The sequence below is a fragment of the Corvus kubaryi genome, unplaced genomic scaffold (genome assembly GCF_017639235.1).
Source record: "Corvus kubaryi isolate FWS band 111438036 unplaced genomic scaffold, C.kubaryi_AGA036_p1.0 split3-73, whole genome shotgun sequence".
In the NCBI taxonomy this organism is placed as follows: domain Eukaryota; kingdom Metazoa; phylum Chordata; class Aves; order Passeriformes; family Corvidae; genus Corvus; species Corvus kubaryi.
Window position 1 is genome coordinate 479,248 of NW_024582091.1, and position 72,089 is coordinate 551,336.

The window sequence follows — 72,089 nt, forward strand, 5'->3', positions numbered from 1 at the left end:
TTATTTTTTGCCAATTTTTTAATTAAAAGAGTGAGTCATACTTCATGTAAATGTGCTTCCCAATTTTACTGACTCCCTGGATTTAGGGAGCAGAACAAAGAAGCATGATACATGAAAAGTTCACAAACTTTCACACTCTAGTTTAAGGCCCATGGGCTAGACCTGTTAAAAGAGGCTGGAAGCTAAATATTTGGTAGCAGGTTCTGAAAATGGGAATCCATATTTTAAATTTTCAATCTCTATGCAGAGAGGTAAACATTTAAAAAGCGTATTTAAAATCAAATACACTTTCCTATAGCCCGTCGGTAGGACTCCATAAGGGTATATCTTTACAAAAGTATCCCTTTTTCTGGAGCTGGATCCTTGATTGGGGGCTACAAGGATATAGTACCAGGGATCCACAGCACTGTCTCCTAAGCACAAGCATAAATATTTTCCAAATACTACACAGGAGCCACTCTTTTCATTCCAAACAAGGTCAAAGCAAGAATGGTCCAGAAAGCAGGAAACCTGAATTAATTTCCTCTCTGAGGGAGTGCTGTAGGAAGGAGGCTGTGATACCTACTATTCCTTCTTGAAGTTGAGCCATTATTTAGCAAAGAGGACACTGAGGAAACTGCAGAATTAAAAACCAAGACACTGGAAGCACAGCTCACTCATGTTTGTATACATGACTAGGCAGAGACATAAGCAGGAATATATGCAATGCATACCATTCATAAGGTAATATTTCTTGCAATGTATACAGCCTACTTACTGACTGAAGTACTAAGGTCTTAAAAGCTCCTCAGAGTCCAAATTTCAGGAGAGAAAGCAGAGTTCACTCAGTAATGTTCCTACACGCAGTAGAGAACCAGCACTAGCATCAAGGACTAAAATCCAGGACCCACACTAACCTATTCCCAGTGCCTTAATCACTGGATGAAGAATGTGTCCATGATTATATGGCTAAGAAGTCAATTTCTGACTCCAGGGACAAAGATACTCTCCATGGTCAAAAAATTTAAGAATTTTTTTTTCATTGGTTTCACTCAGATGCATTAACTTAACGCAGGTTGAGCCTACGTTTCCCAAGACAAACCATCCTAAAAGTTAATTCAAGAGATCTCCATGTTATATTGACACTTCATCAAAGGTGGACGACATCAATTTCGTATGCTGGAGTCATGATGTATATAGCTACATTAGCTTTCTACTCTTCTGTGGTCCTTGCAGCTAATTGTCATCCACATATGTTATTAATGAAAGCATTCAACATACCAAACCTTAAACAGAATTGTGGAACTTCAATGTGGGCCTAAAGCTGAGCATTGGGGAAAGTCCCATATTCTGCTATACAGGAAAAAGGGACTGCCCTGTGAATGTCATGAGTGAAAGGTGCCCTTGAAAGAAACCTCTGAGTGCCCTTTGCAGAGGGTGTCTCTTTCACTGATCTACTGATGTGGTTTTTCTCCTGGAATATTGAAGTTTGATGATCATTTGATGATATTGTATCTGTTGCTCAGTGTTAAAAAATCAATACTGAACATACTTTTTTGTAGAATGGTAAGAAGATATTTGGTTTCTCTTAAATTATTTCAACAGGAATGAATACTATGATATACATCTGTCTGCCCCAACATGCTTTAAAGAAAAATATTCTGTCAGCTAAAAATAACATCTCCATTACAGTATTGTTTTCCATTTTAGTTTAAATTTCTTGTCTTAATTTTTTTTTTTTTTTTTTAGATTTTATGGTTGACAACAAAATTATAATCTAAAGAGCAACAACCAGAAATATCAGTTACAACTTCAGTAAGTGTCTAAAATACAAAAATTGTGAGAGAAGAGTACAGGTTAGAGGAATAAAAATTGCTTACAGGAAAGAATATTCATTGTTAAAGAACAGTATCAAAGAATTAAGAATTTTGAACTTGCTTCTGTTACTATCTGGATGTGGATTTAAGCAAGTCACTCTATGTTTTCTAGTTACATTTCACTGGTGAAACAGAAATAATAGTATTTCCTTACTTTATAGGCATATTAATAAGGATATGCATGTTGATAAAAAGCTACTATGACATTGAGTGATGTCACAAATTCTCCAATTAATTAAAAGAGAATTTGCATTCTTTTTCTCTTTTCAACTAATGTTTAATAGCTCAGTTGTCAGCAACAGAATATTTGTCAAGTGAGATAACAACCTAGGAACCAGAGACTTAGAAAAACAGCCTAAACCCCATGTTCTGTTTCTGCATTCACACACTCAATACTTCACAGAAGCTTGGCCAAGAAAAAGTGACTGATACGAACAAAGGGAGAACTGGTTTAGTGAAGTTCTTTCCTGCCTCTGAGGAAAGCATTACCTTTTCTGAACACTGAATTTGCAGGAAGCACTGACCTGACATGGAATTTATTTGCCTGAGTTAACTTGACAACTGGCAGGCAGTTGAGGGATGTTTTGCTTCCCCCAGTGCCTGAGCTGCTGCATATGAGTCAAGTGTAACTGAGCTCTACTTGTCAAAGGCTGTAACAGAACAAGTTGCAGCCCAGGAAGATGACATGTACAGCCACCAATAAGAATCTGAAAAAAGTAACTCCGTTGCTGCATCACTAAGGGACACTTATCATCTGGAACTCAGTGACAGCCTTTGGAAACACAAAATACAGAGCATAAAGGTAAAGATGAATGATGGTGCAAAGATGCCTTTATCCTTTGCTAGGTCTGAACTACTGTAATGAATGAAGCTCTTAACATTCATCAGAGCATCCAAAAGATGATGAAACTAATTGCACAGCCTTCAATAGACATGATAACATGTACACTGTGTACATGTACAGCTGTGTACATTGTAAGAATGAGACTTTTATTCCAGAAATAGCCTATTCCTCTCCCCTCTGCTCTAACCTGGCTGCCACCAGGTAGAAAGTTCTGCATTGTGCATTACTTCACAGAATGACAGAATTCTTACAGTTGGACGGGACCTCTGAAGTTCATCCAGTCCAATGCCCCTGCCAAGCAGGGTCACCTAGAGCAGGTTCCACAGGAACACTCCAGGTGGGTTTGGAATGTCTCCAGACAGGAAGTCTCCACGACCTCCCTGGGCAGCAGTTTCAGAGCTCTGACCCCCTCATGTTGAGGTGAAACTTCTTGTGTTTTACTTTATGGCCATTGCTCTTCATCCTGTCTCTGGGCACCACTGAAAAAGTTTGGCACCATCCTCTTGACTCCCAGGTTTGAGGTATTTATACGGATTAATGGGATCCCCTTTGTCTTTTCCCCACTTTTTCCTCTTTCCTTAAAATTGTTTGAAAAAAAGGTAGGAGGTATTGATCAGAACCAGGTTTTCAGTTCCTGAATTTTTGTACAGGCACAGTCAGAAGGAGTCCTTCTCTTGGATTTATGATTTTAGAATTTAAAATTTTGGAAATTAAATGAGTGATGTTTAGTGGTTTGATGGGTAGTGGTGTAAAGTTTGGTTGATAACCTGCTTCACAACTAGATAAAATCTTCATATGGTGTGAATTTATTTCTCATTTTCATCTACCCCTTTCACATATAAAAAACCCTAAGCAAACAAGCAAAATATGGGAATTGTCACTAATAATGTAAGACTTGCACTATCCTGCGTTCAGATGTCTCAGAACTAGGTAAAAAAAATGCAGGTCTTAATCCTCTCACAGATATGCTAACAGAATCAAAAATTTATGTTAATTTGAAATTTCATTTAAACGTCAAGAAAAATCTTCTGAGTTTATACAAGAAAACAGAGTGAAGACTATGAGAGTAGACATTGAAAATTTAAGACTGGTGATTGATATGTGTCATAGTCAATGTTATTTTGGTTATCCTACTTTTTTTCTACATTTGTTTTTAAGGTACAAGCTGATGGATTTTCACTGTGATTTCTATAAATCAAACTCACCAGAGACTTGGCTTCTGAATCATCACTTATTCTAAGAAATACTGCCTGATTTTTACTTTCCTCATATTTATTTGCAGTGATAAGAAGCCTTTAGCAAACAGGTGAGTCTGCTCCAAGGGAAATCTCACCATGGTCATGTCTAATCTCTTTTGGCTTCTCTGTTTGAAACAAATCACAGGGAGATTTAGAAAAAAATGCTCTGAAAATACTCTCCTACATGCTGACAGTTATAGTAAGCAATAGTTCAGCGCTGCCAACAGCACAAAGTAAACATGTCCCCGTGTTTTTGTGACATAACTGAGGCAAGAAAGAGAGTACAGGTTCTTTTAAAGGACATCTAGGATTTTTCTTAAATGGGAGAGTTCGGATGCATGATGATCAAGCCATACACTAAGCTAAAAATCAGGAGGAATCCTGTTTATCAGAGCTGTACAATAAAAATCCTGCAATAATCAAATTATTTTAGTGTTTGGAGTCCGTGGAAAAGAGTGCTAGTCATAGCAAGTATTGCCAAGAGTAAGAAAAACAGTACCAACAGAGTGACATATCTGTTTCCACATCATGTGGAAAACATTATTAAGCTCTCTTGTATGTCTGCTTTAGTGCAATGTTTAATTACATACCATATACAGTTCTTTCCAACATTTCTGAGGCTCAAACTAAGGCAGAATACTGAAGAAGACTCATCTGTAGCAGTCTCATTTCCTGAGGGAATAAGAAAGTCTCTAGTGAATAAGTGGAACAAATAAAGTTGATCTCAAGCTTAAGACAACTGAATCTTTTGCTTATCCTTTTTGCTTCCAGCCTCCCAACAATCGTTTTCTGGTTTGGGTTTTTTTTTTCTGTGTGATGCCAGCCTCCCTCTTAGCTAAGTATTTTGCAGATTATCACTATGTAATTGTTTTCTCTCTTTCTTAAGTGCTGGAGGCTTGACAAAAATGCTAAGTGCCCCTTTGTCCCATCCCACGCCAACCAGTTTGGAAGATCTGCCTAAAGGCATGAGAACTTTATACCTTTTCAGAAAAAAATAAGCCTATCTGTGTGTTCTGCCCTGACAAAACAGCTGTATTTTTCTTTCACTTCATTCTTAGTAAAAAGCCAGGAGGAGGCTGACACTTGACACTTAGGCTGTGACTATTTTAGTAAATCAGACACTGCAGAGACAGTTCTGTAGCATGAGTAGCCAAGTGTCACAACATAGCAGACATACCACTAAATTATCTTACATCCCAAAACAGAAGGGCCAGAGCCTGGCTGTCTCCCTGGTTTGTGCTTACCAAACTATGCCAGTACTCAGGCTAACAAGTAGTACAGCCAGTCAAGTGCTCCATTTAGCCTTATGGTGTAAGCATGGTTTCCAGGTTTCAGCTTGGATGGGTATAAGTGGCAACACTATGAACAAGTGAGATGAGCAAGGACTGATGGTCCTTCCCTAACTTACTTCTTCTTTGAGGCCTTTTTCAAGTGGTATTTCCATACTCTTCTCATGAAGTTGCCACAGGAGTTTTATAACTTTTAATTGAAGCACCCTGTGATAAGGTCATTCATTATTTCTGTTCCATTATGGGTTTGTTTGGTTGTTTCTCCCTATTTATTCTTGTACCCCAACCCGCCCCGGGCCCCTGACAAAACCACCCTGCACCCAGACCACGTTGTCTCTCTACCTCTGAACATCGCAGGGACAAGATGTGATTAAAGCCATCTCAAACCCTCATGAGAGACCCTTCTCTACCTTCTTTACCATCCGCTGCGTTTTAACGCTGCTGGCTGCAGAGCCAGGTCACGGGGCTGTCCGAAATGGACTCCAGGATGTGATCAATCGCACGGCCCTAGGAAACCCTCGCTGAGCTCTCAGGGAGCAGCAGCCTGCTAGGCAGAGTCCAGCGGTTACAACAGCTGTGTGCAATGTAATATTGTTTCTCTCCTCAATTTTAGCGCATTTCACAGTCAAGTATGCAAATCTCCCCCATCACTGATAAAGCTTCAGGCCTTGAACCTTTATAGCAATAATTCTCTTCATGACTCAGAGAGAATATCAAATCTCAGAGCCTTTTCTGAGCTAGGCCAGAGACTTGGATTTCTCCATGCCCTCTGAGCTGTCTGCTTTGACAGCTATGGAGATATGGATTACTTGGGGTTTACCATCATGTCCCATACACATTGGAAAATCTCCTTCTAATCTAGAACTGTCAAGAAGCTTATTATGCTCAGAGGGAGATAGACAACCAAATAATTCAGCAATCAAGTAAGTAACTTTGACTGCCTAGGAAACCTCCCTCATCCCATTTCTGTCCTGCTTCCTCCTCACACTCCATTGTGGCACCATTAAGTGGAGTTACTCCTGATTTACTCCAGTAAGCAACCTAAAGAAATGTGGCTTTTGGTTCCAAATTCACCTGGTTTAGGAACTGTCAACCAAGGTGATCCATCTGATCTTAACTGATGAGAAAGAAACTGAACCAAAAGGAATTTCACAGGTCAAGGGAGGTGATCCTCAACCTATACTTGACCTGAGTGAAGTCACAACTGGAGTATTGTGTTCAATTCTGGTCTACACAGTTCAAGAAAGATAAGGAACTACTGAAGAGGAGATCACAAAGGTGATTAGGAGTTTGGAGTATCCCTCTAATGAGGAGAGACTGCAGGAGCTGCCCCTGTTTCTCAGTCTGGAGAAGACTGAGAGGGGATCTCATCAGTACATACAAGTATCTCGAAGCCAGGTGCCAAGAGGATAGTGCCAGACTCTTTTCAGTGGTTCCCAGAAACAAGACGAGGAGCAATGGCCATAAAGTAAAACACAAGAAGTTTCACCTCAACGTGAGGAAGAACTGCTTTACACTGAGGGTGGCAGAGCACTGGAGCTGCTGCCCAGGGAGGTTGTGGAGTCTCCCTCTCTGCAGACAATCAAAACCCACCTGGACACGTGCCTGTGTATCCTGGTCTAGGTGACCCTGACTTGGCAAAGGGGTTAGACTGAATGGTCTCCAGAGGTCCCTTCTAACTCTAACTATTCTGTGATTCCAAATCCTTAGGTCTCAAAACATACTCTTGGGAAGCCAGATATATCCTGCAAGGTTTGGGAAATGGAGTATTCTCTGCAAGCTGTAGCACCACAGCCTCATATACAGACACTTTATTCACAAGATAGGGACAATAAAGTTGCTCATATCTGAAATAGGACAGAAAATAATCAGGTACTATTATTCAGAATCAAATGAAGATATGTCCTGAAATACAAAGGCTCACATTTGGATATTTTTCTCTCTGCGCACTGCTGCCACCAAGGACCTTACTATATCTTAATAATATCTCTTAAGGAAGGAAAATAAAGGCATTTTCAGGAAGTGGACATGACTGCAAAGTCATTTTTACAGGCTTTGGAAACTACATTTTGAAAAAACAATAACAATAACAATAATAATAGGATATTTTTAGTCTTGGGAAGGTAAGGTTGGCACACAACGTGTTTTGCTGGATTTTGATTGTGAATGGTTTGAATATTTACAAATGCTTTTAAGAGTCAGGAATGATTATTGCTGCGCATTGACAAAGAAGTTCTTCCTTCCTCAACAGGACTAATAGCATCTGCAGTGCTGAGACTCATAAAGCATTACTGTTGGCTTTTAAGATGATTCATAGGCCAATTTTAACAGAGAGAGGTATCTTAGCATGGCATTGGGAGTCAGCAGTTCCTCCCTTCTGATCTGGGCTCTGATACAAAATTTTCTTTATAGCCTTGAGGTGTTCACTTAATCTTTCTGCCTCATCCTCAACATCTGTGAAATATGTACTTACCATATTCACCTAACAGTAAAGAAAGGTCATTGTTTCTATTCTCCAAAAAATATTTTCCTTAGGCCATACCTCACCTCAAAGTCACATGAGAACTGAAAGTTATCCTGTGGACTTTGAACCTTTGAGACTGGATTAAAATTTGTCTGTTCTCAATGCCACGTAATTTCTCTCCACAGAAATATCTACTGGCAAGCTCAGAACCTGAATTCTGGATACACAGGCTATCTGATCATAGCACAGACCTGAATGTAGATAATGTAGATGCTTAGTGAGCTTCTGCTTGAAGGTGGAAGGAAGAGTCCACTTAAAAGACAGCATAGATGGAGCTCTTGCAGTTGGGGACATAGCTTTGGTGCCTATCTTCCAAGTATCCACTGTACGATTTTATTAAAAAAAAAAAAAAAAAAAAGGTAGGCAATTCTCACTTTGATCCAACAAGGGGTCTCTTTATATTCTTTTATTGAGAAGCCATGAGTACTACAATGTCTTTAGTCCTGCAGAAAACTCTGCAGCATGCTAATTCAGTCAACATCCAATTTGTTTTACAGGAAAATCATCCAGAGCCTTGAAACATATTTTACAAAAGAAATCAGATTTTCTTTTCTTTCAAAATGGTAATAATATTAAAAAGATAGCTCCACAGCTCAGCAGAATATTCTACAAAATAAATGGATTTTTTTTCTTTCAAAATGGTAGCAATATTAAAAGGATATATTCGTTAATAGTCTAGGAACTTTACTCTGTGTTTTTTAACCCTTAAATGGTCCATTCTATTATTTGAAAGTCCAGTGTTCTCATTTACTGTAGAAGTTGTGTTATGGTATCACAGAATATTAGTTCTAGACTCCTCTTGCAGGATGTTGAACAACACCATTGGGAACCTGGAAATTAGAAAGATATATTAAGAAAAATTATCTAAACCAACAAACGGTGAGGACTGGTTTCCCTGAGCAGCTGGGACGTCCTGTAGAGGACTATCCATGCTATCTCCTGAACATGGCATCTCAAGTATGTCGGGAAAGCAAAAGGAATTGCCAGAAAATCACATCCTTCTGTTTCTCTTCACTGGCTAATGCTACCAACCAAACCAAAAGATTTAGACCACTGTAAAAGGAGAAGTGCAGCTGTGATCTCTCCTCCCAAATTAACACCAAAATTTAGACTCGCTGAAGTGTTTCAGTATTGTTTTTTAATTAAATTAGTCATGCAGCATGTTTCTATTATTCAGTAGAAGAGCTGCAAATGAAGACTTGATTCTTATATTCTACAAATGCATTTCATGATAAAAGAAAACTGCTCTCAAACACTGTGCTACACCAATTTGTTGAGGAAGTTGGGGAGCAAAGGAGTGGAGCCTGTGGCTGTCAGACTCTATAATCCAGCCAGTAAAAGCAACATTTAACCTTTATTTAGACTGATGAATCTCTAATAAATACTCTTTAATGGAAGGGCAAATTCTAACTCAGAGTAAATATAAGCTTTTCTAGTAGAAAATTAGTTTCTCTAGGTTTTATATCTTCATAGAAGAAACGCAATACTGTAAACATGCTTTTTTTTTCTAATTTCATTCAAAAATCTATTCCAAAAATAATTTCCGGGATTCTCCTTCATTCAATTCCTTGAGTAAAGTTTACTTTTACTGGTTGACAATCCAGTTTTTCTAATGTATACTGTTGCCATCTAGTGTCAAAAACCCAGCAGTGTATTTAAAATTCTATTTCCCATTTTTAGGAGAATAAGAACATATTTGTATGTCTCTACTAATCTTTAAATTAGTTTTATTTTCTTCTATATCTGTGATTTTCACCTTACCAACAATTTGTGATAAAGGCCACCCAACTCCTACCATGTCTACTGCATATCTTTTCCAAGGTCAGCTAGCAGGGATCCATGCTTTAACTTCAAACCTGTTGGGCCACCTGGGCATATATGGTACTTGGGAACTATGGTGGAAACTGAAATTCCTCCCCAAAAGCTGCAAGGAATATGGGCTATCCTCCAGCAGGATACCAGAGGGAATGAATCGCATCTAACTAGACATATTTACAGTATAGACATTTACCTTTAAAGTTCCCTCTGCAGTCGTTGGAAAGACACTGGTACTTTCAGGGAACAATTCATCTCATCCTAAAGCAGCAGAGTAAAACAGGTCAAATTACTGATGTGCTTTAAAATTGCCTACCTCTTCGTGCTCCCCCCTACTATATAGCCAGCATCAGGTAGCAAACTCAGGTGGACACATCTAGAGATGGTTAAAGGCAGATGAGATGAATCTTACTCACTCTCTTAAGGTCTGGAAAGAATTTACTAACTGTCCAAATTTGGACTTGAGCCTGTCTTTTAAATAGCCCTGTTTGAATATTCCTCACAAGTAGTAATGAGATTTTCAAGTTATGTGCTTGCTGTCAGTGATGGCAGCTGGTATCCTTTAAATCTTTTCTAATCATTTCAAGAGAGGTCGACAGAACACTGGAGGAAGAAGGACAAGTTGATTACATAATTGATTAAAGTGAAGATACACCGAAGCTGCCAAGAAAATCTCTTTAGACCTGGAAACCCAAAGCACAATCCAACCCAATAATTCATCATAATGGCAAGTAACTGGAGAATGAGGATCCAGTTGTGGTATTTGCCTGTATTATTTAGAAAGACGGCAGGATGTTTTTTGGTTTTGGTTTTGGTTTTGTATTAAGGCAACAGTTTTAATAGAATTGAACCTACATTAAAAGAGAAATTTTGGCTTGTCCTACTCCACTGGAGTCTTGCCACTGATTTCATTGAGATCAGGATCGCATTCTCAGTATTGCTGCTGCCTACCCTATCAAGTAGCTAAGGCTTATGAAACACAGCAACATGTGAAGGAGTATATGAGGTGAAATCTGAAGTCAAAAGAGAGTCTTGGAAAGAGTAAGATTCAAGAAATGTGCAACTTTTTCCTCTCTTTTCTGTCAAGTATTCCTGTCTATTAAATGTACACTCCCAGAACTCATAATTCCTTTGACTCTCCCCACATGTGTTTAAGTTTCTGTGAATGCAGTTAGCTCTGCTTCCATATGGCACAGCAGTGGCACTTGGTTGCTGTGATTAACTCTAAGCATTGGCTGCGAAGGGAAATGAAAAGGCATGCTTTCTGCTGAAGCAATTTGTCAGTGAAGTACTTCAAGCCATATGTTTCTCTAGCTTCTTCCAAATATTTGTGCTGATGTTGCTAGAAGGCGATGTCATCCAAGGAAAAGGAGATGCATGATAGATCGTGCTGTGATAGATTAGTGACAGTGTACAGTGCTTGCCTAATGCATTTTTAGCCTCTAAACTCAACGCTTTACAACCACTGGTGCTGCTGCTACTAGAATTCATCAGATAACTCCTCCCACCAGTAGGATTGCCACTTTGTGGGGTCCATTACTTTCTTGTATTGTTGGAAGCTGTGAAGGTGTTGCTCCCTATCTCCTGATGGACATTATGCTCAAAGCATGTACAAGCTACATAAAATTGTAAAAAAAAAACCAGATCAGTGGTCAGCACTGCATTAAATTAAATGCATGCCCTCAAGTAAGGTTAAATAATTGTAAATTGGTTTTAATTCAGTAATTTTTCTGACATGAAAATAAAATTAATTCCCCAGACTGGCACAGACATTTGAAAAACAACAGCATCTTGGGGCCAGTCTTCACTCTGCCAAATTCTGGCTGGAGTTACCGAGCCCAGTTCATGTCACAGATGTAACCTCTGCAGCACCACTTTATTACTGCCATGGGATTAATACTCCCTAAACCAGGCAGCTTCCATAACAAGCATGGAAGTGACTACCAAAGGAATAAGCATTCAAAATGGTAGTTACATCCAGATGAAACTTCATCTGTCACTATAGTAACTCAACCTAGTCCAGCTTTAAGGGCTGAAAAACCACTTTTCCGTGATCCTCTTATCTCTACTATGCCAAAAACATTTTGTACAGATCCCAATTCTGCAGCTGAAAGATCTAGCATCGAAGTTATAAATTACTCTCTTTATTTAATTAAATGAATAAAATATAACCATGCTATAAAACAGAGGCACGAAAATAGTACATGCCATGAACTTAAATTTTAGAGCTGTCAGCAAATTCAATCAGGAAATGATCTCCTTAATATAAATGAACACAGGAAAGCAATTAACTGTTTTTAATTTAGCAACAACAAATTGTAATATCTTTCAGACAGGTAAATCAGAATTATGTCCTAACTTTAATAATCTATAGACAGCTGCTCTGTCTTCCCAATGTTGAAGAATTAATGTAAGGGTAGAGGTTAACAGCAGCAATTATTAGTACCATCATAAATATGTTCTCTTAAGCATATTGATTCAAATGAAATAGATGCCACAGAACAGAATTCGACATGTAATTCTACAGGTAATCCTGCTGCCATTAGCTAGACAAAACTCCTTTCAGCATCAGCAGTTTTCACAACTGGTGACATCACAGAACTGGACATTTATAAAAGTTATATAATATGAACGGAGTGACTGGACCATTTTTAAACAAATTAACTGCATCTTTAAACAGACTGCCTATATCCTTACTGTACTTTACAGAGTGGCCTAAATTCCAGTTTATCCCAGAGACCTACTGCTAGTGATGAGGAGTGACTGCTAACCTCCCCCATTTCGTGGCAGTGTGGATGCACTCATCAGGTTTCCATTTGTTTTCTCGAAGGCCTACAGGATGATCTAGATGTTAAACACCATCAAAAGAGCTGAGAATGGCCACGGTGTGAGGAGGCAACACCAGTCCATGGCACCCTTTTTGTCAGGTCAGAATTGTGAAGAAAAGAAGCCTCCACTGAAGCCATAAACTAACTGAAGGAGATGGGCCCCCAGCCCACAGCTGTCTCTGTGGGAACACAAGTCCTTTGTTTTTTTGCCGAGGAGCAGAGTGGGACTTACACTGTCTGAGACCTACAAAGTAGAAAGAAGCAGAAGAAATGGAAGGGGCAAAAAAGCAACACAATGAAATGTGGATCCTTTTCTATTCTCAGGGTTTTAAAGACATTTACTCATCCTTTTGGTATGGACAGGCAATCATTGCTGCAGTAAACGTTATCTTCATTTAACCAGGGTGCTTGCAGAAGAAGAACATCTAAGTGATTCTTGAATCTAGCTCATGGGATAGCTGTACACCTACTTATGTGATGTCAGCCTAAATAGCATTTCCAATGCAATCAGCAAGACTATTCACATTGTTTATTGGTATTTGCTAGCATAAATTTCCAACCTGAAAGGCACATTGATCACTTCCTGCTGTTTCTCTAGTCTAATACGTGTGTTAATGAGGCAGTCTTATCTTAATAGGTTGTAGAAAGGATTTAATTCTTTGCATATTGCTTGTGTTCAAATAATATATGAATGAAATCTATGTGTCTTCCATGCCTATGAGTTTCTGAAAATGACTGTTTAGTTTAATGGCAATCCTCCTTTTTCTATCAAAATGCACCCGGAAAAAGAATTTTCCTCTCCACAAGGCCTTTGGCTGTTTTGTAAAAGTTCCTATCCCCATCCATAGATTTTATGTTTAAGATATCTACAAAATCATAATAAAAAAAATCCAAGAAACAGAAAAGAGGAAATGTACACTCAGAATTAATAGTTATAAACCTCTCTGAGAACTGGTTAGATGGACTGCCACGGAGTTCTGCTCTAGAATGGTCCCAAGAACTATGCAGAAATCTATCTGTGAGTGAATAAAATGCTGCTTTTATTTCTTCCTTATCAGGGAGAAAACAAAACACCAAGAAAACAAACCTGAAATTTGCTCAGCTTTTTCATTACTGTTTTTAGTATGGGACTGGCACTGAATTTAACTATAAAGTTTAGAATTGTAGTTGCATAATATTCAATTGCTTTTCTTCCATATAAAAAAGCTTGATTCATTTCCTGTGAAATAAAGGTCAAAAATCCTCCTTGACTCCCTTGGGAATTGGATGGCACTTCAGGCTGTCATAAAAAGTGGTGTTCATATTAGTACAGTACGCAGAGATCAAATGCAGGAATTTCAACCCATAAAGCTTCCTGGACAAACTCACCACCTCCCCCCCCCCCCCCCCCAAGAAATGGATTCTTTAGTAGGAAATGTGAAATTAGGGATTATAACTACATGGTGAGAAAGACTATGAATAATAATCATAAAAGTATATTGTGCTCCTATTTCACAATGTATATTACTTTCTAAGGCTTCCTCTGCTCAGAGCTTCCAAAGGGAAATCTTTACTACCACGGATCACATTGGACTACAAATCATGAGGACTGCTAATGATGAGGTGTAGAATTACTGACCACATACTAATCTCTGATAGACTGTTGAGTGGTTAAATTAGTTGTAAATATACAACAATATGAAGCATGTAATTATAGAGTAACTTCTATAACAGTCAACCTTTGGGTTTTTGTTTTGTTCATTAGAATCACCTATACCTGCATTTTTCCAGGAAAAGATAAAATTATTCTGAACCCATTACTCCAATACCTTACCAACTAAAGGTGTTGAGAGCTTGCTTGCTGTTTCATCTCTGGGTCAGATTGAGAGTCCATTGATGGCACTCTCATTCAGCAGTACTGTAAATTACTCTATTGAAAACAAAGAGCATTATATTATTTATAACCAAAATGTATTTCTCAAAAAAAGTCTAATAGGCAAGCTTACATCTACGCAAAGACTAGATGAAACCACTAATTTCCAGTTGCTGGAGATGGTGCTGAAAAATAACATAGGTATAGATAGTATAAAAGTAGTTGAAGTAACACATTGGTTATCTTGTTTTAGAAATTTCTCTGGAGTCTGCTATGCCAGTAGAAAGACACTTTGACTTTAAGGGACTTCAATCAGAATTTTTATTGTACAAGACTTTTCTTTTTCCTTACTATGCATTTGCAGTTCCCTTCGAGAAACAAACCTGGAACCAGGTTTGTAAGCCAGAACCACAATTCTTTGATACCACTGAGCTAACGTGCAGTAGCTGAGTGTAACTTGAATAACTAAAGTTAGGATTCTGCATCCCATGTAGATGAAACACTGTTGTGATTTCAAGCCCACCTGGAGAAGAAACACCACACAGCTGCTCACTCAACTCCCCTTCCCTTCCCCCCCACCCTAGCTGAAACCAGGACAAGATTAAAATGTGTCTGTTAACTTCCATTAAAATTTTGATAAACCAGAAAGCCTGATTCTGTTCTCCCACTTCCATAAACCACAACATAAATTGACTAACACAATTATTTATAGGTGTTTCATTCTGTATAAGCAAAAGCTAATTAAACTTCAGAGTTGTTTTGGGGGTTTTTTTTTGTTTCAACATGCATTCTTTTTTATTTCCTCACTGGTCAGCTTTATCCCAATAACATTACTGTTATATCAGATACAGCTTCTGCTGTTAAGATAAAGACAGTTACCGATAGCACTAGTAATTAAGTTTGGTTTTATGCTATTCCATTAAACCATGTATATCACAGGCACAGCTAAATGGGAGTGAAGTGCTCTATGGACAGATGTTTTAATTATGAGTAGATACACAAAAGAAGGTCTGTAGGGAATTTCATTCTGTTTCAGACCACTTCTCCAAGGTCATTTTTAATTCTTGGCGCATCTTTCCACATTCTTAGAGATCTTGCCAATTTCCTATCATCTACCAATTTAACATGCATACACTTAGTTCTGTATTCCAGCTCACTACAGAGATCGTATTAGTACTGGATTTTTCCACCAGAAGTTAAAGTTAAATTTACAAATTATAATTGATAGGTTTTATTTTTCGTTTTTTAAAAATAGACCCAGTATTTGCTCTTGTGCAGTTCTGTCACACTTCTCCAATCCTCTGTATGTTTTCTATATAACTGCTATCTTCTTTAAAATTGCTTAGTGGCTATGTAACTCTATTTGGTTCAGCCAAACTGATGAACTTCTAATTTCTCTAAATGTTCTAGCTATCTTTCTCTTTCAAGTCCTATTTTTCTGTCTTTGTCTTCCTTTGAAAACCTACCCTTTTCATCTAGCAGTTCTGTTAGCCATCTCCTTCAGCTGAGCATTTTAGCGAGCACCAGTGCATATCATTTTGTAGAACAGCAGACTAGTAGTTTAATTATTTTCTTACCCTTCTGAGTACATCTACTAGTTTGCATTCAGTTCCCGGCAGTCAGATTCAACTATATCATATATATTGACTAAGCTTTCCTTCCTATACTGTTTAAACTTCCTGTAAAATTAGATTTCTTTGTTCCAATTCTTCCTATGAGAAAAGCCGAGAGAAAAAGAACCTCTCTCCTTCAACAGTTAGATATCTTCTCATTTACAGATTAATTTTATATCTATCATTATTATTATGGCATTGTCTTCAGTTTTGATCAATTTTTCCTTGAGTTCTATGTCCCCAGCTTTTGCTGCAGAAACCACTTTCTCTTAGGAACGTATTTGAAACCACTAATCCAAACCAATTTACAGGTTCTATGGATGCATACAAATACAGTGAAAACAGATGGCAACTTACCAATATAGGAAGTCTGCTTCTAAAAATTGGTGGTTTTTTCTGATTAAATGTTTCAAGAAGGTTAGAAAACTCTCACCACCCTTCACTACCATAAAAGCAATGAACCTTATTTTGACGAATAATTTCTTATCAATTTCTATAGCTTGGACTGCCATGAAATTCTACCCTGCAAATTCCTAAACTAATTAATTTTCTTTCTTAGTTATCTTTCTCTAAAATAGGCAAAGCACATATTTCTTGAAAAATGAACATTTCTTTTCCAAACCTTAATTTTGATCTCACATTTCCCCTATTGCAAATGAGTTAGTTGCAGTATCCAACCTGTCATTGATCAAATGGTGAAATTTCTGTTCACATCCCAGGGCTTTCAATTAAAGATTTGTCTCAAGATATGGTACATGATGTTTTTCAGACTGTTTCTCTGGAGTTATCTAAGATCATGGGTTTTTACTGCCACACTGAAAGTTCTTCTATTTCTCCCTTAATGTAATTTCCCAGCAAACTGTTACTGATTTTTCCTCTAGAGTAATTATTAGTTTTCAAAATTTTTTTCCCTATGATATAAAGTGTTTGTTCCAACCAAAGTAAATCTGGTTTTACATTCAACAGTGAAATTATTACAAAATACAACGTCTTCCATATTAAAATTCTGCAACCAACATTGATTTATTTGCAAATCTGCTGAAGACAATTACTTTTCTGAGTGTGATTGTTAATAACCTCCTGTATATCTGTGAATCCTTTTTTTCCCACAAAGCTCTTATAAGATGTTTCTGTTCATCAAGTTTTTCCATTCCCCATGGAAAATAGATCTTTGGAGAGCTATTTGTCTGATGACATCACATCCCTGTGGACTGGGGAGTTGAGAGGGATGCTGGGGTGACAAGGCGGGGGCCTTGCCAGTCAGAGTGCCTTTGCAAAAGGCATGTAGATGGTGGCCAGGTTCAACCAAGAGTGCAGATCATGGGATAAGGCAGGTTCAGGCAGCTCCAAGGTCAAGCTGGGAAGCCACTCTGCATGTCTAGGTAGGAGCCCAGCTCAACAGGCTATGCGGACAGGCCAGTCTGGTTCCCCTGGCACTGTCAGCAGCCTCTCTCCCATGTTCCCAGGAGGAAAGGAGCTGCCCTGGGCTGCACCACTGCTGAGTTGGTCCAGGTCCTCAGCATCCAAGCCTTCAGGAAGGGAGATGTTGTCTTAGGCATCTATAGTTACCCTAACACACTTAATTATTTATCTTCTCACAATGAGGAGAGTAATAAACCTAATGAAGGAAGAGCAGTAGCATTACCTTCTGTTTTGGCAGTATTGATGATAAACATTTAGGAAAAAATTATGCCAGCCACAAAAGAAATATCTGAAGGACTGTGTAATACACTGAAAAACACACATTAAGTAATATCTGGAATAATGAGGCTTTTCTCCAAGTTTTGGGGGTTTTTTTATGGGTTGGTAGTTTTTTCCTGAAAAATGAAACTATAAGCAACCGACTCCTTGGAAAAAGGCCAACTGCTTGGAAAATGTGGTTTTTTCCGTTTTTGTTTTACTTATGAGTTTTGTCTTCATTGTTGTCATGAGTTTCCTTCTGCTTTCTAACGATTTTATTGCTCCTCAATCACTTTCCTGTTTCTTTTTGTGTAGCATTAAATGTTGCTAAGTAACTGAATCAGGCTGTGGTATTATTTGGCAGAACTATTATATTTTTTGATATATTTATAGAGATTACTCAGCAAAATGAAAACTACTCTCCCAAAGGAAAGAAGGTCATTTGCATCTACCACAATCTTCATTTTCAGGTGATTTCTAAGAAAAAATTGAAAGTGATTCTTATAAACATATTATATATAAACATAAACACGTATAAACATTCCTACAATGCATATTTCCAGGCCAGGCAGTTAAGGAAATATTAATCTTAACGAAAAGTTGCTTTACATGCTCCATGAGGTTATCCTAAGCCACACCAAATAACAACATTTGTTTTGCTTTTAGTAATGTGTGTCAGATATTACAAGCAATTGTAATTTTAAAGTAAAATAGCTTGGCTTTCCTTCAGTGCAAGCTCATTTAAAGAATTCACCTTTGTTCTGTATTATTAAATGGAAATCATAATTTAAGCAATTTAACAGAAAATTAGGGAAAAATTGAATTTATCTTTTTTTTTAGGTCTCCTAATTTTATGTTAATGTGGCAATGATCTAGTGTCTCATCTACATGGACCTGCAGTCAGCAGTAAGGTTAAGTATCCCAATTGCAAAACTCATCTGGGTTTCATGAAATTTTCACTTAAAAATCTCTCCAAAACAATCAAAAGCACTAACAGCCACACTGCAGACCACACTGTGAAGGTTTAAACTGCGTTAGTACTAAATAAAACATAATAGGAGACTGTGATACCAGAATAAGAAAATTACCGTAGAACTTTATAAAGAATGTCTGAAATGGAATCGTGTCAATCATTATTAAATTATTCAAGAACTGCCCGAACTGCTCCATGTTGATCAGAATAGTCTTAAAAGCTTCCACATTCCATTATGTTATTTTACAGCTTCGAAACCCCCTGAAGTGAACAACATGCTTTCTTTTGCATGCTTTTAACACAGACATGCACTACACATAAAAAAAATATTTTAAAATAAATTTCTCGGTCTTCAATGAATTTTTTATAGGTCAGAGCATGGACCCTCAAGATAGCAACTACTCATATAATGGGAAATATCTCTAAATTTGTTCATTTGAAAATTTATCATATTTTGTTACAAAAAAGGCAGATGGAAAGGTATCATAAACATTAAATAGCAGAATTACTTCATAAACACTACATAGCAAAACGACTTTGGTTTTGAAGTACAGAGTGAGAAAATTACCCTTGCAAGAGAGGACGGCTCAATAGTAACTCTGGGCAATAACCACTTTGCATCTGCTTGTTGAATAATCACAAGATTTTTCAACACTTGGAATGAAAACACATACACATAAAGTCTTGTAATAAGTGGCTTTATACTAAAAAAAAAGGGAAAAAAAATCACATTCTTCCAGCTCCCTCTATTGTAAAATTAATATAAATATGCTGAAGCCAGCAGGTTAAGTATTATAGTAGCTGGGCATGAGTAGCAGCAACTATGCAGGAAAGAGAATTGTCATGGAAAACCCAGTTACTTATGTACCTCAGCTATTAATAACTTTATTGAATTTGAAGCACAAGTCAAAGAGTGTGACCACCTAAGCTGGGAAGACACATTTGTCCTTGTCCTTCTAGAACCTATACCAGAAAAAAGAAAAAAGCTGAAAACATATGACTTCCTCTGTTTCTTCCTTCCCTATTGTATTTCCCCAGGGTAACATCCCCCAGGTGGGCTTGATACCAGCAGGTGTGACCAGCAGGTTGAGGAGGTGACTCTGCCTCTCTACTCTGCTCTCATGAAACCCCTCCCAGAGTGCTGCATCCAGCTCTGGGGACAGAGATGGGACACAAAGATGGCCAGAGGGCTGGAGCACCTCTCCCACAAAGACTGGCTGAGAGAGCTGGGGTTGTTCAGTTGAGAGAAGGCTCCAGGGAGACCTTCAACAGCTTCCACTACATGAAGAACACCTAAAAAACCCCATAGAGACGCTTTTTACAAGGGCGTGTACTGATAGGAAAAGGGAGAATGGCTTTAAACTGAGAGTGAGTGGGTTTAGATTAGATACTAGGAAGCCATTCTTCCCTGCGAGGATGGTGAGGCGCCGGCACAGGCTGCCCAGAGAAGCTGTGGATCCTCCATCCCTGGAAGTGTTCAAGGCCAGATTGGATGGAGCTTTGAGCAACCTGGCCTAGTGGAAGGTGTCCCTGGCCATGGCAGGGGGATTGGAAATAGATGACCTTCAAAGATCCTTTCCAATCCAAACCATTCTGTGATATTAGGAATTGTGGTGCCCACCCCACTGTTCTCTCACTCCCCCTCTTCAGCAGGGCAGGGGGAAAAAATAAAATGAAAAACTCATGGGTCCAGATAAGGACAGAGAGATTACCCACCAATTACTATCATAGGTAAACCAGACTCAGCTTGGGGAAGATTAATTTAATTTGCTGTGAATCAAAAATTGGGTATTTTTAAAATAGTACTGCGAGAAACAGAAACAAAAATAAAAGCACCAAGTTCCTTTTTTTCTCAGACTCAACTCCACTCTTTGTTCTTTACTTTTCTTTCACGTCCTCTCTTCCACGTCCTCTCTTCCACAAGTATCACGGGGAGATAGGAAACTGAGGTTGGGGTTGGTTCATAACTTTTTGTCTGTGCCACTCCTTCCCTCTTATGCTGCTCCCCTGCTCCAGCATGGAATCCCTCTCACTGGACAAAGTCCTCCACAAACTACTCCAGTGTGAGTCCTTCCCAAAATGCTGCACTTTTTCAAGAAGTAATCTCCTGCTTACTGTCTTTCAGAGTTTTAATGCTGCTTACTCCTCAGGTAAACACAAGAGAATGGCAGCACACTTTCTGGACTGCATCACTTTTGGATTAGATGTTTCACTCAGGAAGCTCTGCTAGTAAAATCCAACCTGCCCTAAAGGAACAACCCCACCAGAGCGATGAGGCAACTGAGTACTCATTGTATGTCCACACATCACAGGACACCTCAAAGACAGAAAATACAGGAGGATCCTAGAGACAAAATGATTTTTGCCACATTAGGAAAGAATTCTGTAGATCCAGATGCCAAAGAGCAAAAAAAAAAAAAAAAACAACAAAAAAAAAAAAACAAACAACCAAAGCCCCAAAACCCTTTCATGGGCTGGATAAGGAGATGGACATCTTCCTGGCAGAGTAGTGGTGTAGAATTTTTAATATTGACTCACATCCTTTTCCAGTGTGAGGGCTGGGAAACTCTTTTCAATCAGGCAATAGCAGAGAGAGCGGCCTACAGCCTTTTGCTGTGCAAAGGCAGCACCTTTGCTACGGCTGTACTTGTGTCAGGATAATGGGGTCTCGAAAAAGATTTGGGTATTCAACTTTTTTTTTCTGTCTTCAAGAAAAGAAAGGAATCTTATCTCTAGTTTAATTATTTAAAGTAAGATATTGAGAACACAATGAATCCCAGACCAAAAATAACTACTCATGCAATTTTTTTCAAGACCAAAGACAGAAAAGAAGCCCTTCCAGTAGGAATCTTTGCTGAATTCTGGGCTGTTACAACATTGAAATTATTTTATAAACTCGTAACCTCCATTTTCTTATGGGAGAGACTAGCAAAAAGATTAAGGATTGCTGCTGGGGGTGGGGGCAAGTTGCAGTAATTGTAGTATTGTCAATCCCAAGCATACAAACAAAATAATAAAGCCTTTTTCTACAGTACAAAATGTAAGACCAATTACAACGTTTGAAAATACAATTTTAATTTTACTATTAATGCCTTGATTTTTTTTTTATCGTTTTCTCCACATTCAAACAGGTGAAAATAAATGATTTTAAGTGAAATTGGAAATGTTTATACAATCATATATTAATGATTTAAAGTTTTGAGAAACAAGGCCCTCCGCAAGCTTGGTTTTCCTGGCACACCCGGGGCACACAGGGAGAGTCACACCGGGGGCAGACTGGGGCACACAGGGGCACACCGGGGGTGCAGGGGCACACCAGATGTCACTAGGCAGGTCACAATGGGCAGGTCACACAGGGTGGGTGTCACACCAGGGAGCATGGGGTACTCTGTGGGGGCACACTGGGAGGGCACACCAGGGTACTCAGGGCACACCCAGGCACACCTGGGACATAGGGTCACAATGGGGCGTGCCGGGGGGGGGGGTCGTATCAGACACACCGGTCATGCCGGGGAGTCACACTGGTCATAGAAGAGAGGGGGTCACACCGGGAGGGGTTACAGGGAGAGCGTGGCACACCGGGTGGGTCACCCCGGTCGCACCAGGAGGGGTCACACTGGGGGCGGGGGGTTTCTCCAGGGGTCACAGGGGGCCATCCCACCTCACACACTGGGTGGGTTTCCCCAAGGGGTCACACGGGAGGGGTCACACCGCGGGATTTCCCCAGGGGTCACACCGAGAGGGGTCGCACCCGGAGGGTTTCCCCAAGGGGTCACAACGGGAGGGGTCACGCCGGGGGGTTTCCCCAGGAAGTCACGCCGGGAGGGGTCACGCCGGGGGGGGTTTCCCCAGGGGGTCACACCGGTGGGGTTTCCCCAGGGGGTCACGCCGGGGGGTCACACCGGGGGGGTCACACCGGGGGGTTTCCCTAGGGGGGTCACACCGGGGGGTCACACCGGGGGGTTTCCCCGGGGGGCCACGCCCCGCCCCGCGCGCGCCGCACGCCCCGCCCCCCGCCGACCAAAACATTGGCACGTGCTCCTCGCGGGCGACTGTCACGTGACGCAGCCGGCCCGCGGCGGGCGGGGACGGCCCCGCCCCGCTGCGCCAATGGCGGCTCGCGCTGCCGGGTAGCAACAAGCTCGGCGGGCGGCGGCCAATCAGCGCGGGGGGGCGTGGCCAGAGCGGCCCATGGTACTTCCGGCAACAGCCCCGGGCCCGGGCCGAGCGCCGGGCGGGCAGCGGCGGGGACGGCGCCCTGAGGTGAGCGCGGCCCGGCCGGCAGCGGGGCCGGGAGGACGCCTGCGGGGCCGCTTGTGTGAGCCCCGCCGGCCCGGGGCTTGGGGCTGAGTGTGGGCAGTCGGGGCTTGAGGGGTTTGGGATTGGCTCTTGAGGGCGTATGGAGCTGAAGGAGCGTGGAACGAGGTGTTAAAGTCTGGGTGTGCAGATGGGCCTGGGGAATCGGCTGGGGCGAGGCGTGACGGGCAGTACTGAGGGGTCTGGAGGGAGGTGTGTGGAGCCTGCCTGGAGGAATGGGGTATTGGGATCTCTTTAGGTTGTATGAGGATGGGAGCTAGCATGGTTTCACTAGGAGCAAATCCTCCCTCACAAATTTGGGGGCTTTCTATGGTGGGGTTTCAAGGTTGGTGGATGAGGTCATACGGAGTCACGCAGGAACTGATGTCATTTGCGTGAACTTACGAAAAGCATTTGACAGTGTCCCACATAAATTCCTTGTGTCTAAACTGGAGAGATGTGGATTTGACAGATAGACCACTGGGTAGATAAGGAACTGACTGGATGGTCACCCTCAAAGAGCTGTGGTCAACAGCTTTGTTGCCAAGTGGAGAGGAGTGACAGGTGACATTGCTGAGGGGTCAGGATTGGGCCAGGCCTGTTTGACATTTTTGTCAGAGACATGGACAGTGCGATTGAGTGCACCCTCTGCAAGTTTGTGGGTGGCACCAAATTGCATGGTGCAGTCAACAAGCTGGAGGGAATGGATGCCATCCAGAGGGATCTTGACCAGACAGAAATGAGTGTGTGCAGACCTCATAAAATGCAACAAGGACAGGTGCCAGATCTTGCACCTGGGTCATGGCAGTCCTGAGCACAAGTATGGGATGGGTGGAGAGTGGATTGAGAAAAGCTTTGAGGAGAAGGACGCAGGGTTATTGGTTGACAAGGAGCTCAACATCAGTCAGCAATGTGCTCTTGCAGCCCAGAAAGCCAAACGTGTTCTGGGCTGCACCAAAGGAAATGTGGCCAGTGGGTCAAGGGAGGTGATTCTCCCCCTCTACTCTGCTCTCCTCATATCCCACGTGCAGTGTTGCATCCAGTTCTGGGATCCCCACCACAGGAAGGCTGTGAACCTGTTGGAGAGAGTCCAGAGGAGGGCTGGAGCACCTGTTCTATGAACACAGGCTGAGAGAATTGGGATTGTTCAGCCAGCTGAAGAGAAGGCTTCGGGGAGACCATTAGAGCAGTCTTCCAGTACTTAGAGTAAGGCTACAAGAGAACTGGAGAGGGACTTTTTACAAGGGCACATAGTGACTGAACAAAGCAGAGTGGCATCAAACTGAAAGAAGGTGGGTGTAGGTTAGGTCTTAGTAAAAAGTTCTTTCCTGTGAGAGTGATGAAACACTGGCACAGGTTGCCCAGAGGAGTGGTGGGTATCCCATCCTTTTTGGCGGTCAAGGCCAGAGTGGATGTGACTCTGAGCAACCTGGTTTAGTGGAAGGTATCCCTGCCCATGGCAGAGGGGTTGGAACTGGGTGATCTCTAAGGTCCCTTCCAACCCAAACCATGGTGTGATAATGACACCAGTATGAGGGGAGTACTAAACAACTTCTTGTGGTTTGTATTATTCCTAGGAACCAGTAAAAGGATTGGAAAAGCAGATAGGCATGAATAAAGTTTGTCGTGACTGGGGGAACGGATGTTGTAAATCTTGGAAAAGGTTCTTGTTAGGAGCAGAGGAAAGCTGAGTTATGAGTAGGAAGGGGACTTTAGTCAATCCTGAGGCCTAGACAATGCACTTTGTTTTGCATAGTATGAAGATTTTTAATTAAAGAAAAACCCAACTGGCTCACTCAGCCTGTATTTCTTCTGATGTTTTATCCTGTTCTGAAGAATATACTGGGCAAATGCTGGTCAAGAGCGCAAATGTTTAAATAAATTCATAGTGATGTTTACTGATGTGGTGCCTAATATTTTTTCAAGTTGAAAAAATATTAGAAAATGCTTATTTTTTAGAACCTAAGCTGTTGCTGTGATATATTAACACGTGTTTCAAATATGATAATGCTATCTTCTCTCTATAGCTTGCATGTGAAATCCCTTTTTAAACTAAGGAGCAATATGTTTGTGTCATGAATGGGAAGAAGAGGGCAAATCTGGCAAGGTCATAGTCTTCAGAGTGTAGAAATTGCCTTGTTCAAATTCTTAATGTGTCAGAAGTGAATCTCACTTTTGAAAAATGGTAGCAGAACACTGTTTGAGTGATATACCTGTGTTGATCTGCATCTATTTGTAGGAATTTCTGGAGACGTGTCACAATGGACTTTGTTGCAGTCTTCTTTTGTTCTGGTATCTGCTTAATACGAGGCTGGCATGAGAGGTGGTGACCCTCAACAACAACTGAAAAAATATTTGGGAAAAGTGAAAATTCCTTTACCAAAACATCACTACACATTGTACCATAAACTCAGTATTTGTAAGGATTAGAAAAAAATAAAAGGAGCAATATTGATTTTGTGATCTGTCAATCTCTTTAAAAACCATTTATTAGTCACATATAAAAATCAGTAATCTGTTTGATCATGGCAGAGCAGATTACACATGATACAATTTTGCTTCTTGGTATCGTTCCTGTCTTGGACTACCAGGTTTCTTTTCCTTGTTCTCTAAAGAACAAGGAAATCTACCTTCATCTACTAAATGCTGAAAGACAAGAAGAATGTGGTTAGAGAATAAAAAATGTACTTAAACCACTGAATCTATTTCTTAAAAGGATGCTTTATAGAGAACTTTTCTCAAGGTAGTTTCTTCTTTTTTTTTTTTTTCTTTTTTAAGGCTAAAGAGAAAACTGAAATAATGACAGGAAGTTTTGAAACTTTTTTTAATAAATAATAGACCAAAAATCTCTTCTTGCTGCCTATAGAGGAACCATGCCATTTTTGGGCCAAGACTGGAGATCCCCTGGATGGAGATGGGTTAAAACAGAAGATGGATGGAAAAGATGTGAACCCTTTAGTCCTGCCCTTGAGGATGGGAATAATCAGCTGAATGATATCAGCCACACTGTGTAAGTTTAAAAAAAAAGAAAGTGATTCTGCATGAGTTAATAGCAGGTGGGAAGGCAAAGATTGACTTAATTTCCATTCAGATTGCATCGGCTTGTGGTAGCTGATGTCATCTGTATACAAATGCAGTCATGTGTTTTGTTAGGCAGACAGGAGACCCCTGTGGAGATTGTCTGTCTTTTGTCACTTCTTTGTGAGTTGCTTATTTGAGGCAGCCAGGTCCTTTCTTAGGTTGTATGTCTTTCAAAATAATAAAACAATAAATACTAAAAAAAACCCCCAAAAAACAAAACAACAGCCAAAAAAAACCCAACAAAAAAGCCCCCTCTCCGAATGCCAGTCGAGTAATATTTAAAGGTAAAAGTGACACTTGTAAATTGCAAGTGCAAACAGCCATATTGAACTGTTACCTGGAAGTGAATGAAGGCTTTCTGAGTGGGTGTTGCATTAGTGTGTGGCAGACAGAAAATGCCTTTCCTCCAAATATACAGTCAGTGGTAGCTTAATGCTCATTCTCTAACACAATATATGACTGTATGTGCTCCTGTAGGATAGGTAAGAAAGAGATTAGATAAATAAAGTAATACTTGTGGCAAATGCCCACAGACTGGTGTGATACAAATAGCTTTGTCAAGGCAAATTTCTCCACAAAGAAGTAATTCTCAGGGATAACATTCTTGGTCATAAATTCCAGCATAATGTGCTCATAATGAGGAAAGGGAACATTCAGTGTTTTGTTGTTAGTCCAGTAAATGATAACTCATCTGGTTTAGATGGAATTTACTGGGAAGCTAGGACTTCCTGTAGTCACACACCTGTGTTTTCTAAATTTCTGAAACAATCCTCAAGGGAGTTATCAAGCAGTGAAGCATTATTGTTAAGCTTAACCTACTGTTTTCTTCATGCCTTTTTTCTTTTTGTGGTCATCTGTCACTGATCTCATTTGGACTTCTTTATCCACACAGTCTGGCCACTGTGGCTACAAAACACTGTGTCTGAAAGAATGTTCCGTAAGCCTCCAACATCAAAGTTGCCTCAAATACCTTTGAAAAAAAAAAAAATCTTCCCTCTTTTATATCTTTAATAATATACTTGGCAAGTTAAGGGAAATCTACTAAGTATTTAGCAACTGTGAAAATTGCTTTAAAAAATAAATAATGCTGTTTGACAAGTATGAAAAAGGAGTTCTCACTCTTTGTGAATACCACTGAGACTTTTGCTCTTCTGCTTATAATGGGGTGTGTGTATATGTATATATGTATCTTTCTCCCAAAGAGCAAGGTGAGTTATTTTTATTGCTTCTTTGAGCAAAAATACTGGATTGTTTTGGTTTTTTGGTTTTCTTTTCCCTGAGTCTTGGAAGATCCTAGAACTGAACTCCTCTGGAGCCACAAACTGTGGCTTTACTTTTTTCTTCTTAATTCTGCTTCTGTCTATTTAATTACTGATGTATGTTGTCCAAACTCAGAGTAGCGAATTCAAGTTGGTACTTCTTGGCATAGTAGCACTACTTTTGAGTAATTTCACTACACTTTGAAATTTGGATCTATGATTATAACTTGGACTTTTTATATGCTAGTTAAGTTCTGCTGCTAAACGGCAATTAACAACATCTGTTTTCACAACATTATGGAACAAGTTAGGGTGGAAATGACCTCTGGGGGTCATCTGATTGAAACACGTACTCAAAGCAAGGCCAGCTGGGGTTGGATTGTACAGGGCCTTGCCCAGTTCAGCTTTGTGCTTTTCCAAGAATGGAAGTTCTTCTCTGGGCTCCTGTTCTGTTACTCTTAATTTTTTGGTTTTTAGTTTGTTTTTGGCTTGTCCTATATTGTGTCATTTCTCCCTGCCCTCCTCAGTCTAGTAAGTATTTCTCTTTTTACATATTGTGTCCATTACCACTTGACTTACTACTGCCCACTTCTTCCAACCTTACAGTCTCACTCCATCTTATTTATAGCCTCATATTAAAAACTGACAACAATCAGATTTCCTTTCACCACCAGCTCTTAACACTGAACGAGGTCAGTTCTCTTACCCTTGTGCACCGTGTGCTCCAGTACCTTGGTAAGTCCCCACTGGAGTTGTGCCAGTATGATCATGTTTTCATTGTATTGGGGAGCCCCAAACTAGACACAGTACTCCAGATGAGTACTCATGCCAAATAAACATGGATGTTTGCTTCTTTCAGTCTGCAGGATACACTTTTGTTAGCTCAAACCAGGGTGCAGTTGGCTTAATAGAACACAAGGGCACACTGCTGACCTGTTTTCAGCTACTTACCCTCAAGACTCCAGGCTCCTTTCCTGCAAAACTGCTTCCTATCCAGTCTATACCCAGCATATATCCAGGCTTGGGCTTCTTCTGTGCCATGGGCAGGGCTTCACGTTGTGGTACAGCAGTGTAAGATGTGTTGCTGGCTGATTCTCTGTACCATCGTAAGCTATTTGGAAATCATTATGGTGTATATTGAAGACAGCTCAGCCTAGGATATTTGTTAACAGGATGTAGCACTAAAAAAGAATGAGACTTGATAAAGTGCTTCCTTGTAGAAGAAGCATACAGTAAACTACAAAAATACCTATTTGTCTTTTTTTAAACTGCCCTGTGAATAGGGATGGTGGTGTATGCCAGTCTGGCAGTTCTAGCAGGGTTTTATTCATTTACATCCGTTGGAAGGAATAATATTTTTCACCAAAATGTTCTGTAGGAATCTCTTCTGAAGTTAGTACTTTAGTATTGTATTTCAGGGAGCAGTATAGCAGTTTTCCTTTATAAAGAAATTCAAGCTATGTAGTTGATTGAAACCCTCTTTAGTTTTGCTTCTCTTCTGTGAGAGAAAGTATAGATATTGTTGCTTGCCAAACTTTGTCCTTTACCTGTTGCAAATATTTTCTCTTCAGAAATTACAAAGATCTAATTGCAAACAGATTTAGAAATAAACCTTCAAGACACATCAGCTACTTGAATTGAAGAATGTGTTCTTATTAAAATAGAACTTCTAACTTTGCTTGATTAGTCACCCCGTGCCTTGGTGAATCCAGTTGCTCAGTTAGTAAAATTGGTGGACCTAATGGTCCCCATGCTTGAAGAAATATAATCACTTGTGCAGGAACAGTTTTCATTGTTTGGCATAATGCTTGAATAGCTGCACTTTAGATCTTTCTATGGAAACTAAGGTGGAAAAAAAAATTAGACTATCAGTTCTGTAGGTCTTAGTTATTTGCATGAGTGCCTTGTGTTCAAGGTATACAGTAACTGGAAGTGTGGCTTGGGCTGTGTGCATTCAAGCTCTGTGGTGTGAATGCTGGCCGTGACTGCCTGTAAATTCAAGCAAAGGTATATACTTCCAGTGCTGTGGCATTGTGTCCGTGGAGTTTGGTGTGGAGAGGAGCTGCCTTACAGAATTGTATGCAAGTGCCTTTCAGCAGCCTGCAATTTAGGAGTAAACCTGTCTTATGTGTTCCTTTTGAGGTAAAAGAAGGAGAATTAGACTAATAAGATTTTCATGATGGTGATACTTATTTTTTTGTGTTAAGTTCATATGAACTACTTAGGCTGGCAGGGTAGTCATTTCAGTCTGCATTGTCTCTTGTTTAGTTCTGTGAGATACAGTGTTCACAAGAGTGATTTTGGCACTGGATGGAAGTCCTTTGATTTGAACCTATTAACAGATAACATTACAATATATTTGTCAAATGACAAAAGTCATTTGGTGCATGCACTTAGCTCAGGATTTTCCATGCGTGGTCAAGCTGTAAGAGTCACTTCTAAAATATTTAGTGTGTCTCTGTATATAATTTCATGACTTGAGGGCCACGTGAAAAGAAGCAAGGGGATGAGGGAAAATAGCTGGAGCTCAGATAACCCTGTCACATTTTCCATCATTTTAAGCGTCATAGCCAAGAGGTTATTTAAATACTGCTGAGAAATTACTTTTTTTGGAAAAACTGAAATTCTTACATGATTTATCTAAGATATTTTAGTTCTAAGGACACCAGGTACTTTGCTTTTAAAAGCTTTAGAATAATTTTTGATGAAGTGCGTCATCAAGACGAGAGTAAGAATAGCTGTAAATTGGCAGTATTATGTATGTATTTAAATCCTTCCAGGTGTACTGATGTCACATGCAGTATTATAATAAAAACATTAAATTAAGGCTTCTGTTACACCATATGGCATGTGCAGCACTTGATTTGGTTTCTTGTATCTTAGCTTGGTGTTTGAGGGGGCAGGGGTTGCTTTTGGAACAATAGAGCAGTATTTTTATTACTCGTCAAGCAGCTCTACAGATTTCTGGAAGGAACACTAGCAGTCACTGGGTAACTCTGTGTTTCTATCCTATTCTGATGTCTGTGGGACCCTTGCTTTAATGAATTGCTTTCATACTAAAAATTTGTCAAGAAGACTGGTGGTGTTTACAGATAAGTAGGGAAAGACTCTCCATGTGAAGTGGGACAAAACATGAGGAAATAAAGTCTCATGTCAGAAGATCCTTAGAGGTAACAGTCCAATCTGTCTTTTCTCTTAAGAGATTTGAGGAATTCCAGGAATGTCACAGGCAAATTTGAATGCTAGACAAAGGTGTTTGAAATAACCCTCTTTATCTTCACAATTCCTTATATTTATTGACTCCTTAAGCTGCCTTAGTTATTTATATGATGCTTGAGTGGAATGGGCTTTAAATCACTTCAGGTATGTTACTGGTCTAAATTACTTTCTAGGGACACTTCCTCTCCAGGAACAAAAGAAGGAATCTTTACATATTAACCTTCCTCTTCTAAGCAGGCCTTCAGGAATGTGACCTCCCATCCTCTCCCCATTGCTTGCCCTAGGTCAAGGGGAATGAGAGTGTTTCTGTGCTGCCTGGATTATCTGCTGGCAGAGTATCAGGACATATCTCCCTAGTCTTGTATATGTTGTTAGGATGATAAAGCTCTGGGAGCTTTGGGCTCAATTTCTGGTTCTGTAGCAACTCCTCAGATTCTGCAATAACTTCTCAGATGGTGTGGTGATGCAGCCAATATGTTAAAACATAATTAAATTAATTTTAGTAAATTTATTGATTTCCTGTATGGTAGCTTTGGGGAAAAAACCTCCCAAACTGATGGATTGGAATATTACATAATCAAGTAACTTGTTGGTGTTGATGTTTTGCTTTTGTCAGTTGCTTTGCTTTTTTTCTCTTGATGGTTTCTTCCCTCTGAACTATTTTGCTGTTTGACCAGATGTGATATTTGGCACTGTTGCACAGAGTATTTAAGGTACTGAGTCTTTACTGTCTGCATTAAAAATACTAAGGCATGAACTAAGGCCTCCACCTTGGATTGAGCACTGTCTGAATGCAGAGGTTTGTTAGGTTTAAATCCTGAAAAAAAAAAAAGCTAAGATGAAACCAATTTTTTTTTTCTAAATCTTCTCAACTTGTGTATCTTTAAGCTGAGCTAGCATTTACTGATTAGAATTATTCAAAAACCAAAAATTTTTTACAGTGTTATTTAACAAATGATTCAAACCTGAGAATTTTAACTCTATAAGCTAGTAGAAATAGGCTAAAATAATTTGATTTTTGTCACTTAATGCCCAGATACTTTTTGAAAAAAAATCGTGTCCTTCAGTTTACAGTGTTCAGTTGTTTAAATCTGAAGTTCAAACTGGCAATGATAAAAAGCAATTTAGATTAAAAATAGTAATGAATGTGAGGAGTTTTGTATACGACTTTATTGTCAAAGAGCAATAATGTAGAAATAAAAAAGTCTCCCTGTTAAACTTCATTACCATGTATCCTTCATTATTCTTATCTGTGCAAGACTGTGGCCTTCATATGAAGTATCTTCCTTCCCCGTGCTAGAAAAGAGAACACCCATTCTTATCTTCGTTGCTGGTCCTTATAGTTACTGCGAAAATGGAAAGCAAATTTTATGAAGCTGTGTATATTTTCTGTAGCACAGGCAATTTTTAAATGTATATAAATTTTAGAAAGGTTAGCTTATTAAAAAAAAGCCTTAATAGTATGTGTTGTTTTTGTATGTATGTATGGTTTTTTTCTATATTCACATTGTATGTACGATATACATAAGTATTTGGTATAGTCCTCACTGTTGGGTTACATAGTTAACTGTCAGAAGTGACATAGGTACAGCTAAGTCTCTCTGGCAGAGACAGACCACGTGGCTCTGCATGCTGTACAAATCATTGGTAGAACAGTGCCATGACACCTGTATGTGCTGAGCTGTGAGTCAAGCATTTCTTAAAAGAAAGACCTTCCTTGTCCCGCAGGTGACAGTAGTAAGAGAGATGTCGTTCTTTGCTGGCTTTCTGCCTGTGCAGGGATGTGCAGTAATTCTTCACAGACTTTTACCTGTGTGTAGTTAAGGCTTGGGCCACTTCAAGTAATGGATTTTTGTACACCAGAGCTTTGCAGAGTTTTGCAGTTGTCCGGTTAGTACTGTCGTCTTAGTAGTCCTTCCTGAATGTCAGTAACGGCTTACAAGATGCCTCTTAGGAAGGTACTTTTGCATATTTAATCACTTCGACACAAAATTCGACCCCTTTGAGAAGAAAAGAACAAGACAGCTTCTCTCAAGATACATGTTGCTATAGACAATCAGGTAGAAGATCTTAATTAAGAATATGATGTATTTTTTTTTCAGCTGGTAGATTTTAATGCAGAAAATTGTAATGGTGTATGCATCTTTAATTTTATTTAATTATGGTTATTCTAATTAGATATTTTTATTTCAGTATCATAACTGGGGATGATGAGAATGAAGAAGTATACAGTACTGAAGACTGTGAGTTTGCAGCCAAGAAAAGGAAAAAAGATCATTTTAGGAATAACACGGATTCACAATGTAAGGCTGGGTTTTTTCATTTATTTTAGAAGACTCGTGTAGGTTCAGAAAAATGTTATAATAGCCATTATTTTATATTCAGCTATAAAGTAGCCTTCCAAATTATGTCTATTTCTGTATTGGCAACAAATTCTGGTGTCAAAAGTGATATGTCTTAATTGAGACTGTGGACTAGTTTGAGACTAAATTCTTCTGGATGCTTATGGGAGCTTCTGCTTCCCAAAGCAGTTGGTTTATTTTTTGCTTAATTCAGATGGTAATTAGTTATACAATTCCAGAATCAGTTCAGAAATAAATATATTTTGTCATAGTAATGATATCTCTGGATAAAGACTTTATCAGTATTGAATTTCTTGGAGAGAAATCCCTTTAAAAAAATTTAAAATATGAAAGCCATTTTATCAGTTCTCATATTTAAAAGATCACTTGTGCTTTGGGCTGCAAATGTGTATGGCAGCAAGTAACTTACTGAAGCAGAGAATGTGGTAGAGTAGGTAAAAAAGGTTAAGTTGATTAGCAACTTCTTGGCATTTCTAATGCTTTGATCTTGAAATTATCTGTTATTTGTATATCCCCAAAATTCTTAGAGAGATGGTATTGCAGAAAGCTGCAAGCTTCTCCAAGCTTGTCTGAGTTTAAAGTATTTCAGAAGATTCAAGAGTCTGGATGTCTCATCTGACAACATGTGAGACTTGTGAAAGCTGAAGGTCAGCCTGGTTGCCTTTATTAGTCTTATATCCTTAACTTCCCTGCAGTCTCCTCCAGTTAGTTGAACCAAGTCAATGTAGAGCAGGCACCTGTACAGAAGAAAATGGATTACAGGGGTAGAGTGGCCAGGAACAAAAATGTTGTCCAAATCTGCTGTACTTTCAAATGCTAAGGAGCCTGTTGTATGGAAAAAAAAAGGTCAGGAATTATGTAGGACTACTGTTATGTCAGTGATTGGTCACAGCTGACAAAAGTTGTCATTCATCTCCCAATTGTGTGCCACCTCTTCTGGTTTTAAAAAAAACCATTTATATAACTTTTCTGTTACTTCCATGAAGTCCATAACTTGTGAAATTTTTTTTTTTCTAGGCTTTATAAACTCCCTTCATTAAAAATGTTCTACTATCTTTTGAAGCATTTTATTGAAAATTTTATGTTTAGTTGAGTTTCTTTGTGGAAGGCATTAACTAATGTGGAAGCCTAAAATGCTTATATTTTGGTTTTCTTTTAGGTTTTTATCGTGAAAAGTGGATTTATGTTCATAAAGAAAGCACCAGGGAAGTAAGTCTGCATGGTGTGGGTCGATTCCTACAGTCTTTGTGGTTCTTAATTGACAGAAAGCATATTGAAAAAAGCATTTTTGCCATGTGGTCTTAGGGCTTATGCTTTACTCTCTTATTTGGCAACACTGGAGACCTGCACATGGTGAGGCAAAGGCAGCTGGCAGAGTGACTTCTAGGTAGGTCTTTGTGGCAGAGATGTGGGAACTTGCAAGGATAGACATACAGTTCTCCACTACTTATACAAGCCCATCTGTGTTTCTACTGTCTCTTTGAACTAAAATTGAAAGTATTTGCAAAACCAGAGAAACATCTCCAAAGAAGTTGCTTGCAGGCAGCCACCTGATATTTTGGAATCTTGGTGTAAATTTGAATGGAAGTAAGAAAAACATCAGTTTCAAACTTTACAAAGAGGATCAACAAAGTCCATATGCTTTCAGTTTGGGATATAAACTGTTTCATGTAACTGTAAAGGGAACATGAAAGCTCTTGGAATGACCTCTTGGAAAGCCAAGAGTTAAAATACATCCATTCTATGTAGAGATTAAACTCTTGAAGTTTGAGTTTCATCCTGTGCTGATTGCCATGGCGATCTGGGATGTGTGGAACTTGGAACACCAGTAAAGAGGTTTTACATCCACATAGTAATACCAGCCAGGAGAGAGGGAAGGAGGCGAGTGTGATGATTGTAGTCATGCAGGCAAAAGTAGCTTTGCATTTTAGAGCTGAGAGAGACAATACAGAGCTTTTCACTCAGGAAGGGCATGCTATTGAGGAGAGCTTACACAAAGGACATACTGCAAGACTTTGCAGACCTTGTAGACCAGTGACCCAGAGACTGCCTGTCTATATCTGAAGGGTACTGTAAAGCCTTTCACCAGATTCACAGCCCTCTTTCTGCTTTATCTTCTAGATGAGGTTAACTTAGATTGGTCTGCAAAAGTCTCAAGCATGCTTTTTCCCTTTGTGCCATATCAAATTAGGGTGAGAAGGAGCAGGGGGACAACAGACGGCCTGCCACCAGTCATTGTGGCCCTTTGAATGGTAAGGGTGTTAAGCTGAGGTTTTAAACTATATAGAGGCCAAAATACAAATAGCCTAAAATCTCTCATTGGTGTCCTTCATAACCTGTATATATAGGGATTATTTTTTCCCCTACTTATGCAGAAGTTGGTGTACTAGTGATGTGTGAGTATTTGCTTTTGTTTCTTGTCCAGTCAGAGTGGACGAAATATTTTGGTTATCTTCTGATATTTGACTATTCACCTTTCAGGTTTATTTGGGTTTTTTAATTTAAAAAACAAAGCAAGGATGGTTAGAATTAAACACTAATATTTCAAGTAATTCTTTGTATAAATTTAAAAGCTTAGAGTAGAAGGTTGAAAAAGTAGCAAGGAATAAGCATACATGAACCAAAAATTTCAGAGCAACAATTTAAGCTAATCTAAAACATTATTTAGAGGCTCTAGTTTTTCTTACAGGTTCTCATCTTTCTTGATTTTGAAATAGCAGACTCACAACTAGGAAACATTTTTTTCCCAAACTGGATACTGGTTTTTAGGACAAAATGACAAGTTAGGAAGGTCTTGATAAGAAACATATGAAACATGCTGCAGGAGAGAGCATTGAAATGAAAGAAAACCAAAACAAATGCATGTGTGTAGCTGAAATGAAATTGGAGATGCTCTTTGAATAATTTTGTCATGACGGTACACTGGGAAAGGTAGAGCTGTAGTTTCATAGAAATCTGTTCAAGGAAATGTCTCTCATATTAATGTTTCAAGCATAACCTTATGATAACTGTTTAGCCAGAGAACAGCCACAAATATTTAAATTTCAACAAAAGTTTTGTTAACTGTATGTGTTCATTCACTGCTATTAGCTAAGCAAGGTACGCATATCGTGAAGTGTGCAGTGTGCTTGGATCTGAGCTATGTCAGCTGAATGAGCAAGCAGGACAATCCTGAATTTGGTCATTAACTAATAGGCAGTAATTATCACCACTCTGTAGTGAATTGTTAACTGTCCTGTCCCACTGGGGCACATGCAGGGTAAGCTTTCATTGGGTCGCAAAAAGGAACATTAATTTGTACTGTCAAATTTGTCACCATCACATAATTTACCAAGGAAGTCTGTCTAGGAATGAGCTTCAAATAATTATTTATCTGCCTCCTTCCCATGGCTAATAAAACCATAGTAGCACACTGCTCTGCAAGACTCTCTTTTACCAGTTAGAGTTTTTTCCTAGCCTCAGTATATTTGGTCCTGGGCTCCAATGTGGCTTTGTGGCTCTAAATATACTGAGTTTACGTGATCTCATGTCATTTTGGGCTGCTACTACCATCTTAAGTCATTCACAACAGCCTCTGAAACTTCCATTTTCACATTAAGATGTGGAGAAGTACCAAAGGAAATGCAGTTGGTTTTGCTTGTGGTGCCTAAGCTTCTAGCACCAAAATAAATTCTATTTGATGTTGAGACCATTTGTTCTTCTGATCCCAGAAGCAACTAGCTGTGTTCTTACCCTGAAGTGTGAATCAGATAATTCTCATACTTGTAGGCTCAGATTGCTGTACAAGCAAGCTCTTCCTTGTGCATGGCAAATGCCAGCATCGTGACACTCTGCAAGAGTGGAGTAGATTCCCAGGGAAATCAAATACCAGTGATGCCAGATTACACATTTAGTATGAATTGAAAGGCCTTGCCTATGTACCTGTTAGTTACAAATAGCATATCTGGTTTCATTTAATTTCTTGTAGAAAAAAGAACTCTTCAGTCTAGAGGCACTGTATTTCCAGGGAGCATGGTATCCATTAGCATTAGCTGCATGTCAGCGTGCTTTTCTGAATGTTTTGCTCAATTTTGTCTTTGTTTCCTTTCATTTAAAGTGTGTTTTTTCCTCTTCTCAGAGACACGGCTATTGCACCTTGGGAGAAGCGTTTAACCGCTTAGACTTTTCAAGTGCGATTCAGGACATCAGGAGGTTCAATTACGTGGTCAAAGTAAGCTCTTTATTTTATATGCATATTAGAAAAATGCATTTGCTGATGTGCCTGTGTGTACAAAAGGAGTATTTTTGCACTGAACAGGTAACGGTTTGTAATTGTGTAAATACCCTGTTCACATGTAATTTATAATGCAAGAAACAACTTTAAACTGAGTAAATTTTCTTTGGTGAAAAATCAGTATATGGCTGTCTGAAAGCCTATAGCTAGAGGGGGATGGTGATGGCCAGTGTGCTGTGTATTTAGAGGGAGACATTGATGGTAGTTTCAACTGTTGTTCGTCAGTCTGGGTAATGAACTCTCTTTAAAAGTAAAACAATTTCTATACAACCAAAAATAGCAAAGTGTTACTCATCTTAAATATTTGCTACATCTTAAATACGCTTAAAATAACAATTTCCAGAAGAATACTTGATGTGTAAATATTTTGATATTTCGGTATCTTCTGCAACTTCTTACTAGTCCTGTGACTGACTGCACAATTTTTTTATCAAGGAGAAGATATCTATGCATTTGTCTTTAACATCCCTTAAAACTTGAGACTCCAGCCTTAATTACCTCAATGCCTAACCAGCTGTCCATTTGGAAATGCCTGTTCTGGGGATACTGATTTCTTTCTAGCCCCAGGTTTATTTTATTATCTAACCTGATGCAATAACGTGCTTGTTCCAGCTCCTAGAGAAGCTCAAAATGTGAGTCACATCAGGACTAGAGTTCAGTTCTGTGGTGAGGCTGTTCACAAGTATTGTATTTGTTGGAATGCATCCAGAAGTTGAAAAGACACAAATAAAAATTAAATAAACATACCAGGAGAACACCCTTACCACTAGGCTGTGCAGTATTTGGAGAGAAAACACATTCTATCATTCCCTGTGAAGCTGAGGCAATGTATTGTACTTTCAGAAAAACAAGAGATGTGGAAACAAAGCAAAAAGAGTTTGCTTCCAGGGTAGTGGTTAGTGTACTTGCCTGGTTTGTTTCCCTTGCAGGGTTTCGGGGTTTTTTGGTACATGTATGTGTTGTGGTTTAGAACATTACTTTTTAATGCTGTTTTGGGAGAAGAATCAAGAGCTGTGATCTTTCCCAAGACTTTTCAGCCTTGAACAGTAGGAAGAAAAAAAACAAAGCACCTACAAAAGGTGATTCGTATAAATGGTGTCAACCTTGGGCGCCTCACTTGAACAGCAAGCAGGTAAAAGGAATGCAGATCTAGAATTTTGCATTTGTTTTAGATGCTGCAGTGCCTAAACTGGGTTACTCGAAACAGTTGATCAAGTCAAAGTGCAAAGTCCAACATAAGCACGTTGACCAGTTTTTCTTCTGTTTGCCAAGGAATACAAAATGCTGGTTTAGTCAGTCAGGCTTAAGATCATTGAGGCAGGAGCACTACTTTTAAAATTCAGAAATTTGGCTTTGCGATCCAAACCATTAGTCTGTTAATAATAGACCCTAAGGAATCTATGTGAATTTAAAATAGTAGATAGACTTTCAAAATCCTCTAAATGTTTCAGAATTTGTTTGGAACTTTTAAAATTTAGAATTGTTTTACAAATACAAAACTTTAATTTGTCTTTGCAGCAGTTCCCCTTAGGTGGTGGCTGCTTGTTGATAGCAAGGTATAAATCAAGAATACTTTTTTTTAAAGATCAATCCCTACTCTAGTTCTTCTTTGATCCCAGGCCACCAAGATGATTCTCCAACTAAGTAAAAATATGCCATTCATTATTAAAAGTTAATATAGATGTCTGTCCAGGACCCTTTTAGGATGAGGAGTGAGGGGGAGAAGATAGGATCAGTTAGATTTTTGTATTGGATGGTGCTGTAGTATATTGATAACTTCGTAGCTGTTAAATTTTGATACATAGAATTTGATATGGGTTGGTTTTTTCCAAATTTTTCCATCTGACTGAAGAGATGATCCATTCAAAGTTATAATCTGTAGTAGACAACATAAGCTATGGATGGCTCTGCTTGTATCAGTGTGTCAGATCCTTGTAGTCCTCCTACCTTGCTTTTGCTAAAATTGTCTTAATCCTTGCATATTACCTTTCACTGAAATTGTAATCTTCATTAAAATCAGTGAGGTGGAATTTGTCTTTTGATTTGATCTTTAGACTGAGCAACATAACTGATTTTTTTTTTTTTTTTTAATCAAGAGAAATGTACCTACTTGCTTGAACTGGCAGACTGCCAGAGACCTCTAGGTATATTCCAAATTATTAATCAAGCTAATAGGCTTTGAAAAAGCCAACAAAAAGATCCTGATACCTGTTTATATAATTTTTGAGACAAGAGTGCTTGTATTTAAATACATCAGGATAATTATTTCTTTCTTTCATAGTACATAATGTTTTGTCAGCGATCGTGCAGAGAAGCCAGAAGGAACATTATTAAATCAGGGACAGAACAGGTGTATTCTTTCTTCCTCCCAAGGAAGATTAATGTTGAGTGAAGTGTCAAATTGGTGTTTTAGAAATGAAGATACAATATAATTTTTGGCAAGCTTGATCTCTTTCATCCTCTGTGCCAACACTTGATGCTACCCTACACAGGAGCACTCTGTAGGGAATGGTGTTTTCTGCTCCCTGCTTTCCCTTTCCAGTATGTTGAGAACACTTGTTCTGAACTCACTGTTATAAAGTGCAATTGCAAAGCTCAGTGCCACACCTTTAAACATTGTAATAATGTCACAACATCAAAGTCTCTCATAATAAGAGACCATTTTTTGTTGAAGAGCTAATGGTTCTTATCAGCTACAAAAATGAATCTAAAATATAAAAGCAAATGTGCCAGAATGGAGCAAGGGCTGCCTCTAGTAGCTATATCTTGGCATTCATGTGCAGAAAGAACTTAAACTGTTTTGGTTTTTGCCCTAAACCATTCCCAAAGGAAAGTTACTGACATGGTTTGTACACTGCTGATTATAAGACCACTGTGGTTTATTCTACCAGGGACCTGAATGTAGGAGTAATACAGGAATTTTTTTTTCCCCCTAGTTTAGGCAAAAAAGGGTATTTCCTCTCCATGAGTAGAAAGTAGTGCACTAAATCCATCACACTTCAGTTTGACCAGTATGATACTTTCACTCAGAAGCTGTAATTCTGGTAGCTGGTATCAGTTCAGGGTGATGTTCCTGGCCACCGAACCTGTCAGGGATTTCAGGATCCAGGTACATCCAAGTTCATGTTTGCATTTGTGAGCCCCTGAAACAGATTCTCTCTGTTACTTCACTACAGCTCATAAAGTCTGTATGTCATCTGCTTTGTCAGAGATAAGCACCAGTATTTGTACAGTATTTTGAAAATGTACATCCTTCAGGAATTGTTCATTGGATGCCAGTGGGAATGCCTAAAGCTTTCCACATATCTTACTTTGTCTTCTGAACTCTGTAGTTATATTTTCACAAAATGCCAGGCTGTTGTAGGTGAGTGTATGCACTAAGTGTGCATTTTAAATCATGTTTTACTTCCGTCCTTCTGACTTTTAATTTTTTATCTTAGCTTTTGCAGTTAATTGCAAAATCCCAGTTAACTTCACTGAGTGGTGCAGCACAGAAGAACTACTTTAACATTTTGGACAAAATTGTGCAGAAGGGTAAGACCCAAGGATTTTTAATCTGACTGTTCAGATTTAATTGCTGTAACTAAGCTATTAATTGATTTTTTTTTTGTTAGTTTTATTACCATTTTTACATTGTAAGACATAGCAATAGCATGCTTAGTGCAAGGTTTCATACTTCCCATTGCATGATTGCAATAAGTTGTTTTCTCTTAGTTATTGAATAATGTCTATTGAACAGGTTGGTGAAATTAAGTGACATTTCGATTCTATTCAGAAATTATTGGTTACTGTTAAATTATACTCTTCACAAAATGTGAAAGCTTTTAGGTTAATAAAATGTTTGGGCTTAAGTTTGCATGATGTATTGAGACTCAAAATACATATGTTTTGATTATTTTAAGAAAAAGACATTACATTTTATTGATTTTTCTTTTTTTCTGGTAACCACACTAAATGGAGATGTTATACTGTCTGCTTTGAACTGAAGAAATCGGATTTATAGCTAGCTGTTTGGCATTAAGTTTGCAAATGCATAGCTTGAAATGTTGCAGCAAATTTGCCTGTGAAATTGTTAATTATTGATCTTGCATATATGGAACGGCACCAGTGAATGTCATGGTGGGAATTAGGGCATTTTTGTACACAAACAACTGAGTTGTAATTAGTTCCCCTAGAAAAGGTGTTGATTAGCTTGGTTAACTCTGTGAACCAAAACTGTATTTGGTTTGTTTTGTTTTCCAGTTATGGAAGACCAGTATAATCCACGATTGATCAAAGATCTTCTACAGGATCTGAGTTCTACTCTCTGTATACTGATTAGGGGAGTAGGAAAATCTGTGTTGGTAGGCAACATCAATATTTGGATTTGCCGATTAGAAACTATCCTTCTGTGGCAACAACAATTAAAAAACCTTCAGATGAACAAGGTATATTATTAAATCATATTAAATAATATTTGGGGGAGGGAGATTATGTTGAATATTGATTGAGGATCTGTAAGTGAACCAAGTTTCAAATACATTTTAAACAGTTTTACTTCTTTTGGTTTTTAAAGAAGTAATATGAAATTAATTAAATGGCATCAACTTAATTTTCTAATGTGTTAATAGCTTTTTGCTAATGAAAACTGCTACAATGTCTGTACTGCTGGTTTGTAGTAGAGATAGAATTTATTTTCTCTCTCAAGTTAAAAAAAATTCTCTAGATTGTCAGATAGAGATGGGGGAAAACCCCCAAATTTTAAATTCCAAAATAAGTTTTCTACAAATGAAGAAATAAAAATCTAAAAGGCATTCTGGAGGTGTATCAAGAAAAGAGGAAAAAAAGAAATTATTCAAGTAGCAATTTTGCAGATTTATTCATTAGCACAGTTGCTTTTGTAAAAAATAAGAAAAGATAATGACTTCAGCATCTGGATTCTCCTCATGTGACTGTGTTTCAAAGCATGTGGTATGCACTATTCCAGGGTTTTATAGTGGAAACTTCTGATAATAAGCAGGCAATTTTTTTTTAATCTGGCTGGGTTACTCCTGGAAGAAATGCTATAAGATATCACTCACTGTAAAGTCATACAAGTGTTTTATCTCCTGGCTTTCAGCTATGAAATTTTGAAATTGTCCTTTCTATGTGAGCTGGTCATCTGAATAAACGAGCTACTTTTGGAATAGAAAGGAGAAATGAGGAACCTGGTCTCAGCAGTTTTCATGTGCCAGGCAACCAGAGCACAGACACTTCTGCACAGACAGTGCAGTTACTGCTGTGCTTGTTTCCTTCCAGCGTGACAATTCCTTGGAGCTGTTTTGATGTTGGCTGAAGTAGCCCATGAGAAATCTTGCATCTGTAGTACTCACATATTCATTCCTCAACAGAGGTACAGCCCCAGCAGTACCAGATGGCTCAGAAGGAAACAGAAGTGCGAGCCCGCGGGTGCAGGGCTGCTGTGCTGCCACCGCCTTGGGCTGGGGCAGCTCTGCTCCCTGGCGCTGGCACTGCCCGTGCTCCCTCACTGGCAGCCGGGCACTGCCTCCAGCCTCCTGAGCCTCTGCCGCCTGGCACTGGGGGCTCCAGCTTTAGTCATGTAGGAGCTGTGGCGTAGCTTACCCCACTACAGTTCACAGAGGTGTACAGTCTTAATGAAAACTTTCTCAGTGCTCTAATCTCTCAGCTCTGCAGATCTTCTCATTTATATATGAGGGGGAACTGTCTCCAGAGTTCAGAAATTATCCTGCTCTCTTCTGCCTCTGACTTCCATAATGCTTTCATTTTGTATCTCTGATCTTCAGTCCTGTATTCTGTATTCTATTCTGTGCTCTAGTTGTCTTAAGGCAAGTTGACATGTGTTTTGTTTCTTAATAAAAATTGAGAAACTGTAGTGATCCAACAAGTTAGAAATAATTGGTTCATACCTTTACTATAGTTAAGGGTTTAGAACACTAAAGATGGAAATGACTATATTATAGTTTTCAAGACTGCATGATACTGAGAGAGCAGAAGTGTTTCAAAAATTATTTGAAATTTAAATAATGAATTTAGGATATGTTTATTTTAACAGTAAGAAAGCCGTGAGTTATAAACTTACGGTCTGTTGCTCCTTCTGTACCATTAGTCATTTGAATTTTCAACAGCAGTTAGAGAATAGTTGTAGGCAAGAATTAACCATAGATTTTACTTAATGATTTGATAAAACTAAACTAAGACCTAAGATACCTCTAAAGTAAAGAATTTTATTTGTACTTTATACTGTAATGTTTTCTGTAGCTAAAAGTCTCCAACTCTTATTTCCAGCAAGTCAACAATGGACTTACGCTTAGTGATCTCCCTCTCCATATGCTGAATAACATCTTATACAGGTTCTCTGATGGCTGGGACATTATTACTCTGGGTCAAGTGACCCCAACTTTGTATATGCTTAGTGAAGACAGACAGTTGTGGAAAAAACTCTGCCAGTACCATTTTGCAGAAAAGCAGGTAATAAACTCTGTTATTTGTATAAATGTAGCCTTTTTGATACTATATACTAATAGTGGAGCATGAACTTGCCCTTTTTGGGATTAAAAGTTTATCATTGTGCAGTAATCATGAGTTTTCTCTGTATTTGGGGCTTGATTCCTCCTAAATATTGCCTTCAGTATGTCTGTGAGTTTAGGATAACTACTGGGCTGTTCTTTCCATTATTTTTAAAAATGTCTATTACAAGATGGGCTTTTTTAAAAGCTGCCTAACCAGTGTTGTAGAGGATACCTCTAAAGTGTTCCCCTAAAGTAGAGCTTGCTTTACTAAGGTAGGCAGACAGGTTGCTCAGACTTTTAACATACGTGAAAATTCTGGAGAAGCCAAACTGAATTTTTGCTAAGAAGCCTAGAACAAGTGCTTTGAAATTAATAACAAAAAGAGAAGTAGGACTTTCCTGTCACTTCCTCATAAAGAGCATTAAAGTAATCTAGGAATGACTCCAGAACTGTCTTCGTTTTCTCCCATTAATAAATGCTGGGAAAAAAATCAGACTAAGTGAAAATAAACCTAAGAAAGTTACCTCATGAGAGCTGGAGGAAGAGCTTTTGAAGCCTAGTACATTCCGTACTGGAGGAAGCGCAAGTGCCCATTCTTAAAAATCTGACAGGTTGAAGTTGCTTGGTGACTACCAGATTAAGTATTTTTGTGATGGGTAAGACAGAACTGAAGATCAATTAACTCATGCACAGTTGACCCAGATAAGATTTTTTTTTTTGTAACATGAAAGGTTTTAGAAGTAACTGTGGAAAAACTAGACAGACAAAAGCAAACTGAAAACCCATCTTCAGAAGCAGCCCAGAAGAATTCAAGGTGAAGTTACAAGGATAACAAATTTAAGCTTATGTAGCAGTTGAGTGGATTTTGAGGGTAGATGAGGTAAGCTCTATTGAACAGTGACAAAACTGGTTAGAGAGGAACTTCTTATACTAGGGTAATGCAGGGAAAAAGATCCTTGAGGATTTCAGTGAAATTAGCTATCCCTATGCCACATAAAGTACTCTTGTACAGTGTTTCCAGTATGTCCTGAATGTTCACATTCAATTTCTTACTAAGTTATAAATGATAGAAATCTAATGATTTTATTTATTCTGCCATATCAAATTCTGCTTCCTCTCTTTAAAAGTTTTCTGTCTTAATAAGCCACAGAATCACGTTAGGTTGTTTTTTTTTTTGTGTCCTCTGCAGTATATTTGTTGAACCATTGAAACAACCACAAAAATATAATTGATATCTGAAGAGCACTGTTGGAAAAAATAAGAGCCATTATGAAACAAAGTGAAGTGTAGCTGAAATCAGAAAAGCAGTGCTATTCTCTCCCCATCCAGGAATTGTCTTCTGAATGAAGAAAGCCCTCAATGTATTAGCATTAATCCACACTGAGTGGAACAGAAGTCTTTTATAAATACATAGTTAAGAAACCTTGGCTATCTCTCAAGCTGGGGGGAGATAGCTGTTGTGCATCAGCTGATCTTTACATGCAGATTAGGTCCTCAAGAAGTACATCAATCACTAATTATTGCTATCCTTCTAGAAAGATCACAACCAAATGTGAAAAATAATCATGTATATGCTTTTAAAATTAAAGAGCTTTATATAAATCCATAATGCTTTATCAGAAAACCGCTATCCATAATGCACAATCATGTTTCTAAATCTTATTCCTGAGTGGTTTGGGTTTTTTTTAAAGGATAAAATTAATTGCTTACAGCTCTAAATATTGTTTTGTTAAATGCTTCTTGACTATAATTAGAATAATATTGAGACAGTAGAATTAGATCAGCTGTGTATGGCCTAGTTTTTCTTGGCAAATATGCACTCTTCCATTTTTAGTCTTTGCCTTCTATCTTTTTTGTGGCCAGATCTCTCTCACTGCTTTGCAGAGATGTATGATGTCATAATACTGACTTCTAAGAATTCTAGTTACAAAACTTCAGTTTAACAACCTTCTCCCCACATTCCCCTGTCCTTTGCCTGCATTGACTATAGCAATTTTAAAGGAAGATATTAATTTTATGTCTAGTTTTGTAGGCATTTGATTCCATCAGAGAAAGGTCACATTGACTGGAAGCTGATGTACTTTGCACTTCAGAAATGTTACCCAATAAAGGAACAGTATGGGGACACCTTGCATTTCTGTCGACACTGTAGTATTCTGTTTTGGAAGGTAAGAGCTTTGAAACAGATAATCAGAAATAAGTTCAAACAGATGATCATCTGCAAGGAAAAATATTAAGGTCATCTTGTCAGCTTTCTCATATGAAATGTGATTGGGTAACTAATATCTGACTTTATTATAATGTATAAAACTTCCAGAAAATCCATATTAAATTCTAAAGTTGTTCTTAATCTTGCCTTCTTACTTCTTGATATCTGATAACCTCAGTACTTAGAATTGCAGTGAAAAGTGCCATGTGGAAAGAGTTACTGTCTACTTTTATTAATTTGATCTTATGGAAAGTTGTGAGGGACTAGTCTGAAGTTAGTGTTTTCTAATGATGCCATGGTAATCAGTTCATCTCTAATGAGAAATAATTACTACATTTTTCCTACCACAGTGGTGTAGAGGTCTGTATTTTTATATTTTTTTGTTTCTGTCCCATATGAAGCTTGGAGGAATGTAAAACTTTATCCAGAGTGTGTTTTACCCTAGTCTTGAGGTTTACCATGAAGCATATGTTGTCTTACAGGATCATTTTAATTTCAGTAGGGCATGATATTAATTTCAGTAGAGCATCCTTCTCTTTAACATGTGGGATTACATAGTCCTGCTTTTACTGTGTTGCACTATAACAAAGCCTTCTAATTAGTGAGACTTCTTTAATTTTGCAGCTGAAAGATCAGATATGGATAGTGTTAAGTGGACAGCAGAGTAAGAAGTGTTTGAGAAATCTTGGAAAACAATCATATTATTTGTATTCTAATTAACATAAATTAGTTGCTCTTGTGTCATATTTATATGATTTTTAAGAGAAGTTGTATGTCAATGTGAGACTTTATTTTCCTTTGAAAAGCCTAGGCTGTTTAGCAGGATAAGCTAAATCCTGCTAGAGATAGCATGTTCCTTAATTATGTTATCTTGAGTATTTTTGATATCACGGGAGCCCTTCCCGGTAGTAATGTTCTGCAAAATTAATAGTAGGAAAGCAGGTAGCCAGAATTGGCTTCTACTGTGAAAAGCCCGGACATTTGCTGAAGGATCTGTGTCAAGAATGACGAAGAACCTTTATTGCAGTGGAGTAAGTCTTTAGCTTGTAGCTCCATATGTAGGGTAAAGCCTCTCTTTGAAAGGGGAGATTTCAAACGTAAATACACAGATGCATTTAGATGGGTGTTTGTGGTATCAGATTTCTTTGGATTGTCTGCCTTCACTGTGTAAAGAGTTGATGCTTTCTACACTAGATTTCTCTCATTTTGATCTTTGTATAATTGAAAGTACAAGACTCTAATATTAGGAATTACTTTAAATGTGTTTGGAGTTAAATGTTTAACTTTGGAGATGGTGTGACAGGAAGAGGCAGTGAACCTGTGCAGGTTGCAGTAGTATTCCAGTAGTAGATTATAGTAGTCAAGGTGATAAGACACCTGTTCCAATCTACTGCTGGAATAATAGGGCTTGTCTTGGACTTTTAAATTCTTTGAAACACAGCACAGGAAGTTCTAAAGGTACTTTGGATTGATGAGCAGTACCTCCTAGATCACCATTCTGGTGCTGACTGCCTCATCCTAGAGATTTGGGCAGGTCTTAAAGTTACAGTGCAGTTATAGATTAGTTGTGTGCTTCTGCACAAAAATACTGGAGCAGGTGTTTGGGATCAGCTGTTTTAACAAGAGCACAGTCAGCATGTTGAGGAAAGCCATTATCCCTTTTCATGCTGCACTCATTAGACCATCTGGGATACTGCATCCAGTGAGGCCTCCAGTACAAAGAAGATACTGGTAAACTGGAGGAAGTTCAGGTGAGGGTCATATAATCAGGGAGGCTGGAGGACTTGCCCTGTGAGGAGTGGCTGGAGAAGACTGCTTCAGAGGGACAGAAGAGCCTGCCATGAGGACAGCCAAGCAAGGGAACAGTTTGACCATAGAGCTGATGCAGCTTTCCATCCTTGGATGTGATCAGGAACTGACTGAAAAAGCTCAGAGCAGCCTGGTCTGATCTCACAGCTTAGCCTGCCTTGAGCAGGAGGCTGGGCTGGAGACCTCCTGAGGTGCTCCTGACCTGATCATTCTGTGACCCTACACTGCAGTGTTCCTTCTCTAGTCTTGGCGTCTAATAAGCCTTGTCTCTGTCTTAAAATAAATGATGATCAGGCTGAAATAGATTGTTAAATTAATTGATTTATTTATAATTGGGACCTTTATTGGCAGGGGCAGGTTAATTTTTGATCTGAAATACTGTCCCTCTTTTTACAGGGCAATGTGGGTCAAGTAGTGCTGGTCACTCAGTGATTAGAAAGATTGTTAAATTAAATATATATATGTGAGTGCTTGACATACAATTGTATCTGTAATGCATAGCAAGAAAAACCCCAAAAAAACCAAAGCAAAAAGCCAACAAAAACACTTCCACCAAATCCAAATTTTAAAAGTTAAATCAGTTATTTTATCGAGGGGAAAGTAGCAAGTGTTTGAGTCTTGAAACAAATGGAAGCACTGTATTCTTCAGATAGCTGATAATATGTAAAACTTTTGTTTCTTCTTTTAATAGTATAATTCTGAAGTCAGGCAACTTTTGTTTCCAAGGGCATTCAGAAGAACTTCAGGCGTAGCTGAACTTCTTCATAGGGCATCTATTTTTATTTTTCTTCCCTCATTAAAGAACAAAGCAAGACATTGGAATAGTTGCAGAGAAAAAAGTGCTAAAGTGATCAGGGCATGAAGAAGAACTAGGAATGATTAGTTTCTCTTAACTCAGCTGTGTTAAAGCTAACAAGGAATGTGACTGCTCTCCATAAATTGGTTTTGGAGACAGAGAAGTGGTGCATAAGCATGAGACTGCTTAGGGAAATGATTTACACTAAGGGACATCCACGGTGCAAGTAAATTGTAGTTTTGAGTAAGTGTGCTGAGAGTTAAGAGTTTCTAAGAACCAAAGCCACGAGGGTCTGAAATAGTCCCAAAGCACTAGGCCTAGCTAGTGATGAGAAGAATTTTCAGCAGTTTATGAAACTGATAATATAATGTAATTGCTCGCAACATGAGAGGGCTACACACAGGAAATTCTTAGAACCCTCTTGTTTTGTGTTCTTTTCAAAGAAGGCCTTGCAAAAGAAGGGACTGATGGCTGCTGAATCGAATTAGCAATTGAACTGTTGAAGTAGGGAAATGACTTCTCACTTTTTTAGTATGCTATAATAAGCATAAGGGATTTTTAACAAGTCTTTGAGCTTTTCAGGAAGAGGCATTTGTATTCCTGTACTTGTCTAAGATCTGTGACCAAAGTAAATTTATATATAGTACATAGGAGTCTCCTAAGTTCTTTGTTGGAAGTACAGTGGCTTTTGTACTCTTCTGTGTTAGGAGGGAGTCATAAGAAAATTTTCATATTGAATGTCTGTTTTCAAAAATAACTTCTTGTTAAAGGATTTGTCCATGATGAAACTGAGAAAAACACATAATTTCAGTAGTGCAAAAGTAATGACTAATTATTGTGTGATGCCTTTGTGAGTGCTTTTGTGTATACTATTTCTTCTGTTCCACTAGGCACCATTGCAATTCTGGCAGGTTCTTTTTTCTTAAGCTTACTTAGTAGCACTCTTCAGTTATCTCAGACATGGCCACAGAAGCTGAAATACCTTTTCTTCTTTCAGTTTCCAGGGCTTTATGAAAACAGTGTAAGCCCTTTGCATAACACTTGGTTTTAGTCTTCTTGGGACTTGTGCTGATTCTGGTTCTCACAAAGCTGCTTGTGATACGCCACAAGAATAAAAGATTTTTTCTAAATGGCTTATGAACCTTTGCTTAAATAAACCTTAACTCTGCTTCTTTTACTTTACGGCTCTCCTTCCTGCTTCCTTCACGATCTCAAAGGACTACCACCTTGCTTTGTTACTCCAGGTATTTCCTGTCTCATCTGTTTTCATTGCTGACTGTTCTGTAATGTTGAAGTAAATAATGTGTTCCTTTCTAATCGTCTGATGCTCTTTGTTTTGATTTTTGTTTCTGCACGTCAGTTTAGCAGCAGGAATAGTTTTGTTTCTTGTTGCCTTTTAGATAAAGGTAGTAATGAATTCCCATCTCAGTTTTTCATCATTTTGTCTTTTATTATTGCCATATTCCCTCTTAAAGCCATTTAAACTAGGAATCATAATTCAATTTCTAATGAGCATAGGTGTCAGTGAGATCAGCCAGATTTTGCTAAGAAATAGGTTTCTCTGCACTCAGTGTTAATATAAACTGTTTTCTGCACTCCCTGATGTATTTAATTTAGTACTTAAATCTGAAAAGAGTAACATGTACCTCAGATAACTTTCATATGGAGGTACTAGAATTGATTTTATTGCACTTGGAATGCTGTAGTCATATTTACTTTTATGGAGAATCTCTCTGAAAAGAAATTCTACAAAACAGGCTGCATGTGACTTGGGATAGTCAAGGGAAGCTATTATATTGTTGCCTTCTGAATGAAGAAATGGTGAGAATACTTATACAGTGCTTCTTAATGTCTAGCTATGCTAAATTTTGAGGGAAACAACTACATTTGCCAGTAAACACTCCTCCTGGGAAATTCTCTTCTTATTTTAAAAGAAGTCTGCTTTAGCTTTGATACCTTGAAATCAGTAGGATTTAACACTTTATTTAATATAAATGCAATGAAAATATATTTCTCTTGAAAGGAGGAATACTCAATTACAGGGAAGTTATGATTATTCGTTACCTTTTTCACTGTAAAACTTGTTTTCAATTACTAAAAACACCAATAAGTGATCTTTGAGATGTTTATTGTACCTGTAATTCCCGCCTGGGCAGAGCTTTCAAGAGTGTTTTTGTAATGATGTGCAAAGAAAGCAGATAGGACGTTACAAACTCAGTCTAAAATATTCAGGAGTATAAATTAGTACTAAACGAGGATAAACCCTACCTACCTTACTTCCCAGAATTACAATTCTGATGGTGTTTTTTCCTGGAAACTAGGAAAGTAATGACATGACATTGACATGGCAATGGGTAGAGAAGATAATAGTCCATTAGCAACTACCTTTAAGAGTGTTTTCTGGTGTGGTGCAGCTCTTCCTTGCAGATGTCATCTCAAGATGAAGGTGTTAAGTTTAACACTGCTGGTTTTGGTCTTGGTCATTTGTTCTTCCTCATCTGCAGATTCCCCTAATAGGCAGTTCTACCTGGGTCTCTTTTTTCATGTGTGTGTTTGTTTTTCCCTCTATGTCATGAACCTAACAACTGTTTCTCAGGTGATGTTAAAGCAATTATTAAAAAAAGTGGGAAGGGGTTGACACCACATGGTATATTCATGTAGTCCTCTATAGACTTAATGGAAAAACACAGATAATAAATCTATTGAGTAACAAATTTCACTGGAAAAGCTGAACAGTATTTAGAATGTGTTTCACCTGGTGTACTTTGGTGCTGCAAAGACTTTGGGTGGGAATGTGGCAGTGAGAAAAAAAGCCCTTAGAGATTCTTTCCTTCTATTAACTGAACTGCATGTAATTTCACTTCCTATGGAAACAAAAGCAATGAAGACCACAGTAATCTGTGATCAATTGGCCATGCATTTATCTAGTTTTCTTGCCTCACATGGTGAGTTCATCAACATTACTGGAAAAGGGAGAGAAACTCCTTAAAGCCTGGTGAGGACGCTTCTGAGCCTTACAACACTGACCAAGCTGTTTAACTTCTCAATTGAACTGTCTGGGAACTTCTTCTCATTACACCTCTGCATTTCCCTCATTTAGGGGGTTCTAATAAAGTGCAAAACCTTTTTTTTTCAAAGAGGAATTGGAATCTTAAATAATCAGACAGTTCTGCTGAGGTCAGTTTTCTGTAAGAGGAAAGATAGCACTGCAGGCTTAGTGAATTTGCAAAAAGCCTTTGCATCCTGTCTAACTTCTCAACTCCTAATTTGCCTAGGTGCCAACTTCTCTTTTAAGGCACTGCTTTCATTTCACTTGTGGAAAAGGTAGGAAAAGAAAGATATTAGGGGAAAAACATAATAAGGTAGAAAAGCTTCTAAGACTGGGAATTCAAAAATTCAAACTGCTCAGGTTTTTTGAGGAAGTATCTGCTGCCCATCATTCTCAAAGCAAGGGGGTCATTTTCCCCCAAAGCAATAGCTGATGTCAGGCTTTGATTAAAACAACAATTTAGGTTCAACAAAGCAGGTGCCTTTTTGCCTTTTTGTTATGCTTATCAAAAAATAATGGATAAGGAAGATGATACTTTTTCAAGGGCTCCAACTCGGGTTCTGGTTTTGGTAGAAGGAGAGAATTGTTCTTTTTTTGGTTTTTTTTTTTTTCTTTTCCTTTACTTAGGGGTGAGGGGAGACTGAATATGGAAAGAGAACTTACTTATTTTTCTCCTTCATTTTTCAGGATACAGGACACCCCTGCACAGCCAGTGATCCAAACACCTGTCTCATGCCAGTATCTCCTCAGCATTTCATTGATCTCTTCAAATTTTGAGATGTTCAGTAGCTGTTATCCTGTGTTTGTGGCCATTTTTGTGAAGAGTCAGGCAGGATATGTTATGCTTTTTGTGCAATATATTTAAGTGTAATGTTTTATTGTAGTTTAAAAAAATATATGGGGGGGATTATCAGAGAGGTTTATTTGGTGTATTGCTTTTGTGCAGAATAGAGAGGAGGAGAAGGAGAAACATTAAGAAAATTTCTTTGTCAGGAAATCTCCAGTGGACTTTTTTTCATGTCCAAGAAAAGCCACTTTAATCTCAACTTTAAATCCATGCTTTTGACGCCTTAATAGTTGGTTAAAATTATGTAGGGGAGTTTTGAAAATTTCATGGAAGAATTAACCTACTCTCGCAGGGACCAAAGGAGGGGTTTTTTTGTTAATCCTTCTTTCTAGAAGCCATGGCTTTCAAAACACCTCCATATAATTTGCACTATTATAAAGAATAGGCCAATATTCTCTTAGACTCTTACTACATCATTACAAAGGTGGCATTAATTATTGTGAGCTAGTGAATAAAATATAACTGGTTATATCTGCTGTTGAACCTATATGAATGAAGGAAAACAACCAATTTTTGTACATACATTATTCAAAAATATTTATTTTTCTTAAGGACTTTATTAAACATATAACCTATCTTAGCACATCCTGCAGAACTCATGACACCAATCTGGGGCTACTGGAAATCTTTCTGATGGTAGCTATAGCCTTCATTTATATGGAATGTCTACAAATGCAACTGCATTAATTCATCTTCTAAGAAGAAAACATTATTGAAATTTAATGAGAATGGAGTTGCTTATTTCTAGACTGGTACAGTGGCAGAACACTACCAGCCGAGGTTCTAACCTGACAAACTACGGGAAACACTGACAGTCAGTCTGAGCTGGAGCACCTTCTGCCAAGTTAATCAGATGATCAATTCTCCAGGAAGCTATTTTGTTCTATCCTGTAGAACAAAATAAATTGCTTGGCTTAAGCAGGTAAAGGAAAAATTATGGAAGTTTTGGGTTTGTCAATGAAATTTAACAATATGTAATATACAGAAAAAATAAATCATGTACCATATTCTGCACTTGCTTGTTCTGAATCTAGTTTTTTACAGTGTAATAAATCATTTTTTTATGTTATTCCTAGAAGCCTCTTGATGCATAGCAATGAGTCAATTTGAATTTTGTAAGATCTTTTTGTAACCTGTTGTCTGTACTAACTGGTAACAGAATGAGAAGCATACAAGCAGTCCTAATGCTATTGCTTTACAGTAGTTGGTTGTATTAGCCCTTTTTTTAATAGGATAGCTGGGCTGTTAATAGGCTGCACAAGAAGAAGAGAATATTTATTTCCTCAAGAAGTAGTTTTATGTTAATTTAAATCTTGGTGATTGAATTGAATTGCTGATAGGTGGATTTTTCAATACAGGGGTTTGTGGATTTTTTTTTTTCTCTTTCAATTCACGTGTTGGCTATGGCCATAGCAATGGTCAGGTGTGGAGCCAAGGACATCCATTCTTATTCCTGTTCATTCAGAGCATTGCTGCAAGCCTTGCATTCCCATCCACACACTGCTGTAGCCACTGGATTTGTTAAGGACCCAGCAGCCCTTATTTAACAACAATTTGCCCCCCATTTCTTTAATTCCTGTAATAGATCAGGTGCTTTCCTGTCTCTGTGGCCTCAGTAACCTTGACAGTGGCTGGTGACAGCTGACATCCACTAATCACTCCTTTACTGTGGTTATAGTTTTGCTACCCTTCATAAAACTTCCCGTAAATACATGTATGCTTTCTCAGAGCTTCACAGAACGGTTTTAAAGCCAGCATTTGGTTTAATGCTGCTGTGAGCTCTTCCCCTTGTGCTGAAGGCCTCTGCTGAGGGACTGTGCAGAACCACCTCTCCTGCAGGCAGAGGGCAAAGCTCTTACACTGTTACCTAAGAGCTGCCCAGCACTGAAAAGACAAATAAAGTGACACTTGGGGAAAGGTATTAAGAGAGCTGAGAGGAACCTCTCTCCTAGCCACTGAATTGAGGAGGGAGAGAAATCACTTTAAGGTCTTATAAGCCACTTTAAGACAGGTTTGGAAAAAAATCAGTATTTGTAAAACTAATCTTCTGTTCTCTTAGAATTGTTAGGTGACAGCAGTCAGGCTTACTCTCCCTTTCCCTTTCACTACTTGTTGTATTGCTCTTTCTTCAGTAGCAAAAAAAGCCTTTGACAGGGTGAAGGTTAAATTCTGAGATGTGTTCCTGTGTGTGGCTATCCATTTACAATAACCAGGATATGCCCCATTGGTCTCAGAGGGCAGGAGCTAAGATGACAAGAAACAGGACTCTGCCTTGTATTTCAGAGGCTTCATTCTACTCTCACAGGTTGGTTGAGGGTGGAAGGGGCACAGCTGAAGCGGGGATGGCTAGACCTGGTTGTCTAGGACTTTGTCCAGAACTGTGTCCAGATGGCTTTTGAATATCTCCAAGGAAAGAGACTCTACAGCCTCTCTAGGCAGCCTGTGCCAGTGCTTGGTTACCCTCACAGAAACAGAGCATTTCCTGATGTTCAGGTAACACACCTCCTCTGTTCTGATTTATGCCTCTTCCCTCTGGTCCTTTCAGTGCCCAGTGACAAGAGCCTGGCTCCCTTTTCCTTCCACCTTCCCTTCAGGTATTTCTAGATGATGAGACCCCCCCTGAGCCTTATCTTCTCCAGGCTGAATAGTTCCAGCTCCCTCAGTGTTTTGTCACAGGACAGATGCTCCAGTCATCTCCTTTTCTTTACACCTTTATCATCTTTGTGACCCTTCACTTGACTCCCTGCGGTAGGTCCATGTAGCCCACTAACCTTATTTGTGTCAAGGGCACATTGCTTGGCTCTTGTTCAACTTGATGCCCACCAGGCCCCAAAGCCAGTAAGGTGGCTTTTTAAACCTTTCTTCTGGTTTAACAAAAAAAACAGAAGAGGTGGGAGATGTTCACAGATGTGCTGAGAAGCATTTCAGTTCAGGACTCTCTTTAAAAAAAAAATCTTAAACACTAAGTGCAGAATCACATTGTCATGAGCAGTGTTACAAGCTTTTAACACTCAGCAAAACTGAGCTTTGGGAATAGTTCCATGAACTAGTTAAATATTTAGTGAATACATTGCTTAGACTAGGCAAATACAAGCTTGATTAAGAGTAACTATGTGATCTGAAGTCATCAGATGCCTAACAGGATAACTTTCAATTGTGTTACTTCAGCAAAAAAGCTAAGGCAGTGATTTTGGTAATAGGGTTGGTGGTGTTTGGGTTTTTGTGTTGGTCTGTTGTTTTGTTTTTTTTAAATCACATAGAGGGGAAAGAATTTCATTTTTAGGATAACAATCTTGTTGATACCTCACCTGAAGCATAGAATGTATTTTGAGAGCCTGAATTCATCTCCTTTTCCTTTACACCAGCACTTACTCATGTAACCTAAACCATTTGTAACCATGAGAAGGGTTATGCCTTAGTGTGAAACCTCTGCTCTTCGGCCTCCTGTGTGCTGCTGCCCCAGGCAAAGAAAGGCAAGTGCTGTCCCTTTCAGCAGAAAGGGTGCCTTGAAATGTGTTCTAAATCTCTACAGCACAGCTCCACAGCTTTTGTCCCCAAACCTGGATCTGCTTAGAGACAGATTTTGCAGTGGCGATGGTGGGAAATAATGTTTTAACTGTGGCCCCTCCATGCTCACTTCCCAATCCTGGGTGATTTGGGTTTTAGCGAATTCTAGTCCTGAGAAACAATATTGATTCAAAGGCAATCAGCACATTCTCTGCCATAGTCCACAAGGAGCTTGACATCACAGTTTTGGGAAACAGGATCTTCCTTCCCACTCCCCAGTCACTGCCTCCCAAACCTTGTCTTCTAGAGACTCCTGGCCTTTTTTATTACATTCTCTCCCAACAGTTTTGTTCACCTGTTTCTGGGAAAAGACACTCGGTCATGGACCTTTTCCAAGAGCACTGAGTGAACCTTTCTCCTGGAATGTCAGACAGGACTGAAACTCTTACCTGGAAAAAACAGAGGAGTGGGACCTTGCTCTTTCTTTCCCCCGTTCCCCATCCCTGGGAAATGCATTAAGTTGCTTTAGGAGCAGGAAGAAGCTGAATGTCAAGAAAACACCAAGCTCAAATCAAGAGCTCTCCACTAGGACTGGCACCAAAAGACCAGTGGCCTTTCTGGAGTCTAGAAGGCAGAAGCAATGAAGGCTAGCAGGAAGGAGAGGGTGGGATGGGGAACAGTAGCACAACATTTCAGATTTTGTGGTGCACAAATTAGCATATATACAGCTCCGTCATTGTCAAGGAACTTACAAGAAGGCTAGACCCTTAATATCCAACTAAGGTTGCTTGAAGTGGCAGAGAGATAGATACCTGCATTAAATAAATAAAACAATATCAAATGTTTGGAAACACTTGGTAAATTATGGTTCAGACTATTGAAGCATTAGCTAATTATGCTATTCACTTGCAGTGTTTTTATACTTTCATCTGCAAGGCTCAGGTCCAACCCCTCAAAGACACTGGAACATAATTCCCAGCAAAATTCCTACGAAGTTCAGTAGGATTAGGGTTACTTTTAAAGCTTAAAATGTCTGTATTGAAGGACATGACAGGAAAGTGGATTCAGAACATGAGAGGTGAGAGTAAAAATCTTTTCTTTCAATTCCCATGGGCCATTCTCTGTGCCACAGACCTGTCCCTGTACCTGTCAGACATGCTGGTAATGCTTGTTTCCTGTAGGTTTATGTGTACATTCTTCTAAAATATGAATAAAACATGTTCACTTTTATATTTGTTGCACTTTATAGTCATTGTGCCTTCAGCTGAAAGTTTTTTTAACAATTTTCAAGGCCTACACCAACAGCAGCCACTTAATTCTAAAATTTACTTACTTGATTTTTACATGCTCTTCCCACTTGAATGCTGTTTTTCTGTAGTATTTATAGCAAAACAATAATGGAAGAATAATTCATTTGCTAAAGTCAGTTGTCATTCCCACATAATGCTCAGATATAGAACAAAGTTCTGCATGCTGAGAGCACCTCTTCCCAATGTTTTGGTCTCCGTCATTCTCTTAGGCACAGCCATTATTCTTAGCCCTATTCCTACTGGAAACTTTCAAGGCTGTAAAGCTGCACTCCCCTTCTGAGCTCAGTGGTATCCCTTTAGAACTTGGTGAATTTATAAAAGCAATACTTTGGCAGCATTTTCACTGGAACCAGACCTGCCTGGCCATAATGCAGCAGCTCCTGCAGTGCATGTCCCAGGCTGTACCTCTGCTATCTTTCCTTACACAGCTGCACAGTGCCTGGCCTGATCCCATGCTCTCTGTGCCCTTCCCCTCCTCTTACACTGAAGCCTGACCATGTTTAAGCAGCCACGTGGCAGATTGAGACCACCACTAACCAGGATGGGTGTTGCTCCACTGCCTAGTTCAGCCACCTCACTTCAGTAGATTAATCCAACCACCACTTAAGCTCTTGCTGCAAGCTGCCCATGTGCCTTCTGCTGATCCTATGTTTCTTCTACCACCTGCACTCACTTTCTACATTTCTCATCAACTCAGTCTAATTTATAGGCAGAGTAGTATGGAATAGATCTGGAGAAGTGTTTGCTGCAAGTTGCAGAGCACCAACGTTACGAACAAACAGAACTTGCTGTTTTACCTGTCCACAGGGGCTGTTCTTTTCAATTGCTTATCACAGCCGAAAGTCCTGGTCTTGAATAGGAAAACCACGAAAAAACACCAGGAAAAAGGACTAGATGTGTGTTGGTTTTGATTCTCTGACACCAAAACCTGGCCTAATAGTAAATATTGGTACTAGCACCTGTAGGAACATTCCCAGATGTTCTGGACTTCTTACTTCTCTTTATAGTGGGCTTTATTCCTTGATCCCAGAATATCTGCTCTTTCTCTAGTCTTGAAACCCTCTCCCTGTGCCCAGTGCATCCAGTTCTCTCTGCACAGCTCAGGAGCTCAGATCTTGCACCGTGGCCTCGGCTGCTGCTCACCTTGGCCACAATGGTTTGGTCAGGTCACACCTGCTCTCGGGCAGGGTGCACTGAGGAAGCCATGCTGTGCAGATGGGTTAGTTTATAAACTAACTAAGCCATGCTGTGCACTTAGGGTTAGTTTATAAAATTTTAAAAAACAGTAAGTATATATTTCATAAAGTCTCTAATTTTCAAAATAACCCTATGTGCAGATTTATTCTATCTGTAGTATGGCTTCTGGGAATCTTGTGCTTCATCCCATCAAACAATGGTTTACTTCCTAATGGGAAATGATGTTTGAATTGTTTTCCCTTTTTTGTCCTATCAAATGTTGGTTGCCAAGTTTCTGTCCAAATGTTCAAGAGATAAACTGTTTACAGGCACTAACTAAACTGAAGGCATTTCAGCCTAAAAGGGGGGTGTTGGTCATGGGAGAAACAACAAAAAGAGTAGGTCTTCATGTAATCAGGGTGTCTTTGCATGTGTGACCCCCCACCAAAAGCTAACAGACCACAAGTACAAAAATAAAACAAATCAAAGAATAATTAATATTAATGATCTTGCACATTAGAAAGCTTTAGCAGAAAAAAATAATATGCCAAGTACAGTACTTGATGTTAGGATACATTGGTCTCCCTTCCTTTCTCCAGCACAAACACACACACCACAGTGTTTCCTCCCTCCCTCAAATACCAGAAGCATTTTGCAGTGTAACCTTGCAGAGAAGCCAAGACTCCTGGACGAACAAGATGGTCAAGACAACAGCATTTGAGGGTTTCAAGGAAAAAAGGTACAAGATAAAGGCCAAAAGACACTGCTAACTTATAGGAAAGTTTCTGTACCAAATCTGATCTATTTTACTACACAATCTCAATTAAACCAGCCCGTTCTCTGAAAAATCAAACTCAACTGTTTAGTCTCCTTAGTACAAGGAACTGGAGCAACTAGAAAGCAAAATACCATATTATTATTTTCAGAAGTGGACAAACCAATCTCAGAAAACACAGCTGTGCACTTTTCTATGCAAAGAATAATAATTTTTCTTTTCCAATAGCAAACTCAGTTCAAAATGTGTTATTAACTTCCAGTAGTATTATTTGGGTCTCACGAGCATAAAATTTAAATGCCAGCCAAGCTTTTACCAGACTGTTATGGACTCAAAAAAATATACTCACTTTCTTGCATCTTTTAGTAATGGCTAGACACAGAATAGGAAAGATTTCTTCCCAAATACAGGGCAGGTATTTCTTTTTTTCATTACTAGTGATAGCAGTTGGTAGATACCATAAGAAAAACCATCATCTTCCTCCACTTTGTTTATTACTATATATTTCATATAAATTTCTATTATTTATATCCCTATTTTTTATTGTTTTTATACTCTTTATTTCTTCGTAACTATAGCAGCAGCATTATTTTCTGCTATGATGCTGGTGGCACTTACAATAAATGTAATTCTCACCTTTTGATTTCTAAACTGGCATTTTTGCCTATATGTTTGATTCCCTGTCTTGTATGGTACAAAGCAGTCATGCTACAAGAAATCTTTGAGACTGACCATATCTAATGATACCCACCTTTGCCGACTATCACTGGTGATAAGCCTTTTAGGAAATTACTTTTCTTCTTCACAGTACTGGTTTTATTTCCCAGATACATCAGAAACAAAGTAGCAGGCACTCAGAGGAAAAAATCAAACAAACCAACCCAAATTAGCAAGAACAGCTCAGATATGCAAGAAAGAGCTAAATAACATGCACGTTCATGCTTTCAGATTGCACAGGACTGACAGTTTTGTCATCCAAGATTCCCATACAATAACAAGGGCTTTGAAATGTTTCGGAAATTGAGACAGATGCCAGGCCTAATTCACCTGGGATGTGGGAACATCTATGCTCAAAATTTGACAGGGTCCTTGTCTACCCAGGCTCTGGAAATGCAGGTCCTTCCCCTTCCTTTCACCTGCATAGATGTGCATCTGACCATCTGTGTCTAGTCAGAGGCATCTCAATACAGCCTTTTTTTTCCCCCTAAGAATATAACTTATATGAATGAAATTCTCTGGCTTAGCTACTTCACACACTACAGTAAGAAACATCTTGCCTAAATGTTCCCTGCTAAGTCTGTCTAGATAACCACAAAGCCAGCAGACTGGAGTGGAAGAACGAGGGACTGACAATAAACCTCCTTCTGCAGCTGCTCCACTGGTAGCAGTGGCTGCTCCTCACGTGTCGCAGGCCAGGCCATGCAGGTCTCACCTTCTTATGGGGCCAGTGTGTGCAAAAACATTTCAGGTCCTCCACTTTATGTGTAGCTGGTGAAATATTCAGGGAAAGAATGCTGCTCTGCCCAAGCTTTCACAACAGCCAATAAGTTTAAAAAAAAAACAAAAAAACAAACCCATAACATTTTAAACCAATAAATTCCAATAAAGCAAGGTATTTTTAGTTTGTTGAAACCAATGAATTCTTGCTACTGTAAAAGCAGTGTGTGATGCTTTAAATCTAGGATGCTGCAACTTCTGAGATGGCATGATTCACAGAGTTTGGGCAAACATTGCTATCACTTCCTTGGCCATGCTCTACAATGATGCAAGTCATGTCACAGAATCACAGAATCACAGAATCACAGAATCAGCTGAGTTGGGAGGAACCCACAAGGATCACCAAGTCCAACTCCTGGCCCTGCACAGGACCATCCCCAAGAGTCACACCATGTGCCTGAGAGCATTGTCCAAACTCTTCTTGAGCTCTGTCAGACTTGGTGCTGTGACCACTTCCCTGGGGAGCCTGTTCCAGTGCCCAACCACCCTCTGGGTGAAAAACCTTTTCCTGATGTCCAGCCTAAACATCCCCTGACACAACTTCAGGCCATTCCCTCAGGTCCTGTCACTGGTCACTACAGAGAAGAGATCAGTGTCTGCCCCTCCTCCTCCCCTCATGAGGAAGTTGTTACTGCAATGAGGTCTCCCCTCAGTCTCCTCCAGGCTGAACAGACCAAGTGACCTCAGCCACTCCTCACACGGCTTCCCCTCAAGGCCCTTCACCATATTCATTGCCCTCCTTCAGACACTCTCTAATAGTTTCATACCTTTCTTATATACTGGTAGCCAAAACTGTCCAAGCAAATGGAAACATATTCACACGACAAATAAAATGGGAGGGACCAAAAAAAGTCAAAAAATAAGGCATTTCAGTTCAAACTAGATCTTTATTCATATGGAAAATACTACTTTTCTTTTTTGCAAATGATGCTAATAAATAAAAATAATCAGAAAGAACTTTGCTCAGAGCTAAGTGACTTATTAACAGCCACACAAAGCTTTTAATTCCCGTTAAAACCACGCCAACAATCATGCAGATTGGCTACGAGAAAGCAATATAAACTATATTTTATTTTGTGCAATCTTATCATACAATCTTAATGCTACCTTCTTCTAAAACATTTCACATAGATTGAAATGCAATTTCAAAAAAAATATTAAGGGACATATTCTACACTTATTCCACATATGGAGCTGTGTACAGCTTAAGCTCATAATGTATAATGTAGTTAGCATCTAACAAAGGTAAAAGATGAAAGGACCCCATTCTGAAAATTCAGACACATTTATAAACATGAGAGAAGGAAAGCTCACACCAGTGAGTTCTCAACAGACAAATACATTATTAAAGCATAACAATAAATTATATTAAATTTAATAATGTTGATCCTTAAAATGGTTATTTCTGAGGAAATATCACTTAAAAAGCACATCAAAACTTTCATCACTAGGAGTGAAACTGGAATTTTACATATGTCAATTTCCCACTTGTTTTACAATAGGCTTCAGATTTGTGAGCATATTTTTTATCATACATCTAAAAACAAATTGAAAAAGGTTGCAGTTAAGCTGTGCATCAAACACATCAAGGTGAGAAACAGGCACTTGACAGTATAATGTGCAAGGCAAAACCTTTACTGGTCACAGTATAAATAGTTTCTTCAAGAGGGAAATTAAAAGTTCTCAGTCCATTTTTGAGAGCAAAATATTAAGGGCTACTAACAGATCTTCTTCTCTTCTTTCAGGTCAGCACCAACAACCAAATTAACACTAGCTCATGCCTTAGAGGGTATTCCATAAACTATAAAATGCAGCATACTTTACCCAAGAATACTAATTCTTTCCTATAATTAACCTCAGCATACGTACTTGCCCAAGGCAAAAAGAGTTTACTCACAGACTAAACAATGCAATATAAATGCTAACTTTTTCACCCCTATTAATACTTTTTAATATCTAATGCCAATTTTACAAGTATATTCACCAGTTGCAAGATCCTGTTTTGTAGCACAAAACATCACTGTTCTTTTATATAAACTTAAGAATGTCTTTTAGCATCCTATTAGGAAAATAAACCCAACCAACTAAAACCATTTTGCTACAGTTTCCCTCCAGGCACATCTCAGCAGGAATCTCCAAAAAATACCTATGCAGGAACTGCAAGCCAGAAAACTGTACATGAACTGGAGGAGAGGAGAAGGAGAGAGCTAAGGGAGGAGTAATGTGGCAGTAACAGAAACAAGCTTAGAAAAAAATTGCATGCATCCCTTTTCATCAGCATAACCTTCTTGCAAAAATATGTTTACAAGACATCTGTTATATAAAGATCTACACTTTCTTGTAAAAATGCTGATTTTCTCTGACATGCTAGCTTCATCTTCCAAATGCACTGGCCATATTGCTAGACAGTCAAGTTTCAGTTCTGTTATACCAGTTTAACAATCAGGAGAAAAAAGGCCTACTGTTCATTTCTTATGAAACTTTTGGTTTGATTTTTATCCATGAATGTTAAAGAAGTCTTTGTGTGGGTCATAGAAACAAAACGGAAACTAACTTTGGATGTGACATCAGCTGCACCGCTAGTGAGAGACAATATGCTAAAAAGAGGCACTTTTATTAGTCATATATACATCTCAAATCTCAAATCTAACATTTCTCCTTTTACCAAAAAATCAGAGTATCAGTAGCTAATAAGACGGAACTTTTCAGCAAAAATGCTTCAGAAGTTGTGTGCATGCACATACTTGCAATGGCTCAGTTACTCAGCTACCCTGAAAATGCCAGAGTATAATTCAGTCATTGCTTATGCAGTGGGAAGAAAGGACAAACACACTCAGAACCAAAAAAATAGTTTGTAGAACAAGGATCAGCTATTATAAAAAAATGAAAACACGTGCCCTTCCATAAGAAGCAGCTTATTCCTATATCCAGATTCAATATCCCCCCAGAATACCAAGATCATCTTACACTTTACTCAGTGCTGTTTTCCAAATTTTCAATAATTTCTATTTTTTGGCATAGCATGCATCTTAAAAACTGAGAAACTTAGCTTTGTCAAAAAAAGTTCAATATTAAAAAAAAACCAACAACAACAAAACCAAAATAAAACAAAAAACAACAACCAAAAAAATCACAGGAAAAAAACCCAACAAAACAAAACACAAACCCCCCAAACAAACAGGGAAAAAAAAAAAAACCCAAAACGCAAAAATTCCAACTCTGGAAGACCCATTTGACCCAACTGTTGGTGACAATCCTGTAATGGAAGGAATTACATTAGAATTGTATTTTCCCATGTCACACACAGTACAGCACAATGTGACAGTAAGCATCTTGTATGCACAAGCTGAAGCAAATGCTGAGGCTGAAGATTTGGAAAACAGTACTAAGTACAAGCATTCTCCCTGCAAGCAACAGATTAGTATAGTTAAAAAGGGACAGCATCAAAACTAAAATTTTGAATGGCCCTCAAATAACAGAAAAGAAACAGGACCTCAAGTTAGTGGAAGCTCCTACATAAGGCAGTCAAATTTACAACCAGCATATACATTCACTAAGGAATTACTTGGGTTTTTTTGGTAAAATCAACAATCTGACATACCGCAGAGTCTGAATGTGAAATATAGGCACAAAATAGATTCTCTACTTTTTTTTCAGTGTGGAAAAAATAGCTATTAACAATGTAATAAGAAAATTTACTATCTGGTGAGCAAAAATTTGTAACAATCTGAATAAAACAAAACACTGTATAAAGGTGCAATATTGAGCAGATTTGATTTTGGTTTAAACATATGAGTAAATCATGGAACCTTTCTCTTCTTACCTATTAAGTATTTCACATTACCAGTATCATTCTAGTTCTTCCCAGTTGTCAGTAAGGTTACCTTTGCTTTGACGTCTAATACTAACCAGCTTTCCAGCTGATTTGATACTCCACCTGGAACTGTTTCCTGAGCTGGCCAGGTTTGTGTATTTTGTGGAGCCTTTGGTTTCATCTTCCCAGCCTGACCAGGGTGTATAGTCACTTAAAGGAGTTGCTGCATCACTGGCAGAGTCAGCAGTGGTAATCTGTGGTGGTTCCCATCCCTCAATCTCGTCTGGTTTCCTAGATGGAACATTCTGCTTTATCACCAAACTGTCCCAAAAACCTGGCTTCTTTTCAGACTTCATCTCTTCCTTTAATTTTAGGTTTGTTCTAGAAAATAACGATGATGTGGTGATTATTTTCTCGATTTAACAATGTATGTAGTAGTTATTAATAAACATCCAATTAAATTATGTTTTACACTAAGGAAAGCCTGAGGCAGCATATCCATTACTGTCAGCTTCAGGAAAAACACCCTCACATACACATAAACCTAAACACAGCAGAATCTTTCAGTGATAAATCAGAAGAGGACTGAGTATGGTCATTTTCTATTACAAAAGAATTCACATAACACTATCTCCCACCCTGTTCCTGTGGGGTGAATTCCACAGAGCTGCCTTCCGAAATGTACCAAGTATTTTAGGATGTATTAGAAAAATTTAGGACTTTAACCAAACCAACCAACCAACCAAAAACAAATTTAAAAAAACCCCAGGAGTATGATAGTAGAAGGAATATGAAAATATTCTAACACCAGCTTTAACATTCACTATGTTACTCAGTTTCATATACATGTTACCACCTCGCCAGTAAAACCTTATACCCTAAAGTAGTTGATGTACACAGTATTAGGACTTTAAAGATACCAGGCTTTTTATTAATATTTTCATAAAGATCCATACAATATTGTGAAAACAGCTGTTTTGTATTTCTGGTAAGAACTCTTGAAATCCCCCTCCCAAACCCAAAAAGTAACTGTAACTTCTCTCTCAGACATTTGAAAGGCTACTCATATTATTACTTTTCTTATCCCATTAAGAATCTTCAACCTGAATAATTTTGCAGTGTGAAATATTTAAATTAAAGAATGTCAGAAGTTTATGCATAACTTTATATGCAGTATTACATATATAGTCAAATAATGGGCCACAAGGAAAGGTTGAACACCAGGGGTGAAACACACAGCCTTCAGGGTTCAATGAGCTAAAAAGCAAATTGAAAACATTATCTGTAGTAGCATATAAATTCCTTAGCCACAACTAAACCCACCACTGAATCTTTTTCAAATATTTCCATTAAAAGAGCTTTGTTCCGTTAATGAAAGCTTAGCTCTATCATATTTAAACAGAAGCAACTCAACCAATACCTGTAAAAATCCCTTTTCCTTTACTGAATTTTGCATTTATGATTCATCAGAATTTTCATCTTGCTAAAACCAGCCATAGATTCCATACACTTTTCTTGTATTTTGTGAACAGCACACATAAAAGTTGCACTTGTCTTTAAAAGTAAAGTAAAAATCATGACATATAATTAAAGAAAAAGATCTGTAACTTAAAAACCAGGCAGTTCTCATAGTAATACCAAAATAGTTTCTACATTGGTGTAACTCTTCTTACCATACTTCTGCTCTCTTCACTCTTCTTCTTGATTCTTATATTCAGCATCAATTGCAAAGCATTATTACAGGAGCCTAGCATCTTAATAACACCCATAAAATTGCACAGGGATAGTAGTTGGGAACTTTTGGTAAGTTTTATGGAACAGGCTCAAGTGGAAATAAAATACATGGATTTATATTCTAAATTGTTTATTTATATACATACACCCCCCTAACATGCATATATATACACTTGCATTCTGAAACACATTAATTTCAAAGTAAACTGGAGACAAAGCCTGCTAGAGCAAGCCTTATCAAAGCTAGTATCTGGTAGGAACCGATCTACTGATGTGTGGCATATTTAGTTTGTAACCAAGGCAGTGAGGTAAAGCCTACACGTAACAGAATGATAGTCAGTCCTGGAAGAGCGAAGTTCTGTCCAGGGAACTGCTCTCACCACATCGGCAGCACAACTGTGCCAAAAATCCACCCCAGCACCAACAGATCCTAGTATAGCTACTCCACTTAACCTTTCTAGGTGTAGTAAGACTTCAAAAGAGAGAGTAAGGCATGTAAAAAAGGGAATTTGTAAACTCAACCATAATTAATCCCTAAGAGGAAAGGGAGAGTGTGAGAATGACCCTTTTACTTACAGGCCTTTACTACCTGACAAACCTAAAGATGTTTACAATATTTTCTGTCCTTTCCTAATACAGCATGCCTCATTCACTGTGAGCTTAATGTATACATAGCTTTGCCCATAAACCCTTCTCTGTTGATTTGACCTCCAGCAGTTGAACACTATTGTTTCTCAGTGTCCAGCTCCATTACTTTGCACAGCTATTTTCTGTTCCAGTGAGTGTATTTTAATACCAGATAGACCAAATGGTTTTACTCACCCTTTGGATTTTGGAGATTTGCATCCTGCTAGCAACTGCTGTTCATCATCTTTATTGAACATAGACGTCACTTCCTTCCAACCCCGGAAACTTGCACCTTGAACCTACACAGAGAAGTAAATCCTCATCAGTAGGAGTGACAGACTTACAGGCACAGAGTGGGACTGCCACTGCCAACGCTGGGGCTGACGGGCAGCAATTGCTGTATCTCCTGCGTGCAGTGCCACTGGCAATTAGGCAAATCCATACAGCTACAGAGGATGGCCATGCTTGGGAAAAGAGCCAGTCCAGTTTCTGCAGTAGAGCTCTTCCTTGCTGAGCAAACAATACAAATCCTTGGTGGTTTTATGATGTCACTGAATACGGCTGGGCTCTGTTTTAATGTATCACAGTAAGAAGGGAATCCAGGCAGCTTTAAAGACAGTCTAAAGGGCTTCAGTAGACAAGAAATGAAACAAACTGTCATTTCTAGAAAGAGTCACAACAGACAGGACAGCCACGTGCATTATGAAACTCTTTAGATTCAACCTGCTTTATACATATTGTCCCTCTTCGTAACCCTAAAACTACAACTTCCGGCCCTGCAAGCAAGAAGGGTAAGAGCACTGGCGCACCAGTGAAATGGAAGATGTGGCACTGGTGCACTACAGTGTGTACTCTAAATTTACTCTGAACATTAAGCAGGTAGCATAAATTACTTTTTAAAATTATTAAAGGTTTGATTCTCCCTCCCTCAAGGCAAAATAACTAGGTATAGGTTATTTTTACTTTGATAGCATGCTTACAAAAACATACACGTGTGTGTCAAGCACAGAATGTGAAAGTTGCTGCTCTTCTTCACAGGATCCAGTAAGAATGGCAGGCATAGCCTGTCAGTGTTACTTGACTATATTAAAAAAATACGATACATCATGAAGTGTAATAATCAAAACAAAACCACAGCTGTCAAGACAAGCAGGAGCTTTTGGCAAGCGCACGTAGTAATAGACAAGGAGGAATGGCCTTCAGCTTAAGGAGGGTTAGTTTAGATTAAACATTAGGAAGAAATTCTTTACTGTGAGGGTGGTGAGGCACTGGAACAGGTTGCCCAGAGAAATTGTGAATGCCACATCCCTGGAAGTGTTCAAGGCTAGGTTGGATGGGGCTTTGAGCAACCAGATCTAGTGGAAGGTGTCCCTGCCCATGGCAAGAGGGTTGGAACTAGATGATTTTTAAGGTCTCGCCCAACCCAAACCATTCCATGACTCTATCATCTGTTATCTTACTAAAATTCTATTATTTTGGGCTGTCTTCTTTCAATAATGACGTTTCATCAAGTCATTTCCACCTAATAAATTTGCTGATTACAAAAAAAATAGAACCATCTTGTTATTAGTTTTGAGATAGCAATTTAAGACATAGAACAGGCTTAATTAAAATTATATGTGCCTTTAAAGAACAACATTGATGAAAGACTGCTTGGAGAGAAGCATTTATACCCACACATTCAATGTAACAAAAAGGATATACCTATACATACACCTTCTTTAATCTAGGGCATCATACATACTTTGCCGATGCAATCCCAACCTTTGCTGCACTGTTTGGATACCCAAGCAATCCTCCAACCAAAAAGAAAAAGAAAAGCACCTATATCTAGCCAGAAGTTTTCCATACTTTTTAACTTTAGATTTTTTATAATTTAATTTCATTAGTCCAATTCTGATTCACAGATACCTTTAAGAACAATTATGAGAAAATTTCATTGTCAAGAAAAATGGCATGTGCAGGTCTTCAGATAAAAAATTACAAGCTCTACATTCTTTCTACCTGTATGTAAATCACTATCTATGTACACATTGTACCATTCCTTCCATATTTTCATATCCATGGCATTTGGTAGGTATATATAAGGCTAACAACCAGATGGTAACCGATTTATTCTTCTCTCAACTAGTCCTTAGGAGAAATGCACATTAAACATTTAAGATACATTTCCACCACTTACTTATTTGGGGTTTCCAAAGGAAACACTGTCAGGATATCTGCAGAAGAACACCAGTGTCCAAGTAAACCATATTTTGCCAATAGGTGATACAACTCATTGCACAAAGCCTACTACACATTAAACAGACTAGGCTGAGAGAAACCACAGAAGTGCAAGAGTAAAACCAGAACCACTGCCTACCATGCCTAAGCCTCCTCTCCTGTACCTGCCCGTGCCAGCACCGATCTCCTGAAACATCTTTTCACTCCACCAACCAGGAGTAAACAGCTCACTCTTGATTGTCTTCTCAGTGGTAGCATACTCCAGAATTTAAGTCTTAGCGAACGAGGAAGTCAAATACATATTTCACACTTCCAGAAGCTTTTTTGTAACTACTGAACTGGTTTTAAGACAACAATCTTGGTTTTTGACTACTGCTGTTATATAGCTGATGCACAATAAAGAAATTCCTCAGAACAGCCTGCTGCATTTCCATGCTTCTTTTCAGAGTTCTTGGAACACTTTTAACTGACTGGCAAGTGCAGCTGGAACAGTTACAGTTGTATCAGCTGGTAGGTACAGCTCAGGAAGGAGATCTTGAAGTCACCATTCCCTGGAACCATAAGTTTGACATGCAGCAGCTGTACAGCCAAAAAATGCTGGGAACCATCACAAGAAGAATTAGACAAATTCAGACAGGAGATTCATAAATGAATACCCCCTATTTAAAGGGGTATACTCTCTAATACCTCAAAACAATGATTCTTGATGTTAGGGGAAGAGGCCCTAGACACCAGCTATGTTATGCTCTCCCTGAACACCATCTCCTGTTGCCACACTCACAGATTGCCAGAATACATGGGCCAGTCTCTGAATCAGCTGGGAATCACTTACAAATTACAGAGCACCAAGACCCATATCCCGGCACAATTAGCTTCCTTGCAATGGATGTCAAAGGAAGGTCAGTAAGTAAAGATGACACTTCAGTAAGCTGACTCCTCACCACACTGGAGACTCATTTTATGTAAAACTATTAAAGTTATGCAAAGTATGAAAACACAGTACTGATATGGTCTTAAAACATCAATCCACTGGCAGAAGCTCTGTATTTCATTTTTATGATGTAACTCTCAACACAAAAGTATTATTTAGTCCTAAAATTTCCTAGAGGGTTTATAAATATAACTGACCTGATTATATTCTCAAAACTTTAAACTACTTTTCCCTGTGTCATTGGAAAAAGAAATAATTCAACATCCAGAATTCACAGAATTACACAGCCTTTACAGCTGGAAAGGACCTCTGGAGACCATCTAGTCCAACCCTACTGCTCAAAGTAGGGTCACCCTCAGCAGATTGCCAAGGACCATGGACAGCCAAGTTTTGAGTATCTCCACAGCTGGAGAATCCACAACCTTTCTGGAAAACCTGTTCCAGGGCTTGACTGTCATGGTAAAAACGTTTGTTCTTATTTTTAAATTATATTTCTTCTATTTCAATTTGTGCCCATTGCCTCTTGCCCATTCACTGAGTACCCTGAGAAGAGTCAGGCTCCATCTTCTTCACAATCTCTCTGCTGCTGGTGTACATGCAGAAACCTTTCTTGTTGCTCACCACATTTCACTCTAGGTGGGTTTAATCCTTCCTAACCTCATCCCTGCATGCTCAAAGAGTGTATCTATACTCCCCTCAGGTCACTCGACCCTGCTTCTACCTCTAGTAGGCCTCCCTTTAATGCTTGAGGTTTTTCAGGAACATCACGTTCATGCCTCCTGTCACCTTTGCTTCTTTCTGTGCCTGATGGGTTGGGCTTGAGCTTGGAGTAGGTGATCTTTGAAAATCAAAGTTGACTGACAGAACCAGCTGTACACTCAAAACCAGGTTAAAAAAAAATTTCAGTGAAATGCCATGGGACAGCTAAAAAAAAAAAAAAGGAGACCACTATTAAGGAAGAAAGCACTATTACTGACTACAACTGTAACATCAGATGTTAGAGGACCAGGCTGGATGCTGCAGTCTACTATTTTTCAAAAATGTCAATGAGAAACAAAGCAGAAACTTCTCGAGATGCCATTTCAGTATTCTCTGAAGTAGAATACAGACTGGTCTCATAGTAGTTTGACTATGACAGCACATTATTAAATTTTGAACAGCAATTAATAAATTCTCTCCTGTATCTTCCACTTTAGGTTGTGAAAACCTGTGCAGCAATGCGCTGTGCAATCACCTCAAAGAACCAGTAAAAAGTGACATTAAACATACATATTAATCCATCAACTGGCAAACTACTGAGAAGCCCTCATGCTCTGTTCCAACTGCTATCTTAAGAGCTCAAGCCCAGAGCACAGATTCTTTTCCTTTAGCTCCTCCTAGCTTATAAACTACTTTTTTCCCACCATGAGAAAGCTGCCATTTAATTAGTGTATCTTCTGAAACTGGGAGTACAAGCAGTCCCTCCTAGAACATCATGCAAAGGATGTGGTCTGTATCCCTGCTCACACTGTCTACTGTTCCTTCTGCTCACTTCTCTCCTCTCTGCTTTGCCAACGCTTCAGTATTGGTGCCCATCTGTCACACAGATCCCCAGAGAGAAGTCTCATAAGGTGGCAGATATGGTTATCAGATACTGCTTCTGAAAAGGGTCAACCCAGTCCACTGCCTGCTCACTGATACTGCCTTCCTTAGGCGATGGTTTTGTACCTGTGTGATGCTGTGGAAAACTGTTTCAAGTACTTATGCCAGCAGAAATCTAACTCCCTCATTTTTTGCATTCTTTTAGGCTAGTTCTTAGAATCAATTCATTAAAGATAAAGCATGTGGAATTTAGGGGCAACAGCACCTTTTTTGTAGCAGCAACTGTTATAACAGCTGAAGCACCCTCTGTCATCTATCAACTTTCTTCCATAATCAGAGCTTTGCACATACAGTATGGCTCCGCCAAAACCCCTAAACTTCACTCTAATCTCAACCTACACAGTAAGACTTCAGTTGTGTTACCTGTATTGATTCAAGTGAGTCAACTGTATATAAATTGTGTATGTTGACTGCAATTTTTCTTTCTTTAGATAAAACAGGGAACACACGTCTACTGATAGGTAACTTAATAAAATGCCCCAGAATGGGTCAGGACCTCTTAAGTTGGAAGTCTCCTACAAAATTGATAGGTATTATAACCAAAAATTACTTTAATTACACCATTTTTCTTCACATCGACAAATACTGATGTTTACAAGACTCCCATTTTCCCGTAATAGGTAAACAGGCAA

At 38.8% G+C, this 72,089-nt stretch overlaps 2 protein-coding genes and 1 long non-coding RNA gene across 7 annotated transcripts in view; 1 reads left to right on the top strand and 2 right to left on the bottom strand.

The window, feature by feature from the left end:
• Positions 1–22,670: 22,670 nt before the first annotated feature.
• FBXO25 (F-box protein 25) lies at positions 22,671–53,236 on the top strand. Of its 5 annotated transcripts, none has more exons than XM_042016783.1 (11): positions 22,671–22,775; positions 25,675–25,818; positions 32,561–32,670; positions 33,890–33,939; positions 36,848–36,940; positions 40,444–40,537; positions 41,246–41,430; positions 43,289–43,471; positions 45,537–45,680; positions 49,544–49,570; positions 52,063–53,236. In XM_042016783.1, the coding sequence occupies exons 2-11, from the start codon at positions 25,682–25,684 to the stop codon at positions 52,150–52,152; spliced, it is 1,113 nt and encodes a 370-aa protein (XP_041872717.1). In that variant the 5' UTR covers positions 22,671–22,775; positions 25,675–25,681; the 3' UTR covers positions 52,153–53,236. The 5 variants fall into 5 exon arrangements, with proteins under 5 accessions (XP_041872717.1, XP_041872719.1, XP_041872720.1 ...); XM_042016784.1 differs by lacking the exon at positions 22,671–22,775 and adding an exon at positions 22,807–22,830; XM_042016785.1 differs by lacking the exon at positions 49,544–49,570.
• LOC121659049 lies at positions 31,188–32,567 on the bottom strand. Its single transcript, XR_006014147.1, has 2 exons — positions 32,178–32,567; positions 31,188–31,713 (listed from the first exon to the last, which is right to left on the bottom strand). It is a non-coding gene; the product is annotated as an uncharacterized LOC121659049 (long non-coding RNA).
• Positions 53,237–63,617: 10,381 nt separating the features above from the next.
• The window catches only part of LOC121659121 (testis development related protein), a 20,813-nt gene continuing 12,341 nt past the window's right edge, over positions 63,618–72,089 (bottom strand). The window contains exons 2-3 of the mRNA XM_042016955.1: positions 66,858–66,961; positions 63,618–64,682 (exon numbers count right to left, since the gene is read on the bottom strand). Of these exons, the coding sequence (XP_041872889.1) occupies positions 64,337–64,682; positions 66,858–66,961 (450 nt within the window). The 3' untranslated portion in view covers positions 63,618–64,336. The remainder of the gene's footprint in view (positions 64,683–66,857; positions 66,962–72,089) is intronic.

Excerpts from the sequence above, each read along its gene's own strand:
- FBXO25 (XM_042016783.1), top strand. The coding sequence starts at position 25,682 with ATGCCATTTTTGGGCCAAGACTGGAGATCCCCTGGATGGAGATGGGTT. Across the intron at positions 40,538-41,245 it reads GGACAAAATTGTGCAGAAGG|TTATGGAAGACCAGTATAAT; the intron begins GTAAGACCCAAG and ends TTTGTTTTCCAG. Across the intron at positions 41,431-43,288 it reads AAAACCTTCAGATGAACAAG|CAAGTCAACAATGGACTTAC; the intron begins GTATATTATTAA and ends TCTTATTTCCAG.